At 42.7% G+C, this 72,089-nt stretch overlaps 1 protein-coding gene across 1 annotated transcript; it reads left to right on the top strand.

Moving 5' to 3' along the window:
• The first annotated feature begins 22,342 nt into the window (after window positions 1–22,342).
• On the top strand, window positions 22,343–36,185 carry FAM124B (family with sequence similarity 124 member B). Its single transcript, XM_045164604.1, has 2 exons — window positions 22,343–23,540; window positions 32,826–36,185. Exons 1-2 carry the CDS (start codon window positions 22,809–22,811, stop codon window positions 33,477–33,479), a joined length of 1,386 nt encoding a protein of 461 aa, XP_045020539.1. The 5' UTR covers window positions 22,343–22,808; the 3' UTR covers window positions 33,480–36,185.
• The last annotated feature ends 35,904 nt before the right edge of the window (window positions 36,186–72,089 follow it).

Below are 72,089 nucleotides of genomic sequence, written 5' to 3'. Positions count from 1 at the left end.
ATACTAAGTGAAGTAAGTCAGAAAGAGACAAATATCATATGATATCACTTATATGTGGAATCTAAAATATGACACACATGAACTTATCCACAAAACAGAAACAAACACACAGACATAGAGACCAGACTTGTGGTTGCCAAGGGGGAGCGAGTAGGGGAGGGATGCATTGGGAGTTTGGGATTAACAGATGCAAAAAATTATATTATATATGTATACACACACACACACACACACACACATATAACTGATGATTGTACACCAGAAACTAATACAGCATTGTAAATCAACTATTCTTCAATAACATAAATTAAAATTTTAAAATTCTATCTTCAAAATATAAATGGATAAGTACAATTCCATTTTATGTTTTATCTGTTTTGAAATTTTATCTGCAATCTATTTTAAAGCCAATTGCAGGAACTACTGCAATGTCTAATACTTTAAGTCTCCCCCATAACATCTGAATTTATTTAAACTCATTTTTTCTGATATTTTTGTGTGGGTAAAAGGAGGGAGATGATGCATATAAGTTACTTTATTTAAATATATGTTCCTCCTTATTGAAGTTCAATATGCACATTTCAGATAATTTAGAAAATACAGAAAGATAAAAATAAAAAGAAATGTCAGTTATCCTATTCTCCAGAGATCATCACTGTTCACACTTATATTTTCTTACTGCTCTATGAATATTTCTCTACCCAAATTAGAAACATACTATATATGAAATATCATACTTTCACTTTAAAATTTTAACATTAACGTAAGCAGTTTTACATCAGTAGATACTTTTTGAAAAAAGCTTTTCAAATGATAATGCCATAGTTTATAAAGTGAGGTGCACTTCAGTTTATTATTATCCAATTAGAAATTTAGGTTGTGTTTTTTCCCCTTTCACAGATTTACAATGGGATGAATATATCTGTCCACAAATATTTGTCAAAGTTTCTAATATTGGCTTAGAATAACTTTTTAGAAAGAGGATTATTGAGAAAGTTTTAAAGTTCTTGATAATATTTGTTTTTTGTTTTTGTTTTTTTTTTTTAATATTTGGCCCAATTGTTTTCCAAAGGGAAAAAGAAAACAAAGACACAAATAAAAATCTGCATTCCCCTAGCTATTCCTTTATTACAGAGCCACTATGGCATTTTACTGTGTTCTAAACCCAAACTGATATGACCCAGCCCATGTGAGACCCCTTCCAAGAGATATATTATGTAGGTACAGAAGGCCTCACACTGGGGTGACCCTGCATGAGGAATGATTTCAGTGCACGGATAACCCAGCCAGTATTATCCTGTCTCCTGCACCTTTACTTCCTTATTATTCTAGGGAGAAGCGTTAGTATTCAGGTCTGGTTTCCTGAACCTTCAGTTGGCAAGAAAAGTGAAGGAAGTGGGTTAGTTTAAATTCCCAGGGTATTCCTTTGCATCAGTAAAAGTAACAATGTTTGAATAGATACCTGTATTTTCAGCCGGGCCCCAGGGTGCCTGAAGAATTTAGGGCATGATTAAAAGAGTTGAAAGGAAGCAGTGTCAAAAGACCTAGAAAATCTAGTGTGTCGAGAATGAAAACAGGATTTCAAGCCTTTGAACTTCACATGCCATTCACAGCTGTGCATCCTGGCAGATTTGGGCCACTGGGTAAACATCTTTGGAAGAGAAGCGTTTGACCTTTGAGAACCTTTTTGCACCTGAAGGAAGATGAACAACTGCAGTGACAATAGGCTGACGAGTTTTCTGGAAATCAGTTATTTTTATTTTTAATGAGGTAGGACATTACTGCACGAGTAAAATGAGTATTTTTGGCTCTTCCTTCTGTGTCTCAAGGACTAAGTTTCAAAATTGTGTTGGCCGAACACAGTGAGAGTTTTTTCACAGTTTTGATTGTGGTGATTACCAACAAGTAAACAATGTCTGCGTGTGTGTGTGTACACAGTGGCACGGATGTTAGAATTATATATTCTGTAGACCAGGGAATCCAATATATCCAGGTAGGTTGGACGTTTCTGCTCAGAGCTCTTAAGAGCCTCAGCGGTGATGAAAGAGGAGTCACTCAGTAACCTCAGAACAACAAAGCTTGGCATAAATATCCCTGTCTTCAAAGCAGCAGTTTTAGTGGAGTTCTGTTCCTTTACCTCTGTATTTCCTGTTGTTCCAGAGCTTATGTGGCTAACAGAGATACAAATCACCGTGCATGTGGCATGCTTTCCTTTGAAGGAATGGTAGGGTGTAACTAATTACTAAGCAAATGGACAATTATTTTTTGAGAGTTTTTGTTCAGCATGTTTGTTGGTACAGTGGTTAGGCTATTTATAGTAATCTTTTCAAGCAGTTTCTGCATCTTTCCTTGGGCCAGCAAATAGATAAAATTCGTAGAGATTTGACGATGGGGTGTAAGAGTGCTAGCTCTTTTGGTAAGAATGTGGTGCTAATAATGAGGGCATGATCCCCTGAAGATCAGAACAGCAGTTCCATTGGTACTGATGGAAAATTCTCATCATCACCAGCTATCTCAGCTTGGGGTTATTCATCATCAGAGGAGCTGTATCAGTGGGAGAGGATGGTCCAGGGCAAACTTTTCACCATCTGTGGTTCACCTCCTGGTGATGAGTTGTCTCCGTTACCATCCTAGAACCTGAAGATTCTCTTCTTAGAGAAGAAAGAGAATTAACAGAGAAAATATGCCTCATGGTGCACCTCTGGCTTTTCCTTGAAATGCCAGGTATCAACTGGCAAAGCTAACACTTCATGGAACACATGTCATTCCCTGTGGTCACAGGAGGGAGGAAGTGACCTGAGTGGTACAGGAAGTGGTGTGGGAAGCCCTGGTAGTGCTAGTTTTAAACACACCTCCCATCTGACAGTCAGGGGCTTGCTCTGGGCACAGCTATCACCATACAACAAGCACTTGGTCAGTATGCACTGCTGAGATCAAGAAAGATTGAAGCTGCCCTTGCAAAACCTCATCAGACCACCCATTACCTTCCCTCCCACCCAGGGGATAATCCGTAGCTGGCCTAACCAATTTATGATGGAGTACAGGAAGCTAACAAAAGGATTTTCTGATTATGTCTTTAACTCTTTAAAAAAAAGTGCTTTCTAATTTAAGAGCAGAACTTGGCTTTTTCCTCTAAAGCCCTTTCCCATCATATGTATTATTATTGCTCAGAACTCTATTGTCCTAGACCTTCACACATCCAAAACTGAGGGCTGTTGAAGACATTTTTATTTATATTTTTGGCAATGCCATGAGACATGTGGGATCTTAGTTCCCTGACCAAGGATCGAACCCAGATCCCCTGCATTGGGAATTCGGAGTCTTAACCACTGGACTGGGAATATATTTTTACAGTTAAAGGTAATACCATAAACTATGTTTATAAAATTAGCCATCTTCCCTTTCAGGGGATACTAATACCTAAATGTAAAATGTTTCATTTCTTTTAAGGAATATAAAAGAAATATAGCTTCCACTGTATAAGATAAATAGACATGATAAACCAATTCAAGGGATGTCTGAAGGATGGTTGTTCTTTCCCTTATGGGACTCTCAAGGTCTCTTTGTTTGGGGGGCCAATGAGTACAGCAGAAAGTAGCTAATTTATTTCACTTATTACTTTTACTTAAATATTTTAAAGTTCTTATAACATGACACTTCTCCCTTAAATATGGGTTACACATCTATAAAAAGTCAGGACTTCTCCCTATCTTACCACAAGATCTAACAACAGTAATTCCTCAGTTGTATCTAAGGGGCTTCCCAGGTGGCTCAGTGGTAAAGAATCTGCCTGCCAAAGCAGGAGATGTGGGTTTGATCCCTGGGTCGGGAAGATCCCCTGGAGGAGGAATTGGCAACCCACTCCAGTATTCTTGCCTGGAAAATCCCACGGACAGAGGAGCCTGGTAGGCTACATTCCATAGGGTCGCAAAAAGTCAGACATGACTGAATACGCACACACAGTTGTAGCTAATACTCATCTTCTTCCCCTGCCCAAATGTGCCCACTTGTCCCTAAATGTCACTTCAGCCGGTTCAGTTGCTCAGTTGTGTCCAACTCTTTGCACCACATGGACTGCAGCATGCCAGGCTTCCCTGTCCATCATCAACTCCACTTACTCTTGGTTTATTTGAATCAATCAAGTCTGTACATTGCATTTGTTTATGTCTCTTCATCATTCTCTTTTAATCTAGAACCATTCCCTCCCTCTTTCTTCACTCCATTGACGTAATGAAGAAACATCCAGCGATTTCATAACAATTAGTTTCATTTTATTAATTGCTAAACAGGAAGCAACCACAAAGGGCAAATTAGTTTTGCCAACTTAATGAAACCAGATGTCTTCATTCCATGACTGATATTTTTGGTCTGGGGTTTACTGATATTCAGCCTCAAGAGCAAAGGAAACAAAAACAAACCCTGACTTTGACTTGAATTTGACTAGCAGTTGTATGGCAGAATCCCTGTGATTTGGTTCATGAGTCTCTGAATCCTTGACTGCTTGTCACTAACTGGTACCCAGTTACTATGAATGCCCACTGTAGTTTTCATCTACCCCTCATGATATTCAGTTCACTTTTCAGACAGCCAACATCCTTTACCTGTGGGTTGCTTTTCAGAAGGTATGCAAGCCCCTACCAGCACTATGAAGTATCTCCGTGGAGCCTGTATGACTTGAAAAGATGTTTACTGATTTTCCCTTTTACTTGGTTGCACCTTACATTCTTCGGTACCCTTTTCTCATATGGAAAAGAAAGCCCCCGTGACAGAATGGTAGTTGGTACCAGTATTCCCCCAGTAACTGGTAATCTTAAATCTTAGAGTGCACATGTATTAGGGATATGGGGAAAGGGTCCTTTATTCCAGTAGTCTCCAACCTTTATGGCATCAGGGACTGGTCTCATGAAGGACAATTTTTCCATGGATAGGAGGGTGGGAAGGGCTTCCCGTGTAGCTCAGTAAAGCATCTGTCTGCAGTGCAGGAGTTCAGTTCAGTTGCTCACTCGTGTCCAACTCTTTGTGAGCCCATGGACTGCAGCATGCCAGGCTTCCCTGTCCATCACCAGCTCCCAGAGTATACCCAAACTCATGTCCATTGAGTCGGTGATGCCATTCAACTATCTCATTCTCTGTTGTCCCTTTCTCCTCCTGCCTTCAATCTCTCCCAGCATCAGGGTCTTTTCCAGTGAGTCAGTTCTTCACATCAGGTGGCCAAAGTATTAGAGTTTCAGCTTCAGCATCAGTCCTTCCAATGAATATTCAGGACTGATTTCCTTTAGGATGGACTGGTTGGATCTCCTTGCTGTCCAAGGGACTCTCAACAAAGAGTCTTCTCCAGCATCACAGTTCAAAAGCATTAATTCTTCTGTGCTCAGCTTTCTTTATAGTCCAACTCTCACATCCATACAGGACTATTGAAAAAACCATAACTTTAACTAGATGGACCTTTGTTGGCAAAGTAATGTCTCTGCTTTTTAATATGCTATCTAGGTTGGTCATAGTTTTTCTTCCAAGGAGCAAGTGTATTTCATTTCATGGCTGCAGTCACCATCTGCAGTGATTTTGGAGCCTCCCCGCCCCCCACCCCACCCCTGCCAATAAAGTCTCTCACTGTTTCCATTGTTTTCCCATCTATTTGCCATGAAGTGATGGGACCGGATACCATGACCTTAGTTTTCTGAATGTTGAGTTTAAGCCAGCTTTCTCACTCTCCTCTTTCAGTTTCACCAAGAGGCTCTTTAGTTCTTCACTTTCTGCCATAAGTGTGGTGTCATCTGCATATCTGAGGTTATTGATATTTCTCTCGGCAATCTTGATTCCAACTCGGCATTTCACCTGATGTACTCCGTATATAAGTTAAATAAGCAGGGTGACAATATACAGCCTTGATGCACTCCTTTCCTGATTTGGAAACAATCTGTTGTTCCATGTCCAGTTCTAACTGTTGTTTCCTGACCTGCATACAGATTTCTCAAGAGGCAGGTCAGGTGGTCTGGTATTCCCATCTCTTGAAGAATTTTCCACAGTTTGTTGAGATCCACACAGTCAAAGGCTTTGGCATAGTCAATAAAGCAGAAGTAGATGTTTTTCTGGAACTCTCTTGCTTTTTCCATGATCCAGCAGATGTTGGCAATTTGATCTCTGGTTCCTTTGTCTTTTCTAAATCCAGCTTGAACATCTGGAAGCTCACAGTTCATGTACTGTTGAAGCCTGGCTTGGAGAATTTTGAGCATTACTTTGCTAAAGTAATTAGATGTGTGAGATGAGTGCAATTGTACAGTAGTTTGAACATTCCTTGGCATTGCCTTTCTTTGGGATTGGAATGAAAACTGACCTTTTCCAGTCCTGTGGCCACTGCTGAGTTTTCCAAATTTGCTGGCACATTGAGTGCAGCACTTTAACAGTATCATCTTTTAGGATTTGAAATAGCTCAACTGGAATTCCATCACCTCCACTAGCTTTGTTCATAGTGATGCTTCCTAAGGCCCACTGGACTTTGCATTCCAGGATGTCTGGCTCTAGGTGAGTGATCACACCATCGTGGTTACCTGGGTCATGAAGATCTTTTTTGTATGGTTCTTCTGTGTATTCTTGCCACCTCTTCTTAATATCTTCTGCTTCTGTTAGGTCCATACCATTTCTGTCCTTTATTGTGCCCATCTTTGCATGAAATGTTCTCTTTGTATCTCTAATTTTTTTTTTAAGTGATCTCTAGACTTTCCCATTCTATTGTTTTCCTCTATTTCTTTGCGTTGATCACTGAGGAAGGCTTTCTTATCTCTCCTTGCTGTTCTTTGGAGAGATAAGAGCTTCCATAAGCCTCTTATTCTTATCCATCAGAGGGCAGACAGAATGAAAACCACAATCACAGAAAACTAACCAAACTGATCACATGGACCACGGCCTTGTCTAACTCAATGAAACTATGAGCCATGCCATGCAGGGCCACCCAAGATGGATGGATCATGGTGGAGAGTTCTGACAAAATGTGGTCCACTGGAGAAGGGAATGGCAAACCACTTCAGTATCCTTGCCTTGAGAAGCCCATGAACAGTATGAAAAGGCAGAAAGATAGGATACTGAAAGATGAACTCCCCAGGTCGGTAGGTGCCCAATACACTACTGGAGATCAGTGGAGAAATAACTCCAGAAAGAATGAAGAGACAGAGCCAAAGCAAAAACAACACCCAGTTGTGGATGTGACTGGTGATGGAAGTAAAATCTGATGCTATAAAGAGCAATATTGCATGGGAACCTGGAATGTTAGGTCCATGAAAGCATATTGGAAGTGGTCAAACAGGAGATGGCAAGAGTGAACATCAACATTCTAGGAATCAGCGAACTAAAATGGACTGGAATGGGTAAATTTAACTCAGATGACCCTTATGTCTACTACTGTGGGCAGGAATCCCTTAGAAGAAATGGCATAGCCATCAGAGTCAACAAAAAATCTGAAACGCAGTACTTGGTTACAATCTCAAAAATGACAGAATGATCTCTGTTCGTTTCCAAGGCAAACCATTCAATATCACAGTAATCCAAGTCTATCACAGTAATCCAAGCCCCAACCAGTAATGCTGAAGAAGTGAAGTTGAACCATTCTATGAAGACCTACAAAACCTTCTAGAACTAACACCCAAAAAAGATGTCCTTTTCATTATAGGGGACTGGAATGTAAAAGTAGGAAGTCAAGAGATACCTGGATTAACAGGCAAATTTGGCTGTGGAGTACAAAAGGAAGCAGGTCAAAGACTAACAGAATTTTGCCAAGCGAACACACTGGTCCTAGCACACACCCTCTTCCAATAACACAAGAGAAGACTCTATACATGGACATCACCAGATGGTCAATACCGAAATCAGATTGATTATATTCTTTGTATCCAAAGATGGAGAAGCTCTATACAGTCAGCAAAAATGAGACCAGGAGCTGACTGTGGCTCAGATCATGAACTCCTTATTGCCAAATTCAGACTTAAATTGAATAAATTAAGGAAAACCACCAGACTATTTAGGTATGACCTAAATCAAATCCCTTATGATTATACAGTGAAAGTGAGAAATAGACTCAAGAGATAGATCTGATAGACAGAGTGCATGAAGAACTATGAACAGAGAGAGGTTCATGATATTGTACAGGATGCAGTGATCAAGACCATCCCCAAGAGAAAGAAATGCAAAAAGCCAAAATGGTTTTCTGAGGAGGCCTTACAAATAGCTGAGAAAAGAAGAGAAGTGAAAGGCAAAGGAGAAAAGCAAAGATAAACCCATTTGAATGCAGAAATCCAAAGAATAGTATGGAGAGATAAGAAAGCAGTGCGTGAGACCTGGGTTCAATGTTGGGAAGTTGCCCTGGAGAAGGAAATGGCAACCCACTCTAGTATTCTTGCCTGGAGAATCCCATGGACAGAGGAGCCTGGCAGACTACAGTGCATGAGATCGCAAGAGTCCGGTGCGACTTAGTGCTATCTTTTCTTTCTAGGAGGGTGGGAAGCTGGTTTCAGGCGGTAATGCAAGCAAAGAAGAGCGATGCGGAGAGGCTGATGAAGGTTGGCTCACCTGCCACTCACCCCTTGCTGTGCGGCCTGCTTCCTAACTAGCTGAGAACTGGTACTGGTGCATGGCCTGGGGGTTGAGGATCCCTGCTTTATTTGCAATGAAGGGAAATTGCCACTTAAAAAAAAAAATAGGACTCCTATTTAGGAAGTATTTATTAAATGGTACTCACTGTTTTGCCAGTTAAGGTTAGAGGTTATCCTTTCTTGCACCCGTGGACCAAAGTGCATGCATTGGCTTGTGTTCTAGTTCCAGTTAAACCATATTAAATTGGGAGACCCAAGGCAATCCACCCATTTTCCTTAGCCTTATATTCTCAATCTAAAAACTCAGGAGGGACTTCCGTGGTGGTCTAGTGATTAAGAATCTGCCTTTCCACACAGGGGATTCAGGTTCGATCCCTGGCCAGGGAACTGAGACTCACATGCCTCGAGGCAATTAAGCCCGGATGCCACAACTGCTGAGCATGCGCTCTAGATTCCATGTGGAGCAGCTAAGACCTGATGCGGCCAATTAAGTAAATTAAGAAAAATAAGTCAGGGGATCCAACTAGACTTCTAAGCTCCCATCTAGCTGTTGAGCTTGATGACCTCATGACTTTAATAGTAACTTTAATTTTCCCATAGTGTCTCTCGCCTCCTCCCATAAATAACCTCTTCCAACAGGCGCTTGCCTCTGAGTGTGTTGGAAGCTTCTGTAATGGTTTGGGAGCCATGAGTCAAAATGTCCTAGTTCTTACCCTTCAAGTATGACTTTGCTAAACAGGTAATTTCTTGTCTAGTTTTACCCACAGTAAGTTTCCCACATATGGTAACTACTCATCTTTTTAATTGAAACCAGTGAATCTAAATATATTTATGTTAAAATGTGGGTTATCAGAGGGTTGCCTAGAATTGATTACACTAAAAAATATATGGACCAAGCAAACAAGCTGGGACTGAAGAGTACCAGCTGAAAATGCAGCATACACAGTGTCTGAGCTAAAAAAAAAAAAAAAAAAAAAAATGCATTTTGGAAATCAACCCTGGGCTAGCGCACCGTAGGTTCTTTTCCTCACTAATCCCCACAGCGACCAAGGGTAGAGCCAGCCCATTTGGGGAAGGAGCTGCTGCTGCTGCTGCTGCTGCTAAGTCGTTTCAGTCCTGTCTGACTCTCTGCGACCCCACAGACGGCAGGCCACCAGGCTCCCCCGTCCCTGGGATTCTCCAGGCAAGAACACTGGAGTAGGTTGCCATTTCCTTCTCCAATGCATGAAAGTGAAAAGTGAAAGGGAAGTCGCTCAGTCATGTGTCCGACTCCTAGCGACCCCATGGACTGCAGCCCAGCAGGCTCCTCTGTCCATGGGATTTTCCAGGCAAGAGTACTGGAGTGGGGTGCCATTGCCTTCTCCGGGGGAAGGAGCAAAGAAACTTAATTTTGAGCATAAAAGAGCAACGATTCCAAACCAGGTCTTCCCCATCCTCAGACCAGTTTTCTTCCCTGTGTCGCAACTCAGCCTTTTAAATTGTGTATTTGAGCAGTATTATTGTTTATACTTAGATTGTGTGTGATTCAAGATCTGTTCTCATTTTTCTCCTGCGTTATGCTACAGAATAGATACCACAGACACATTTAGAAACCTTTTCAGAATGATTCATATTGGGAGAAAAATCCAGCCACATGATATTTGTATCAGGTAGCCATAGAAACTGCAACTTCCATCAGTCCCTCATAAAAGTTCTTTTGTGAAGTTGAATAGACCCAAATTCCTGCTTCGTGGTTTAAAAACCCATCGGTTATTAATGTGTACGGTTATTTCCCCATCTCTTCTATTTTTGCTGTGTGGTTGGCACAGCCATGGCCTTTGGCAGCAGCTGGGATATAAATATAAAGTGGGAATTGAGGCCCATTGGGAGTGGAAGAACAGCTGACGGAGCAGAGCAAAGCCCCAACCTCTGCGGGGCCGACCAACCAGCCCAGGCTTGCTAGTTTCGGTCTGATTGACTTGTCGGCTTTGTGCTGAGCGAGGGAGCTTTCATGGTTTAAATGTTGGCATGGGAAGCTGTGTTTCTTGCCCTGAGAATATCCATCTCTATTTGTAATCTACATGGTAATTAAGGTCAGACTTTTTGATGGAGCATCGTCTGTGGCAGAATTTGAGGTGTGGTGTTCTATTATATCCCTCTTTCTAGAATATTTTAAAAGCTGCACGTTATATGTTAGGAAAATGTTTAACAATTGTTTATGGTTCCCAGTCAGCTGGCGTCATCCTTACTAATTCATAGATGTGTCACTTCATGAATGCAAGTACTTAAGTTGGCTATGTACCTGTCTAACACACAGATGAGAGTTCATAACGCTTGTGATCCCTTTTGCAAAGGCTGGCAGGATTTTTTGTCATTGTTTTGTTTTATTTCTTTGGGATTGTTTCTTAAGCTTCTAGTAAGAAAATATTGCTATAGCTTATTAATTATAGTTTACCTGTAACCCAAATTATTGACAAATAGCTAACATTTTTCCACTAGGGGAACAGAAATCAAGTGCATTGTGTGGAAAATTTGCCACATATATTCAGCTAACAGTGAACAACTTTCTGTAGCAAATGTTTTTGAAATGCTCAGGTGTCAGTACATAGTCCCCAGTTTGGAGAACCTCAAATTTTCTGTAAAATTATCACTATTGTAACAGAAAATGAAAACATCAAATAATTAAAAGTTATTTTGCCTTTACACATTCAGGTATCATATGACCAAAACTTCTGTGCTTTTATGTTTTTCCATCTGTTTCTCGATGTTCTAATCTGTAAAATGGACATAAGCATAGTACCTACCTCATAAAGTTGTTGTGATGTTTAAATTAGTTAATAGATCCAATATTTAGAACAGTGCCTGGCACACAGTAAATGTTCAATAAGTATTAGAGTTATGATTATTTGTCTGATACTGTCAGGACTTTCTTCTTTCCTGGGTTGCTAATAACATTCTGTATCATATGACATCTTCTGAAACTCATATATGAAAACTTCCTGGCCACACCCAGCTAAACCTGCTCTTCCTGCAGAATTTCCTGTTTTAGCACATGGCACCAGCAGCTACATGAACAAACCCTTCATTCCACCATGGCCCTGCATACCACAGGGCATTTGCATGTGCTTGTCCTTGTCTTAGAATGTCCTTCCCACTTCTCCCAGGTAAATTCTGCTTCTTTTCAAGATCACAGCTTCCTTATTCTGAGATGGCCTGTTTGACCTTCCTGAACAGGGCAAATATTCTACCCTGCTGTCTGTAATGTAACACGGGTACCACTTTACATTTCACGGAGTGATGATTTGACCAATATTTGTCTCTGCCACTGGAATATAAACTCCATGAAGACTAAGGCAGCATTAATTTTTGTTAGTTATGGTGTCCCCAGCATCTAACCCTGTGCCTGAATTACATGATAGGTACTTAAAAACATTTGTTGAAACAATGGATTAGAAGACTGCTGTTCATATATTACTTGAATTTGTGCACATATTATTATTGAATTCTAAAAATAATACATGGTATTTGTAATAAATATGAGTAACATAGAAATACATGAAGAAACAAAGAAAAGAAATATTCTTTTATCTTGTAATCCCATCTCTCAGAAGTATCCTCTATTGTCACTCTTATTCAGACTTGGTTTATATCCTTTAGACTTCCCTCCTGTATTTATCAATAATACACATATATACATATATATGAAATCAGAATCTTATGCTGTATACAAAGGCTTTCATTTCATTTAATACTATACTGGATATTCTAGGTTGATACATAGGAAGTTTTTTTTATATGGACCATTTTTAAAGTCTTTATTGAATCTGTTACAGTATTCCTTCATTTTATGTTTTGTTTTTTTTGCCTTGAGACATGTGGGATCTTAGTTTCCTGACCAGGGATCAAACTTGCATCCCTGCATTGGAAGATGAAGTCTTAACCACTGGGCCACCAGGGAAGTCCTGAGGTTGGTATGTAATAGGTCTCCCCCATTAAAATGATAATGAAATACTTCAGAAAGGTCTAGAGACAATATAATGAGCACACCTGTACCCACCACCCAGCTTGATAAATAAAGATGATCAATACATTGATCATATCCCCCTGCAACATCTTGAATTTAGTGCTTCTTGTCCCCATGAATTCTTTATTCTTTGCCCAGAAGTTGAAAATTGCTCAGTCATGTATGACTCTTTGTGACCCCATGGACTGTAACCCACCAGGATCCTTTGTCCATAGGATTCTCCAGACAAGAGTACTGGAGTGGGTTGCCATTCCCTTCTCCAGAGGATCTTCCGGACCCAGGGATCGAACCTGGTTCTCTCATGTTGCAGGCAAGTTCTTTACCATCTGAGCCACCAGGGAGGCCCATTCTTTGGCTATCTAGGTTTATACCCATCACCATGTGAGAGTTCTTGCATGTTTCCAAATTTTATAATAATGGTATCATTCTATATGTATTTTCTGAAACTTGCTTTTTTCACTCAAATTTATGTTTATGAAATTCATTCAAACTGAAGTGGGTAGTTCAGGCTCATTCATTTCCCTTGATTCTAATGCAAGAATGTGATAAAAATAGTTATCTATTCTTCTTTTGGTGCATTTCGATGGTTCCCTCTCCCCCCACTCCTTTTTTTAGTGTGTCAATCAATGCAGTTATAAAACATTCTTGAATTTCCCTTCTTCTGTGTGTATGTGAGAGAATTTCTCCGGAGTCTGTACTTGGGAGGGGAAATGCTGAGCGTGGGGTATGGAGCTCTTCAGCCTTACTGGGTGGTCGGTTCGCTTCTCCCAAGTCTCCTCATTGTTTCTTACAGTTGCATAGTATTCCGTGAAAATAGTGTACACTAATTTATCCATCATTCCTTTTGCTAGATACCGATTTGTGATACCCAGTAAGTACCCATTTACTGGATATTATTTGGGGAGTTAAAACCCATATTAAATATAAAAATCTTTCATAAAGAGATGACTATATTAGCAGAACACTTGAGAGCTTGGATGGCCCGCTAGGGTATTTTAGTTTATTTGATTCACTCCATGTAGAGAGGCGGGTCAATTATTATTATTAATAATTTTATTTTTATTCATTTCTTTACCTTATTTTTGGCTGTTCTGAGTCTTTGTTGCTGTGTGCAGGCTTGCTGTACTTGCAGTGAGCAGAGCCTACTCTCTAGCTGTCGTTCGTGGGCTTCTCACCGCGGTGGCTTCTCTTGTTGCGGAGCATGGGGCTGTAGGGTGCTCAGGCTTTTGTAGCTACTGCTCCCAAGCTCTAGAGAACAGGCTCCGTAGCTGTGGCTCAGGGGCTTAGTTGCTCTGCTACATATGGGATCTTCCTGGACCAGGGATCGAGTCTGTGTCTCCTGTATTGGCAGGCGGTTTCTTTACCACTGAGTCATCAGGGAAGCTCAAGGCAGGCCAATTATTATTATTGCTACTTTTTATCTTTAATGAGTGATGAAACCAAACCTGAAGGATTAGAAATTACAGGTCCTCGCTGTGTGGGCAGCAGAGCTCAGTAGAGTGGCTCACATCCCTGGCTCACAGCTTGTTCCCTTCTCCTCTTCTGCCTTCTTACACAGTGCAGAGAAAAAATGTTGCCTACTATTCCAGTTCTACAAGGGTCAAGCCTTTAGGCACTTTGGGCATTGTGCCCTGAGGGGAATTCAAGATGGAGAAAAACAGGAAGCATCCTGTGCTTTGGATATACTAGCCTCTAGGTGGTTAAGATGCATGTCTATGGAAAATTTGCAAAGACCCCAGATTCTTTCATCTTCCAGCACATAGAAAAGCACTAAAATAAAAAACTTGAGATGTCTGTTTTTTGTGACTAGCAGTAATCTTATTAGGCTTGACTACATGTTTTTTCCAGGAAAAAGGTTCATGTATATCTGGCTCCTGCTTCACCTCTTTTTAGTAGCTCCTCAAAGCTATTTGAGAGGCTGTCTTCCGGGCTATCGTCCTCAGAAAGATCTTGGATGAAATCTAACTCACAACTTTTATGTTGTGCGATTTTAGTTCAGTCAACAACAGTTACTGAGGGGTTCAGTCAAGAACAATAACTGGTCAGAGCCTTAGAAATGCTGTCAGAGCAGAAGACCACCAAAAAGATGATGGAGAAAATGCACCTTCTTTGTAGCACCTGTGAAAACGCTGGGTATCTGCTCACAGGCTCTGTGACTGGACTGCATTGTCCTGGGAAAGGGGAAACAGATGGCAATTTAATAGGAAGCCTGATAGCATTGTTTGGGCTCGGGCAGGGGTGATCCTCTGGGGAGCCAGGAGAGAAGTGTCAGCTAAGAGCCACGCCAGCCTGGAGAAGAAGCTTGCCACGGCCACTTTCTCCCTCCCCTTCTCTGCCTGGAGGAACCCAGAGTGGGGTGGGAATCGTAGAGGTTTCCATTGTCTGCCTGCCACTGGTTCTAACTCCTAGAGAAGCTAGAAGTTCTGACCACAGGGTACAGGCTGTGTGTGTGTGTGTGTTTAGGAGAAGGTCTGGGATGGTGAATGCTGAGTATATAAAGAGTATCGGAGCAGGAATACTAAGGATAGAGAAACACGTGAACCAGAGGTGTCCAGGGCATGGGACCCAGTGTGTATAATGCCCAACCCTCATACCTTCCTTTTTCCTTTTTATGTGCTGACATGAGTCTTGAACTTGAATGGCTCTCACCTGACTGTATGTATGCAGCTGCTGTGCATGGCTTTCCTTGGGAGTGGTGGGGAAGCATGTTTCAAAAACCAGAAACCCAGGCTCTGCCACTAGCCAGCTACGTGAGGCTGGGAAAGCCCTTTCACTTCCCCACAGCTCTTATATTTTAGAAGATGCCAAGATTCCTTCTTCCCTGCAGATTCCTTCTATCTTGTGCCTACTCTGCAGATACACGGTTGTAGGCTGCTGTCAAGGGTTTAAAAGTGAGCACACCACAATCCCATCCCAGCACCTTTTCTCCAGCTCCCACCTCAAGTTCTGAATTTCTAGTTCCTGGCTAGCAAATGAGTATCAGACAAAGAGTCAGAGTTCAGGTTGTTTGGGGAGCGAGGAAAAGAGGCTTGAATGACTCAAAGTCTGCTCAGTGCTTTCTTTGAGTTTCCTCCATTGAGGAGGTAGACTGAGTCACAAGTGTTATTCTGTAATACTGAGTGTTGTGGTCTTTCCGGCCAACACTATCTCCTGAAACCCTCACAACCCAAGACACAAACACCCACGCAGGTTTTGTACAGTGAGGCCACTCTTCAATTCTCTCTGGGTGCTACTCACATGCCCCATGTCCCTTATTCTGTTCCAGGGTCCCATCTGCTTGTTGCCTTTCCTGTTCTCGTTGTGGATTCTCCACCTGCATCATCATGTGAATTCCCACAGTTGCCCAGAAATCAATGGTTCCCCACCTACCTTCTCTGATCTGTGGCTCCCCTCTAGATTCCATGTTAAATGGCCACCAGACATCTCGACTTGGGTGACCCACAAGCATCTACACTCATTGTCCAGAACACATCCCTCAACTTAACTCCCAGCTGCTGCCTTTCTCCAACCATCCCCCTTTGATGGCCTTGTGGTATTTACAGCCTCAACTGTAAATACCACACTGGGACGTCCCTTGATCCCTTCGCTGCAGCTTTCTGCCCACATCCAATAAGCCTGTCCATTCACTTTGACTTTCCATATCTCACTCCTATCCAGGTTTTCCTTACTACATGATTTCCTTTTCAAGCCAGTTCTCAGCTTGAAACTTTCTGTGGTTCTGCTCCCAGTAGAAGAAATTCCAAAGCCTTTATGATGACTTTTGAAGCCTGGCTGCCTTTCCAGCTTCTTACCCCTATCTGTGTTCCCACCCGGCAGCCACCTTGAGTTCAGTCCATGGGTCAAAGGCTCCTCGCTCTTCTGCAGGTGTATATAGCTTGTCCCCAGCAGTTTCCTCTTCCTGGAATTCCTCCTTCTTCCCCACACCCAGTCTCCTCACCTGCCTGGCTCCTTTTCTTCCCACCTTCTGGGACTTCAAATAGTACCTCCTCTTTTTTTTTTTTTTTTCAAAGATTTTCTTTTTAACTTTTTGTTTTGAAATCATTTTCAACCTATAGAAAAGCTGAAAAAGTAGTACAGAGAATTCCATCTACGCTTCTCCTAAGTCCTCCTAAGATTAACAACTTTCATGAGTATGTATAGTTACCAAAACCAGGAAAAAAACATTGGTATGATATTCCTAACTAAACTAAGCACTTATTCCAATTTCACTCATTTCCCCCATTATCTCCCTCTTCTATTCCAGGATCCAATCCAGAATCCACATCCCATTCATTTGCTATGTCTCCTTCATATCCTCCAATCTGTAACATTTCCAATTTTATTCTTCATAACCTTCAGACTTTTGAAGAGCACTCATCATTTATTAAGTAGAATGTCTCTCAGTGTCAGCTTATCTGATGTTTTCTCAGGGTTTGACCAAGGTTATGAACTCCTGGCAAGACTTCCATAGAAGTTGTTTGTCTTATTACTGGTATTGTTAACCTCAGTCACTTGATTTCCCTGATGTCTGTCACAATGATGTCTCCCCTGTGGAGTTACTGTTTTGATCTTTTTTCCTAAAAGATCAAAACAAAACAGGGACGGCACTGAAGGATTTTAAGCAAAGGGACATGATGTGTTTAGTGACGTGTGTTTCAAAAATGCCCTCTTTGTTGCAGCATGAAGAACAGGTTAGAAGAGGCTAGAATGTACCTGTAGGGGATTGCTTCAGGATATATAATACAGTCCCATATGTGATGATAAAAATGGGGAGAAGTGGGCAGATTTTAGAGATATTCAGAGGGTAATATCATAACGCAGGTTAATGAGATCAGGCAGAGGTTCTGATAGAATTGGCTTGCAACTGGGCTTGGGCAAAATCTCTTGAAAAGTACCCAGATGATTGTAATGTTCAGCCACACTGAGGTCCATGGCCAGCCCACAGCTTACTCCAGATGGGCTTCAAGTTAATGCCACTCAGAGTGATCAAAGTCAAGATGCTCAGTATCTCTCTGGATACATGTGGAGAAAGGTGGAAGTGGGAGGGGGGGTCCCCTGCCAGCATCTCCTCTTCCTTGGGCTTCCTTGTCCCTCTTGTCTAGGTTGGTGTCTCCTCGTAGGAGTTTCCATGCATCCTGCAGTGACCTTGATCCCTGATGACAATAATTGAAGTTGCTTTTCCAAAGCAAGACTTGGTGATTATCTGTTCTCTGCTGTGGGCAAGTGGCTGACTGTCAACATGTGGGATAAATAGACAAACTTTATAATATATCTTCCCTGGTGGCTCAGATGGTAAAGCGTCTTGTTTACAATGCGGGAGACCTGGGTTCAATCCCTGGGTCAGGAAGATCCTCTGGAGAAGGAAATGGCAACCCACTCCAGTACTCTTGCCTGGAAAATCCCATGAACAGAGGAGCATGGTGGGCTACAGACCACTGGGTCGCAAAGAGTCAGACACGACTGAATGACTTCACTTTCACTTATAAAGAGAGAAAGAAGCTCAAAGTTTTCTTGGGATGTGGGTGGGATCTCAGGGTTTGAATGTCTCCTGGTGTATTTACGAGATTTGCCGTAGGGACAAATCCCAGAGGCCGTCCGTGGGTTCCAACAAACCCTCCTAACTAGCTGATTTCTTAGAGTTCCTGGCAGTGCCTGTCACCAGCTTCTCCACTTTGCTGTGAAGAGTTGACCAGTTGGCTGCCATCCAGAAGCTGGTGATTGACAGATACCTGGGCATCTTTCCCAAGTTTCAGGGGAAAAAATGTAGTGAATAGAGTGTCAGCTGTCCAGGTACTGGGAGGCAAAGCTGATGACTTCCCCTAATATTTCCACCTGTGCTTTCGACAGAGGCAGTGTGCACAAATGAAGAGTGCCGTGGAGCCCAGCTGAATCTGGCCACTGTGATGGGTGGAGGGGGCTATGAGGAATGGAGGCTATTACTGGGCGTGAGGGATGGGAAGGCGTCAATATTTTAGGTTGTTCTTGGAGAAATAATAACCACAGAGGCAGCCAGTCAGAAAGGAGGTTGGTGGCCCCCTCCCCCATCCACCTGCTTCATGGCAGTCAGGTAGCCATTAAATTAAAGAAATCTTTTCAGTCCTGACAGATATGACAACCTCACGAGGAAAAAATAATGTTTTAACGCTAGATGGAAGATTAAAACAACATCAAGGAGGAAAACCTTTTCTATATAAGGGCTTAAACACTTGCCTTCTACAAAATGTTGTGAGTTAATATCTTTGTCTCAGGGGTATAATTTTTCTTCTCGAATCTTTAGAGTTATTTGTAGAATGGGAAACACTTTTCCAAAAACTGTGTCTAAAGTCTTGAATGCCTGCATCAGCTCTGTGAGTGAAGGACAGCAGAAAGGAAAGGGTAATTATACTGAGGAATGAGAAAGTTACTGTCTTCACATGCCAGTGTGGAACCTAAATTAAGAGGGTTTTGTTTTTTTTTTTTTTAAAGCTTCAGAACTATAATGCCTTTAAAAAGTCTAATGATTTTTGGAAAGTTGGAGCAAAATGAATTCAATTACTGAATCACAGATGGTAATTAAAAATCAATGTATCTGTAATAAACTGTATTTATAGATTTTTCCAATGCAAAATGTATGGGATTTACAAAACTCAAATGATTAGAAGTATAGGTTAGATTTAGGAAGGAAAGCTGAGGGGCTTTCCCTGGTGGCTCAGTGGTGGAGAGCCCTGCCAATGCAGGGGACATGGGTTTGTCCCTGGTCTGGGAGAATTCCCTGTGTCACAGAACAGCTAAACCCACGCTCCACAACTGCTGGGCAAACGTGCCACAGCTACTGAGAACCATGCACCCTAGAACCCATGCTCTGAAACAAGAGAAGCCACCGCAGTGAGAAGCCCACACACTGCAACTAGAGAGTAGTTCCTGCTCACCACAACTAGAGGAAGAAGACCCAGTGCAGCCAAAAATAAATAAATACACAAAAATTAAAAAAGGAAAAAAAATCTGAATAGAAATGATTCCCTTCTGCAGATAACAGTGCCGTGCTTAGTTTCTCAGTCGTGTCCAACTCTTTTTGACCCCACGGACTGATAGTCTGCCACCGCCAGTTTCCTCTGTCCCTGGGGATTTTCCAGGCAAGAATACTGGAGTGGGTTGCCATGCTCTCCCCCAGGGTATCTTCCCAACCCAGGGATCGAACCCAGGTCTCCTGCACTGCAGGCAGATTCTTTACCATCTGAGCCACCAGGGAAGCCCACAGATAACAATCAGTTCAGTTCAGTTCAGTTCAGTTGCTGTCATGTCCGACTCTTTGCGACCCCATGGACTGCAGCACACTAGGCCCCCCTGTCCATCACCAACTCTTGGAGTTTACTCAAACTCATGTCCATTGAGTCGGTGATGCCATCCAAACATCTCATCCTCCATTGTTCCCTTCTCCCACTGTCAATCTTTCCCAGAATCAGAGTCTTTTCAAATGAGTTAGTTCTTCACATCAGGTGGACAAAGTATTGGAGTTTCAGCTTCAGCCATCAGTCCTTCCAATGAACACCCAGGACTGATTTCCTTTAGGATGGACTGGTTGGATCTCCTTGCAGTCCAAGGGACTCTCAAGAGTCTTTTCCAACACCACAATTCAAAAGCATCAATTCTTTGGCGCTCAGCTTCCTTTATAGTCCAACTCTCACATCCATACATGACTACTGGAAAAACCATAGCCTTGACTAGACGGACCTTTGTTGGCAAAGTAATGTCTCTGCTTTTTAATACGCTATCTAGGTTGGTCATAACTTTTCTCCAAGGAGTAAGTGTCTTTTAATTTCATGGCTGCAGTCACCATCTGCAGTGATTTTGGAGCCCCTCAAAATAAAGTCTGTCACTGTTTCCACTGTTTCCCCATCTATTTTCCATGAAGTGATGGGACCAGATGCCATGATCTTATATCTGAGGTTATTTGGCCCCAGGTAAGTAGCAGGGAGGGAACGCAGCTCCACCCATCAACAGAAAATTGGATTAAAGATTTACTGAGTGAGGCCCTTTCTATCAGAACAAGACCCAATTTCCCTTTTAGTCAGTTTCTCCCATCAGGAAGCTTCCATAAGCCTCATCCTTCTCCATCAGAGAGCAGACAGACTGAAAACCACAGTCACAGAAATCTAACCAATCTGATCACAGGGATCACAGCCTTGTCTAACTCAATGAAACTATGAGCCATGCCATGTAGGGCCACCCAAGTCAGAACTTTTTGTGACCCCATGGACTGTAGCCTACCAGGCTCCTCCATCCATGGGACTTCCCAGGCAAGAAAACTGGAGTGAGTTGCCACTTCCTTCTCCAGGGGACCTTCTCAACCCAGGGATCGAACCCAGGTCTCCGGAGTTGCAGGCAGACGCTTTGCCACCTGAGCCATCAGGGAAGCCCTACAGATAACAATACGTGATGTTAAATTTGGTTCTTGTACTATTAAAGCAATCAACATATATAAAATGAAGCTAGAGTAAGTTATACCTTAACTTTATTGTGTTTTGTTTTTCACCACAGAAGTGCTTTTTAACTTGTGATTTATCAAGTCACACGATGTTCCATTATGTGAGTATGAAATTTGCTCAGTCATGTCCGACTCTTTGGACCCCATGGACTATACAGTCTATGGAATTCTCCAGGCCAGAATACTGGAGTGGGTACCTTTTTCCTTCTCCAGGGGATCTTCCCAACCCAGGGATCAAACCCAGGTCTCCCACATTGCAGACAGATTCTTTACCAACTGAGCCACAAGGGAAGCCTAAGAATACTGGAGTGGGTAGCCTATCTTTTCTCCAGCGGATCTTCCCAACCCAGGAATTGAACTGGGGTCTCCTGAATTGCACTAAAAGTGTTAATAAATTTCTCATTTAAAAAATTAGTTAGAAAAATGAGCTTGTCCACATTCTTAGTAGCACAGCTATCAGAATTCCAGATGGTTTTTAAATGGATATTTAGAACACATTAGGGTAAGTGTTATGTTTAGAGCTTGGGTGTTATTGAGTATTAGCCATGCCCTCCTCCAAGGGATCTTCCCAACCCAGGAATCGAACCCAGGTCTCCTACATTGCAGATTCTTTACCATCTGAGCCATCAGGGAAGTTTATGTATTTAGAGCTTGGATGTTCTTATTGAGGATTATTCAGTTTGAGATTCAACAGCAATGAGAACTTGCTTGGGCAGCCTTTCCTTATATTCAGGGAGAAAGTCCAGTCTGGGACATCTGGGTCCCAGCGAGGTACCTTCTCCCTGGCTCACAGCGGGGCCACTCATTCAGTTCCTGGATTCAAATGTTCCCTCAGCCACTTTTAGCTCTGACACCTTGAGCAAGTTACTTGACTTTTCTGTGCCTTAGTTTCCTTTTCAGTAATTTGGGGACAATGGTCTCTTCGTAGGTTTGCTGGAGGATTGAACCAATTTACGTAAAGTTCTAAAACAGTTTATGACCGGTATGTAGTAAATCCTCAACAGAGTGAACAAGGATTATTATTGACCTTAGAAAGCTCTCATTCTTTCTAAAGAATGGGCTTGAGTAAATATCTTTTGAATATACTTGGCAGCAGAGAGAATCATTTTCAGTGAACAGTTAAAATTATTTGGATATAATAACTTCTCTTCAAAGCCCAGGCATCCATTGTTCAAGAAGAAAATAAAAAGACAAAGGGGGAAAATTCCTGGCCAAGGGACAAGTTGGGAGGATTGTTTTAAAGCAGTCATTGTGTTCAGGTGGCCTGGCGGGCTACTATAAACAGGGAGGGAGGGAAGGAGGAAACCAGAACCCATTGTGGGCCCAGAAAATGGATGTCTTTTTAACTAAACAGATTGCTATCAGCCTCTCACAGCCGACTCTTATTCCTTTTTGCCTGGTCATTTCCTTTGCCGAGTGTCTGTAAGAACCACCCACTGGAGTGTTTCTCAGGATTATAGGTTTTTAGGTCAAACAGAAACCCAGGGAGCGCCTGACACAGCCCTGCACTCGCAGTTACATTATACACCGGCTGGATGACATGGACCCCGCTGCTGGTGTGTGTCGCATGGAGGCTGTTGTCCCCGAATCTGTGGAGATTCTCTTACAGTGTGGCCAGCAGCAACAAGGCATACAGGGTAAGAGCATGGCTCTGAAGTCCTGAAGCTTTCCTGTTGGGCTGAAGGCTGAGTGTAGGAAGCTCCCACCCCTCCAATTCATTTCAGAAGCTGGACCTGCGGGCCCCATTCGCCAGCATCCTTTGTCATCCTCAGCATCCACGATGGATGAGACACCGGAGCCCCCGGCCATGACTGTCCACCTCCTGGCCAACGCGGGGCAGGGCTTGCTTTTGCAGCAAACCTTGGACCGGCTCCTAGACTGCATTTGCCCAGATATCCGTCTCTTTCTCGTGTCCGAGCGGGCCAGTCCAGTGAAATACTACGACAAGTGCCACTCCAAGCGGTCACGCTTCCCGGGGATGTCTGTTCTGCTTTTCTTGCAGGAGAACCTAGGCGAGGAGAGGCTCTTCCGCGTGCTTGACTCCCTACAGCATTGGCCGTGGCAGTGCTACCCCACTCAGAACGCCCAGGGAAGACCCTGCCCCTACATTCTTGCCAATCAGGAATTCTACAGTCTGGACAGCCAGATGCCCATCTGGGGTGTGAGGCAGGTGCACTGTGGCACCGAGATCCTGAGAGTGACACTCTACTGCAGTTTTGATAACTACGAAGACGCCATCCGGCTCTACGCAATGATCCTGCAGAGAGAAGCCACCTTGCAAAAGAGCAACTTCTGTTTCTTCATGCTCTACTCCACTGAGACCTTTGCCCTGCAACTCTCCCTGAAGCAGCTGCCCCTCGGAACATCGGTGGACCCCAAAGAGGCTTCAGTGTTGCAGTTCAAGGTCCAGGAGATTGGCCAGTTAGTGCCTCTTCTACCCCATCCCTGTGTCCCCATCAGCCGCACCCGGTGGCAAACACAGGACTATGATGGCAACAAGATTCTGCTTCAGGTATGTCTGTTTGGTCTCTGTGATCTCTGGATGCCCATGTAGCCGTGTGATTTGACAGCCAAGAGATGAAGTAATGTCGTGGTTCTCAACCTTGTTTGAATACCAGGATCTCTGGGGAGATTTCAAACCTCCTCAGGTTATGACTTCACCCCAGATCAATTAGACTGGAATCTTTGGGGGCACCCAGGCTTGGGTAGTTTTTGAAAGCTCCTTGGATAATGCTAATATGTAACATAGCACAGTTGAGAGTCACTGATTTAATCAAATCCCCTCATCTGACAGAAGAGGAAGTTCAGATGTTGTGAGCTGGTAGCTTACACAAGTAGTTTGCAGTAGACTCAGACAACTTCCCATTTTTCAGATTTTTCTTTAACCATGTTCCTCAACTAGACACAAATATTTTGCCTACTCTTCTGGTTCAGAAATTTCATTAGTTCTTTCCATGTGAACCTAAGAAAGCTGAAGTTATAATTAAAGTTGGGAATGTTAATTAAGTATGTTGGGCTTCCCTAGTGGCTCAGTTATAAAGAATCTGCCAATCTCCTGCCAATGTAGGAGACGTGGGTTCGAGCCCTGGGTTGGGAAGATCTCATGGAGAAGGAAATGGCAACCCACTCCAGTATTCTTGCCTGGAGAATCCCATGGACAGAGGAGCATGGTGGGCTACAGTCCATGGAATCACAGAGAGTCAGACATGACTTAGTGACTAAAACAAAAACAACAACAAATGTTAAATATGCTGTCCTATTGACTTAACTTTTAAGTATCTTGCATCACTGTCAAAATTTACCCCAAATCAAGTTAGATGGTTAGAACCCTTCAAAATTGAGAAAAGCTTGAATTAAAAGATCTTCTGGTAAGCATCCTACTGAAAGCAAGCATAATTACAGTTACCACGTGTCATTTCTTATACTATATTATGTGGCAGTTGAACCTTGCCACTTCGTAGCACCATGATTTTTGAACCTTGGTTCCTTCGTTAGCACAATGAGGGTAGTATAACATCTTCCTAGAGGACAGGTTGTTATTTACTCTAAGTGACCTGACATTTATAAAGAGCTTAAGATAGTTCCCAGAAAGCAATTTTAGCTCTTATTGTTTATATTATGCCCTAAACTAAGTATTTCACTTTGATTATTTTATTTAGTCCTTCTTACAACCTAGGAAGTTTTACAAAAGGCAAAACCAAGGAGTAGAGGTACCAGTTACTTGCTCAAGACACAAGGTTAAGTGTTTACCTGGCTCTGAAACCAGGCAGTTAACCTCTGCAGTCCAGTACTCTGTGTAAGTGTGTGCAGGCAGGGAGGTGTACGTGATATTCACAGCAAAGTTTCTGTCCTTGAGAAATGGTCAGGAAGTGCTTTAAGACCTACTGGATAAGGTAAAAACAGGCTAGAAGATGAATTATCTTTCCCTTTGATTAATTTTGTTCTCCTCAGCTTTGAGTTATTAATAAAATATGAGTCATACTGATTCTATATGAAACGATCTCTAAATCCTTTACCTTCTCATTCACATAAGGCAGATAGGCACTGTTTCTGTTAGTTGCCTATTCACTAATTTGCAAGGCATCTAAAAATTTTCCTTCAGTCTTAGTTGATCTCCAGAATTCAAATCTCGCTGCCGAGCAAAAATATAATAAGTGTGTGCAGCAGGAGAGACATTTCTGTTTTAAAGGCTAACTGACATTTTTACTTCTGAATCATGGCTTATACAGCTTAGCTCCATTGGAAAGTTAGGTTGAATTTGGGGAGTGCAGAATAGTTTTTTGGATAAATGTCAATGAGGTTAGGCTTTTGCAAATGAAATGGGGAATTATCTTCTGGAAACTTTTATTTCTGGTGTCATATAAAAGTCCCCGAAGAATTCATGTACAAAGGATCGGATATAATACACTATATAAGGTAACACATTATAGCTACTTCACTCCTATAATGGGGTGAATTTTTCAGGATATGAAACCCATTGCAAACTTCCTTGTGGGGAGAGAGAATGAGGGGTAAATGTATTGGCTTTGTGTGTGTGTGTGTGTGTGTGTGCGCATGCATGTGTGTGCAAGCCTTAATTTTATTTCTTTTTTAAAATTAAAATTTTTTATCTTTATTTTTTATAAATTTATTTATCTTTTAATTGAAGGATAATTGCTTTACAGAATTTTGTTGTTTTCTGTCAAACATCAAGATGAATCAGCCATAGGTATACATATGTCCCCATCTCTTGAACCTCCCTCCCCATCCCACCCCTCTGAATTGTTACAGAGCCCCGGTCTGAGTTCCCTGAGTTATACAGCAAATTCCCATTGGCTATCTATTTTACATATGATAGTGCATATGCTTCCATGTTACTCTCTCCATATATTCCACCTTCTCCTTCCTTCCCTGCCCTGTGACCATAAGTCTGTTCTTACATTGTTTTTTGTGCGTAAGTAGCCTGGGTCTTAAGAAGGAGGCCGTGGAGCTGACTCTGAGCTCTGCTACTTCCCCAGATAGGCCACTGTGGTCAGCAGCTGGCTACCAGCAACTCTGAAGATGATCCATTTGAGTTCTTCACCCCACAAGGGTCCCCTAAAATTTCTGGACTTCACATCAGTTGTACCAACTTGGATCAGACTCTCTTCTCTCTCAAATGCACTCAGTCACTCACTCAGGGGAATGGGGTTGTGTGGATAGCTTAGTTCTGAGGCAGAGGCACTCCTCTCCTGCATCCTTAGGTTTTTTTCTGGACTCAGACTCTCTTGGGACTCCTTGGGGAGGGGGAACAAGAATTCCCAGGGAAGATCAGTGAGGGGACAAATTATGGGTAGCACAAATGACTGATGTCCACCACAGGAAAAAAATAATACAATGCAGGAGACCCGAGTTCGATCCCTGGGTCAGGAAGATCCCTTGGAGAAGGGAATAGCAACCCACTCCAGTATTCTTGCCTGGAGAACTCCATGGACAGAGGAGCCTGTTGGGCTACAGTCTATGAGGTCACAAAGAGACAGACATGACTGAGGGACTGAGCATGCATGAATGCATTTACAGGAGAGTCATAATCACAAGTTCACTTCTCCACATGTAACCCTTCCTCAGGGCCAGGATGGACGTGTGTTGAGGGGGTTGCAGGGGGTGGTTTGCTAGATCCAGTGAGGGTGGTGGGCAAAGCTTCCCCGAGGGGTGAGACCTGGCCCTGCCTGAGCTAGATAGCCCAGAAGGAAGTAGCCAGATGGAGACGAGAGGAAAGTGTTCTGAATGGAGGAGGTGATGGGTGAGAATGTGTAGAATAGCATTTTCTTAGCCATTATTTTCAGAAGCACCCTGTAGTCCCATGTGGCTGGAGAGAAGGGAGGGGGTTAGGGGAAGAGGATGGGAAGGTGGGCAGAGGCTACATCCTCAGGCACATGGTCAGCCACTGGGGGGTAAGCACCATGAGGACAGGGACCATTTTTGGTCCACTCCTGTATTCCCAGTACTTACAACAATGTCTGGCACATGGTAGACAAAACCATTCTTGGGTGAATGAGCAAAAGCCTTGCCAAGTAGCTTCTATTTTATCCTGACTATAATCAGCAGTCACTGATAGAGCCTCTGAATAGTAGTGACATGTACAATTTGCATTATAAGATCAAAACGGGGGATATACATGGAGGTGCTTTGTAAAGTGGAAACTGTAGTATAATTACTGTCTGTGTAAAAAGGATGCTGTGTGTCTCTCTGTGTCTTTTCCTACATGACCTCTTGTCAGTGCAGACCGTCTGATGCTTCTCAGAGCCTGGGATATGTGTTTTTGAGAGATTGATATTAGGGTACATAGTAGATGCTCAGTAATGAATGCATGTCTGAATACATGATCAGGAATGTCAGTGTTTATTCATTCACCAAGTACTTATTGAATGCATACCTTGGGCAACCCTATTCTCCACTTGGCAGTTTTCATCCTACAGTCTCACTCCTTAGTGGATGTATCTGTTGTTGGGTGTCTGACATAAATTAGGGAGGCTTCCCTGGTAGCTCAGCTGGTAAAGAATCTGACTGCAATGTAGAAGATCCCGGTTCAATTCCCGGGTTGGGAAGATCCCCTGGAGAAGGGATAGGCTACCCACTCCTTGAGCTTCCCTGGTGGCTCAGCTGGTAAAGAATCTGCCTGCAATGAGGGAGACCTAGGTTTGATCCCTAGGTTGGGGAGATTCCCTGGAGAAGGGAAGGGCTACCAGCTCCAGTATTCTCGCCTGGAGAATTCCACGGACTGTGTAGTTTATGGGGTTGCAAAGAGTCAGACATGACTGAGCGACTTTCACTCTCATAAATGTGGGGAAATTCTCAGTCATTATTGTTTCAAATATTTCTAGTATTTCATTCTCTCTCTCTTCTGGTATTTCCACTGTATGTCTATTACTCTTTTTGTAGTTGTCCCAGTTTTTAGGCTGTCCATTCTGATTTGTAGGTTTTGTTTCAGCCTGTTTTGTCCTCTCTGCTTTTCTTTTTCAAGGATTTTATTGATATGTCCTCTAGCTCAGAGATCATTTTCTCAGCTGTGTTTGGTCTACTAAGAAGCCCATTAAAGGCATTCTTTATTTCTGTTACAGTGTTTTTTTGTTTTTGTTTTTTAATCTTTTTGGTTCTTCTTTTAGGATTTCCATCTCTCTTTTCAGATTGCCATCTGTTCTTGCATGCTATTTATTTTATCCATTAGAGTCTTTAGTATATTAATCAGAATTATTTTAAATTACTGGCCTGATAATTCCAACATCCCTGCCACATCCGGTTCTGATACTTGCCCTGTCTTTTCACTGTGCCTTTTTACCTTTTGTAATGTCTTGTAATTTTTTCCCCTGATAGCCAGGATGATGTAGGAGACATAGGAACAGCTGTAAATAATGCTTTACTAATGTGGTGGCAAGGAGTTGGGGGAAGGGAGTCATTCTAAGATTAGGTCTCAGTCTTAATGAGTCTATGCCTTGAACTTCACAAGTGTTTACACGTTTTTTCTCTCCTCTTAGGTGGAAGAGAATGGCTAGAGTGGGCTAGAGTTGAATACTTCACTTCTCTCACATGAAAGGCTAGAGGAAGCTGGAGTTGGGTATTCCTCTTCCACGGGTCAGTTCAGTTCAGTTGCTCAGTCATGTCCGACTCTTTGTGACCCCATGGACCGCAGCACGCCAGGCTTCCCTGTCCATCACCAACTCCCGGAGTTTACCCAAACTCATGTCCATTGAGTCAGTGATGCCATCCAAACACCTCATCCTTTGTCATTCCCTTCTCCTCCTGCCCTCAATCTTTCCCAGAATTAGGGTCTTTTCAAATGAGTCAGCTCTTCGCATTAGGTGGCCAAAGTATTAGAGTTTCAGCTTCTGTAGGTCAGTTAGGCTATAATACACCAGCACGTTAGACTTGGGTTAACTAGTTTCCCTGGAAAGAAGGCCTTTTTTCTTTTTGGCCACACATGTGGGAACCATGCAGTTTTTTTTTTTCCCCCCTCAATGTAGGAGAAATCCTCTTGCTATTTCTTAGAATCACTTTTAGTAAGAGACAATATTATTTTCCCTGCATGATGTCAGATTTTCCTTAACAGCTTGATCATGTTTCAGTGATGCAGTCTCTTATTTCTCAAGTGTTTGGAGCCAAATGTGTGACAAATAATCTTCCTGTTCATCAAGGTATTTGCTAATGTTCCTTGAAACTCGAAAACACCTAGCTCTCAATCTGTAACATTTTACAAATATTTCTTAGAAAGATGTGCTCTAAATAATCAGAATCTCTACAAATGCATTTCAATTGCTTCTTTGGCAAGAGAAGCTTCATTTTCTCTCGAGATTTATCTCAATCACTCAGCATTATGTTTCTCCTGAAAATTCTTCACTCCAACTGTACAACCTGCATTTCTGTAGTAAAAATTTTGTACTTTCTTCTACCATATGGTCTAAGGACTTCTCTTAAAAAAGGAAAAGTTGATGTTCTCTCTCTTAAAGATTGCAGAAATGACCATCCATAGGATGGATGTCCTTCTGCAGTTTCTTGAAAAGACTTTGTATCCACTTAATGGCCAATAATTAGGGGACATACATTTCTAAACACAATTTGTTAGGCATTAAGCTTTATTTATTTATCCAACAGACATCTAGTGATTACTTACCACATGTTGGGCATTGTGCTAAGTACTGGAGATATAGTGATCAAGATGGTGTATAAAGTCCTAGCTCTTCCAGTTGGCAAAGTCTAGAAGAAGATCCAGAGAATTTGAGCATACAACTGCAGAATAGCATGGTGACTACTAGGATACGGAAAGTACAGGCTGCCAGGACAGCAAGTAGTATGATTAATGATGATGAGAGTAGCCAACTTATGTTTAGGAACACTATGTCCTGGGCACTGTTACAATTTAAACTTCTCAGCAACACTCTGACATTGGTACTTATTATCATCTCCTTCTATGTATGAGGAAACCAAGGTACAGAAAAATTAGGTAACTTGTCTAAAGTCCCACAACTAATAAGTGACAGAACCAATATTTAGGGGCACCTCTGATGGCTTCCCTGGTGGCCCATGGTAGAGAATCGACTTGCAGTGCAGGACACACCGGTTTGATCCCCAGGTCAGGAAGATCCCTTGGAGGAGGAAATGTCAACCCACTCCAGTATTCTTGCTTGGAGAATTCCTTGGACAGGAGCTTGGCAGGCTACATGGGATCGCAAAGAGTCAGACGCCACTGAGCGGCTTTCACTTTCACTTTCTTTTCTGGTCATTCAGTGGTAAAGAATCTGCCTGCCAATGCAGGAGACACAGGTTCAATCCCTGGTCCAGGAAGATCTCTGGAGAAGAAAATGGAACCCACACCAGTATTCTTGTCTGAAAAATCATGAACAAAGGATCTTGGCGGGTTATAGTCCAAAGGGTCACAAGGAGTCAGACGTGACTTACCGATTGAACAACAACCCAGATTCAGTGACACGGAGAAGGCTTCTAGGAGGAAATGATGTGTAAGCTTGGAGTTGACAAAAGGTAGGAGTTTTCAGGAAAAAGAGTCAGAGGTGACATATCCCAGACAGAGGAAATAATATACACAAACACTGGCATTAGGAAAGAACAAATAATGTTGCAAGAATTGAAAAAGGCTCAATTTTGACAAGAGGAAGAAGGGGTGAATTAAGCTGGAGTAAGAAAGGCCAGACTGTGAAGGGTATTTGTTGTTCAGTATATCAGGCATGTCTGACTCATTGTGACCCCATGGACTGAAGCATGCCAGGGTTCCCTGTCCTTCACTATCTCCTGGAGTTTGCTCAAACTCATGTCCATTGAGTTGATGATGCCACCCAACCATCTCATCCTCTGTTGCCCTCTTCTCCTCCTGCCTTCAATCTTTCCCAGCATCACGGTCTTTAATGAGACGGTTCTTCACATCAGGTGGCCAAAATACTGGAGCTTCAGCCTCAGCATAAGTCCTTCCAGTGGACATTCAGGGTTGATTTCCTGTAGGATTATCTGGTTTGATCTCTTTGCTGTCCAAGGGACTCTCAAGAGTCTTCTCCAGCACCACAATTTGAAAGCCTCAATTCTTCAGCGCTCAGTCTTCTTTATGGTCCAACTCGGAAAAACCATAGCTTTGACTATATAGATTTTTGTTGGCAAAGTGATATTTCTGTTTTTTAATACTCTGTCTAGGTTTGTTATAGCTTTTATTCCAAGGAGAAAGCATCTTTTAATTTCATGGCTGCAGTCACTGTCCACAATGATTTTGGAGCCTGAGAAAATAGTCTGTCATTGTTTCCATGGTTTCCCCATCTATTTGCTGTGAAGGGTATGAAAAATAAAGAAAGTGTTAGTTGTTCAGTTATTTCCGACTCTATGAGGCCCCATGGACTATTGCTCACCAAGCTCCTCTGTCCATGGAATTCTCCAGGCAAGAATACTGGAGTGGGTTACCATGTCCTTCTCCAGGGGATCTTCCCGACCCAGGGATTGAACCTGGGTTCCTATATTGCAGGCAGATTTTTTACCATCTGAGCCACCAGGGAAGCCCCGAAGGGTATGGTGGTCTATTTAAGGGATTTGATTTTATCTTAAGAAGAGCAGGGAGCCACTCGAAGCAGGAGGGTGACATGATAAAACTGTTTTCAAAGCTCCTCTGGTTGTAGAGTAGAGAATGGATTAGAGGGAGCCCAGGAGCACCCATGAGGTGTCCTGACAGATGGCAGTATTTCAACGAGTGATGCTGACATCTGCCCTAGGGTTAATGGCAGTGGACATGGAGGGGCAGGAAGACCTGAGAAGTCTTTGGAAGACAGAGTCCATGGGAATGGGTGACATGGAGGATGAGGAAGGGAAAATGAAGCTCTTGCTTGGCTAGTATGGAGCAAATGATGCCAGGTTCTATAAGAGGGAGAAGAGTTGGCAGAATAGATTTAGTGAGAGGAGGGTGATGAGTTCACCTTTGGACATGTTGAGTTTTAGGAGTTTGTGCCTGGATGACGGTTGGATAGATAAATCTGAAGCTTAAGAGATGGATCTGAACTATAATGACTTTCTGATGCCTTCATCAGTTAGATAATAGTTGAAGGCATGGGATTTAATGAGATTTTCCTGACAGAGTGTGCAGACTGAGAAGAGAAGATGGCCCAGGTTAGCACAGAAGAACTATGTCCTGTGATGAAACTGAGAGGGGTGGATGGAAAAAGAAAATCCAGAAGAATGTGTGGACATAGAAATTTAAGGAGAAATCTTCAAATATAAAGGAGAAAGTTCAGCCTTGTAAAATTCCAATAGAGTTGAGGTAAAAATTAGTGACATGGAGGCTCCTCTAGATTGCATAGTCTAATATCAATCCTGAACAATTTCTGAATGTGTAAATAGCCAGATTCCAGTTCCAGAAGAGAAAAACTATTGGATTAAAGAAAAAGGTAGAACATAATGTCCAGGAAGCAAAGGTGGCAGCTCATCCTGTTGAAGGACTGTACCTCTTACTTCTATTCAGTTCAACTGACTTTATTGAAAGTCTGCATGAGCACAGCATGGCAGAAGCCTGAGTATGATGTAATCTGTTCTTTGAAAGTGAAGTGAAGTCACTCAGTCGTGTCCGACTCTTTGCGACCTCATGGACTGTAGTCCACCAGGCTCCTCCATCCATGGGATTCTCCAGGCAAGAATACTGGAGTGAGTTGGCATTTCCTTCTCCAGGGGATCTTCCCGACCCAGGGATCGAACCCAGGTCTCCTTCATTGCAGGCAGACACTTTAACCTCTGAGCCACCAGGGAAGCTGTTCTTGGCACTTACTTAATGGAAAACATTAACTCTTCTCCTGTCCCATAGGTCCAGTTGAATCCAGGACTTGGTGTGAGGAATGGTGAGCCTCCTTTTCTGAATGGCACCTTGGGAGCTGACACTCTTCCCCATGGCTCCAGGCTGACCCCTGTCTCTGCAATCAGGACCCTAGAGTTGAGGAGTCGAAGGATTCGGGGCAGGAGGTTCAAGGTGGGCTCCGTGGAGCGGCCTGAGCCTGGTGGGCGGCCAGTGTCAGACGGTTCCGGTGACACCTGGTTGAAAAGCCCTGGTGGCTCAGCTCAGCCCAGCAGCCCAGCCACGGAATCCCAACCGCAACTGTCTTCTCTTCACCTCGAACCCGGGGCCAGAATGAAGGTCCTCGGCCGGGAAAACAGCTTCGAGAAGCTGGAGGTAGAGACCAATGTTGACACTGGATTCACTGTGGTCAGTTCTGAACCCAGGCCATCTTTTGCAAGTGGATTTCCAAGGAATCTTCAGACCCACTGGCCACCATCATGCTTGTCAACCTCTTTCTCAGGGTCAGCTGCTTCCAAAAACAACAGGATCTTTAAGGAAAGGGTTCACCCCCTGCCACTTGCTGGCCAAAGGGACCTTGGTGCTAAGAAGATACTCTCAAAATGTCCCCTTCCTCTGCCAGTCCAAGGTGAAGCAAAAGAAGGAGAAAAAGAATTCTTTATATAGCATAAGACGACTGTGGTTTTCTAAAACTCGAGATCAAATAGGATGTTCTAGAAATGCAGCAGTGACCCAGAATCAGCCTGTTTCTTGTTCATCTGAGGGGGCCTGAATGTGAGCCATGCATCGATCTGCATCACTTTTATTTCAAATGTTCCAAGTCTAGTGGCGCTGTGTGGTGTTGATGAGTGGTTTTTATTCGCTGTCGTGGTCCTGAGGGAATGCAGCCAACACACAGGGAAAAAGCCCAATGGCTCACATCCTTGGGGACACTCTAACCCAGCTGGGTGTGTTGAGTTCAGCCTCTATCAGGATAATTGCATTGTATGCAAATGAGTCAGATGTGTTATGCAATGCTGATTAGTGACTGTAATTTGGTTTTAATTTTTACTTGGGTTGCATAGCTCATGCCCCCGGGACAGCATTGGACTATTTATTCTTTAGTGTTTTTTTAATTTTTATGTGACCTCATTCGGTAACTAGGCCCTGTTCACCACGAACCCCCCAGTGATTTTTGCCTTGTAAGTTGTTTGCATCTGGAATGAGTTAACATGCAAAATGTTTTGAAAATTGCAAACATTTTTTTTTTCCCTGTTTAATGAGCAGCAACCCTGGAAGCCAAAAAAAATCAGGTTAAAAGTGAAAGCTAGGCTCCAGGGTTTTCTCACTTCTCCATTTCTTGTTTGTTTCTGTACTACTCTAGTGGGGCCAGTGGTTCATATAATTAAGCAGAGCAGAGTGGAATGTGACTGGATGATTCGAAATCTCCACCGAGTGTGGCAGGAAGATTGCATTGGTTTCGTCACTAGAGCAGGACTTGGGTTCTTTTGGCCATGTACAAATGGCTAAATTCCTTTCTAATTCTCATTCATTCATTTATGCATTCACTGATGCAGCAAATTGTATCAAACACCTCCCTTTGAATAAGACATTGACATGGTGCACATAGGTTCTGTGGCCATCAAACCCAAAACTTGTTTATGGTTTTGCCTTATGATAAATCCATTCTATCAGCTTTTAAGAACATGTTGGAGTGCAAACATTTCCCTGGGAAACATTTCCACAATCGATACCACACTTGCTGCATCAGATTGTATAAAGAACCCGTAGCTGAAGATTGGGCATGCTGTGAACTGCAATTCTAATCATAATGGACAAATACTTAATTGCTCACATGGTGTCTTGTTTGATTGGGTTGATACTCACATGTTCAAAAACACCTGAGGTCTGTGTGTTTCAGTTAATTTATAAGGTTATTTTATTCCAAGAACTTCATTTTCCAAAACAGATGATAAGTGACTATAAATGCTGATTTAATCGCTGGATCTTTTGAAGACCCTAACACTTACTACACCCATTTGCAGAGAAGGGTGAGTTCAGACTTGAGGATGAATCTCATGGTAGCGAGACTGGACTGGGTTTATGTGCTCTGTCTGTCTAAAAGAGTAGAAATGGAAGACAGCTGCAAATGGACAAAGACAAGACTTATAAATGGATTTTTGTCCTTACACTATCAATATATTCTCATCCCCATCTTTTTCTTTCCCTCAGATTAGAGTTAGATCTTAGAATGTGGAATGAAGAACTTTCAGTATAGTTTTCTATAATAGGTGTTTAAAAAAAATTAGTCTTATTTAAACTGAACTGTTGAGCTGCCTTGAAAAGCACAGCAGGAAGTTTTGAGGTTTCTTTCTGGCTTTTTTGAGGTTATCTAATTCCTTTAGCATAATACATGTGTAAGAATAGAAGTACATGGAAATCATGAAGAACATTGAGGAATTTGAATGATGACTTGTAAAATAAGAGTGTGCTTGTAAAGTGTCACCTTCTCTATCCTCCTGCTCATGACAGGAATTCAATTTACCACGTGATAGGAGAGAAGTACCAGTGGGTGGATGAGAAAGGCCCAAATTTGGGTCTTAGTTTTAAAATTTGCTGTGTATATGTGACCTTAAACCTTTGCTCTTCTGTTGCCTTATCTTCTGCACCAAGGTTGTTAGAAAAATCAACATTTGCATATGCAAGCATTTGGATATTGTTAAACACTGTAAACATGTAAGATATTATAATTTCAAATGATCCTTCATACCCATATTTTTAAATGTATTAACAATAAAGGATTTTTAAAAAACAACCTTTAGTAAAAGCAATGATAAAAGGAAAAAAGAAAATCCAGTTCTCTCATATTTTTGCAATATGTGTCATTTTTGTTTATATATCTGGAGGAAAATTATAGGATCAAATATATCCTAAAAGTTCAAAAGAAATTACATATAACAAGAGATAAACTATGAACTAGTCTAATCCAATTTATCAAATTATCCAGATTCTTTACTTACTTGTACTGTATTTCTTGAAATGTAAAATGTATCATGAGGGACTTATGATGATCAGATAATTTTATATTTTTTATAGGTATATTAAAACTCAGTTGCATTTCAGTTGTTTGGCTCTTTTTAACCCCCATAGTATTCACATTTTTTTGCAAGCATTATTTGGATATTGCTAAACATTAATAGAAATGGTAACATTTGGAAGCTTGCAAATGTGTTTGTTAGAGGAAGTTGTCGTTTAGTTACTGAGTCCATGGACTGTAGCCCGCCAAGCTCCTCTGTCCATGGACTAATCCAGGCAAGAATACTGGAGTAGGGTGCCATTGTCTTCTTCAGGCAATATTCCCAACCCAGGAATTGAACCTGCATCTTCTGCACTGCAGGTGGATTCTTTACCACTTTACCTAACAGGGAAGCCTGTTAGGGGGAGTAGAGAGGGAAGGAGAGGGACACACCTTGATTGACGAAAGTAAGTGAGCAAGGGTCTCAGCTGCACCCCATCTGTCCTTGGCTCTGACAGTGTCACAGAATCCAAGCCTGTACTGCTGGCCACATGACAGACCAATAAATCCAGAGACAAATTATTGACGCAAGGAATAGTGATATTATTCAGAAGCTGAGATGATGGTGGACAAGTGTCCCAAAGAACCATCTTACCTGGGTTTTGGATGCTAGTTTCTTTTATAGAACAAAGGTGGGGGCAGAGGTGAGGATGTAAAGTAAAAAGGGTGATCAGATCAGATCAGTCGCTCAGTTGTGTCCGACTCTTTGCGACCCCATGAATCACAGCACGCCAGGCCTCCCTGTCCATCACCTACTCCCAGAGTTCAATGAAACTCACGTCCATCGAGTCAGTGATGCCATATGTTGTTGCAAACATTTCCTGGTTCTGGGGACTAGAGGGGATGTATTCATTTCTTTCTTCCTGCAGTCATTCTTAGGTGGGCTTGGTCAGGAGGTTTCCTGTGAACTGAGCAAAGATGTTTTAAGTTTAACATTAAGGCACAGGAGATGGGGTTCCTAGAGATGGGCCATTATGCATACCTTAAGCTATAGGCAACATTCCTTTGTAGCAATTAACTTGTAGAAAAAGCGATACAAAGGTTAGAATAAAAGAAACAGATCCAATGTGGAGTCAGATTTGTTCTTTATTACAGCGGAGCTTTGTGGAACTGACCTTGGTCCTTTCACCACTGACAACAACCCAATTACACATGGGAGGTGCTGGAGGCAGGGGTGGGAGGAGGTGAAAACCCCTTCCTTCCTCCCAGATAGAGATTCAGAAAGGGGAGGGAAAGGGGAGAGAAAAGAATGGGTACAGACCCATTGTCTGTTAATTGGAAACTCCTAACTTTCATTTCCTTGTTATAAAACCTAGTCAGAAATTCCTGGGATAACTTAACCTTAACCCTGGATGCCTTTCTTTCTTTTTTTGACTGCCCAGGGGCTTCTCTAGTTGCAGAACCTGGGCTCAGTTGTGCCACGGAATGTGAGATCTTAGTGCAGCGGCCAGGGATCAAACCTGCATTCCCTCCACTGGACTGAGTACCTCCTGGCTTGGTGGCTCAGATGGTGAAGAATCTACCTGCAATGCATAGGTCATAAGTTCAGTCTCTGGGTCGGGAAGATCCCCTAGAGAAGGGAATGTCTACCCACTCCAATTCTCTTGTCTGGAGAATTCCATGCACAGAGGAGCCTGGCGGGCTACAGTCCATGGGTCACAAAGAGTTGGACATGACTGAGCGACTAACAATGCATTGGAAGGCAGATTTTTTTTTTTTTTTTTAGAGTTTTGGCTTTTTATTTTTAAAATTTTATTATTATTATTATTACTTTTTTTACTTTACAATATTGTATTGGTTTTGCCATACATCAACATGCATTTGCCATGGGTGGAAGGCAGATTCTTAACCACTGGACCACCAGGGAAGTCCCCCCCGCCCCCCCGCCCCTGGCTATCTTTCTTGTCTTATCTAAGCCACAGTGTGTGGATTTTTCCCCTCCCTTTGCTTTTCTTTCTTTCCCCGTACCCCTCCCTTTTCATTCCTTTGTCTTTCTTTTCCTTCTTTTCTCTTCCTTCTGTCTTTTCCTCCCTCTGTGTTTCTGTGGGGGTGTGAATTTGATACTCTCTTCATTCTTCACTCTGTTTAAAATACTTCGTCTTTGCAGCATTTCCCAAGATTCCTCAGGGGTTGACCTATAGCTAGAACTTCTGACAGCTTGCCTTGGCTCAGCTTGGAGAGGATTAGATGGAAGGTTTACTTTTTCTCTGAGGACATTCTCTCCACCTTCCCGTTCATTGCTGGGATCCTGCTCTGGGGCTGTTCCACCTGCATCACTTAGAAATGAGCCTGTCTCTCCTCCCATGGCTCGCTCCTTCCTTTCACATCTCTCCAACCTTTCTCTGAGGTCTGAAGATATTTCCTGAGCATTTCTCACAATTAGCATTTTAAAATATTGTCCATCATTTGTGACAGGAAAACAAAAGGCGCTTATGGCTCCAGAGAGCACATAATGAGGATTTATGAAAAGTTGAGAAGTCTAGTTATTCCAGAGAATTTATCTGACACAATAAGGTCTCTGCTTAGCATGAACAAGGTATCCTATTTGAAGATTGCATTTGCCAGAGGTGATTCTGAGGTTTTTAAGAACAATAATTGTAAAGAAGAGCAATAATACTAAATCTTGAATTGATGATGACTGACTTAAGAACTTCCTTCCTAGGTGGGAGTTTCTTGCCTATGTATTTCCCGCTTTACACCAAGCCTGTAAGGTAGGTGCTACAATGATCCCCATTTCACAGATGAGAAAACCAAAGTACAGAGAGGTCAAGAGCCTAAATCAGGAAGGGAGATCTCTGTTTCCATGTGATGCCTCCCTGCCTCCACACCTTGTGTCCTGACAACTGGCATGCTGCCCTGGTTTCCTCCTTACACGCCCCAGACCTGCCCTGGTGGGCTCCATCTTGTCCTGTAGGTCTTAGGGTCCATGCCCTGTCAAGACAGGCCTGACTAGATGATACCCTATTAAACCATCCTGGGCACCAGACGCTGCTGCGGTCCTAGGATTGTGGTTGATGCATGCTAATGTCTATTATAAATCATAGTCCTTTTTATATCCATTTTCATGGGACAGCATTTGCATCTTGCAATTTTCTCTTGCTTTATGCAATGGTCTAAATTACGAAGCCAAGTGTGACTGAATCTTAGCAGGACTGGACTTTTTAGTGGGGTGTGTGAACGCTTCCCTTGTTTTCCACTAGAGCATTAATCTGCCAGTAGAGGGCACTGTTGTGATACAATCGAATGACTGCAGGGGGCCTCTCCAAGCTTTTCCCCTCTGCTTCAATGCAAGAGAGTACAACATAGATATTTTTAAATTAATTTATATTCAGGAAATTTCCCCATAGGCGTCTCAGCAGGAGGTAGAGCCCACCTGAAACACTTTCCATCCTTGCATCCCTAGAGGTAGTCACGACGCCAATCTGGTGTTCTCCCCTGGAGGTTTGATGTGGAAAAACTCCTTTAGGCTCGGGGGTGATGGGCAGAAGTCCCAGGGAGAAGTGATGTCAGCCTTTGGCTTTTGGGCTCATACCCCACACTGGTCCAGAGGCCCGATTTTGGTTGTGATTCATCCTCCTTTTGTTCTTTTGCATTTTTGGAGTCAGTTCTCCCAGCCTTCTGATAAATCTGTTTTCAGCTTGAATCAGTTACAATCAGTTCTGTTCTTGCACCAAATAACAGAGTGAAATCGAGTGAGACAGAGTGAGATCGGGGTTTGGGTCAAGCACAAAATTGGGGCACATCGTTAGGGAATTGTGTTTTCAAAGGGATAAACAAAGCTGTTTAAAACCGGTCGTTTGGGGGTTCAGTGCCTCTTTGAAGTTCTCTTGGCTTTGATTCTTTTGATTCTTTTCGTTTGGGATTGCTTCTTTCTTCTCCCTCACGGCTGGGACAGTAAGAAGACCCCCCCCCCCCCTCCTTTAGCAGGCTAAGAAGGAAGCAGCAGGGGACTCACTGGGGGAGCAGAGTCACTTCTGAGACTTAGGTCTGCCTCTAGACTTGTCTAGGGACGATGAAATGAAGCCTATGTGCTACATGTGGTCTGGCTTAGGTCACCAGGAGGACAGGGCCTCCAGTTAGTTAGAGCCGTTTGGCTTATAAGCAAGAGAGACTGAGAACTTAGTTAAACAAAAAAGAGAAAGAAGGAAAGCTACTGGATCCTTTAACTCAAAGTTTGCCTCAGAGAACCGTAGCCCCACGGTCACATTCCACCAGCAAAGCCTCCTAGTGGAAAGACCAAGTCTTTTCTCGGAGTTCCAGAGAAGATTCTCTGATTGGTCTGGCCTGAGTCACATGTCCATACTTGGATCAATCACTGCGCCCAGATGATGGGATTCTCTGATTGGTGAGGCTGTGGCTCCGTACCTATTTCTGTGAATGAGATCTGGGGGGACACAAGAGGAGGAGTTAGCCCCACTGGAACAAAATTTTCAAGTTTATTGACTATGCCAAAGCCTTTGACTGTGTGGATCACAACAAACTCTGGAAAATTCTTCAAGAGATGGGAATACCAGACCACCTGACCTGCCTCTTGAAAAATCTGTATGCGGGTCAGGAGGCAACAGTTAGAACTGGACATGAAACAACAGACCGGTTCCAAATAGGAAAAGGAGTATGTCAAGGCTGTATATTGTCACCCTGCTTATTTAACTTAGATGCAGAGTACATCATGAGAAATGCTGGGCTGGGTGAAGCACAAGCTGGAATCAAGATTGCCAGGGGAAATATCAATAACCTCAGATATGCAGATGACACCACCTTTATGGCAGAAAGTGAAGAAGAACTAAAGAGCCTCTTGATGAAAGTGAAAGAGGGGAGTGAAAAAGTTGACTTAAAACTCAACATTCTGAAAACTAAGATTAGAGCATCTGGTCCTATCGCTTCATGGGAAATAGATGGGGAAACAATGGAAACAGTGAAAGACTTTATTTGGGGGGGGGCTCCTAAAATCACTACAGATGGTGATTGCAGCCATGAAATTAAAAGATGCTTACTCCTTGGAAGAAAAGTTATGACCAACCTAGACAGCATATTAAAAAGCAGAGACATTACTTTGCAACAAAGGTCCATCCAGTCAAGGCTATGGTTTTTCCAGTGGTCATGTATGGATGTGAGAGTTGGACTATAAAGAAAGCTGAGGGCGAAAGAATTGATGCTTTTGAACTGTGGTGTTGGAAAAGACTCTTGAGAGTCCCTTGGACTGCAAGGAGATCCAACCAGTCCATTCTAAAGGAAATCAGTCCTGAATATTTATTGGAAGGACTGATGTTGAAGCTGAAACTCCAATACTTTGGTCACCTGATGGGAAGCACTGAGTCATTGGAAAAGACCCTGATGCTGGGAAAGATTGAAGGTGGGAGGAAAAGAAGATGACAGAGGATGAGATGGTTGGATGGCATCACTGACTCAATGGACATGAGTTTGAGTGGGCTCCGGGAGTTGGTGATGGACAGGGAGGCCTGGCATGCTGCAGTCCGTGGGGTCTCAAAGAGTCAGACACGACTGAGTGACTGAACAGAAAATGTGGGTTCCCGTAGGAAAGGGACTTTTTATTTATCAGAAATATTGAGAAGAGATGTTGGCAGACAATAGAAGCAGATGTCCTCTGCTGACTGCAGCTGTAGCTGGTAAGGAAGGAACACCTTCTGTGTGGTCTCTGTGAGCAGAAATCTGGATGTAGCTCCTAGATGCTTTTCCTTGCCACGAACCTAGTTTTTTTATTTTTTTAAATAAAATCAATCTGGGGATAATTTTTTTAAATTAATTTATTTTATTTGATTGTGTTGAATCTTAGGTGCAGCCCACAGGCTCTTTGTTGTAGCATTGGTTGGGGGCTGGTGGTGGTGGGTGGGGGTGGGGGCTTCTCTAGTTGTGGTGTGTGGGCCTTGTTACCCCATACATGTGGGATCTTAGTTCCCTGCATTGGAAGGCAGATTCTTAATCGCTGGACCACCAAGGAAGTCCCAAAACACATAGTTTTGACAGCGTGAGACCTTTTAGCATCTGGCTTCCATCAGCCCATTTTGTTTTCTTTTAAAACCTGTATTACTTTCCTAGAGTTGTTTAACAAATGACCATAAACATCATGGTGTAAAACAACAGAAAGTTATTCTATCACAGCTCCAGAAGCAGTTGTCAGAAATCAAGGTCAGACATGGGGCTGCTCTGCATCCAGGGACACATCGAGAATCCCTCTCTGCCCTGTCCAGCATCTCCAGGTGTTCCTTGGCTGTGGTTGCAAAACTCTCATCTCTGCCTTCATGTCCACGTTACCTTCTTCTCTTCTTTATGTCTCCCTATGTCTCTTATCGGAGAAGGCAATGGCAACCCACTCCAGTACTCTTGCCTGGAAAATCCCATGGATGGAGGAGCCTGGTAGGCTGCAGTCCATGGGGTCACTAGGAGTCAGACACGACTGAGTGACTTCACTTTCACTTTTCACTTTCATGCATTGGAGAAGGAAATGGCAACCCACTCCAGTGTTCTTGCCTGGAGAATCCCAGGGACGGGGGAGCCTAGTGGGCTGCCGTCTATGGGGTTGCACAGAGTCGGACACGACTGAAGCGACTTAGCAGCAACAGCATGTCTCTTATAGTGACACTTGACATTGGATTTCAGCACCCTTTCACCCTATACATAATTCAGGATGATCTCCTCTCAAGTTCTTTAACTTAATTACATCTGTAAAGACCCTTTTTCCAAAGAAGGTCACATTTACAGGTGCTGGGAGTTAGGAGATGGACACGCCTTTTGGGCGGACCACCGTTTGATCCACTGTAGAGCCCCTACAATGACATGGTTTACTTTGTTCTGGTTTAGTTATCTATTTGTATTGTCTGTCACTCTACTTTAGCCCACATTTCCGTCTCTGTCTCTCTCTCTCACACACACAGGCACTCATATACACACACAAATATAACCTCCGTCGGAGTTAGGACCTGTCATCTTTGTGACTGTAGTCATAAGACCTAAAACAGTACCTGAACCAGAGTGGACAGTGAGTGTTAGTTGATTGAATAAAAGGATGAAAGAGTCGCTTTTCTTGGATTGTGTCCTGTTACCATGGGGGCAGAAGGAAAAGGGACAACAGAGGATGAGATGGCTGGATGGCATCACCAACTTGATGGACATGAGTTTCAGTAAACTCCGGGAGTTGGTGATGGACAGGCAGGCCTGGTGTGCTGCGATTCATGGGGTCACAAAGAGTCGGACATGACTGAGCAACTGAACTGAACTGGAACTGGACCATGCCATCCATGTATTTAGTGAGCTCCTAACCCACTGCATTCATGCTGGCATGTATCGATCTCCGTCTTCCATTTTAAAATTATTTATTTATTTTTGGCTGCACTGTGTCTTCTCTTTCGCGTGGCCTTTTTCTAATTGTGCCGAGTGGGGGCTCCTCTTCCTTGCACTGTGTGGGCTTCTCGTTGCATTGGCGTCTCTTGTTGTGGAGCATGGGCTCTAGGCACTCGGGTTTCAGTAGTTGTGGCTCCCCAGAGCTAAAGCACAGGCTCAGTTGTGGTGGCGCGTAGGCTCAGTTGCTCCGTGGCGCACGGGATCTTCCCAGACCAGGGATTGAACCAGTGTCCCCTGCATAGGCAGGTAGATTCTTATCCACTGTGCCACCAGGGAAGTCCCTTCAATTTTCATATGTACTCTCGGAGGGCTGTTTTTTTTTGTTTTTTTTTTTTTAATAATTCTGGGTGAATGCTTCTGCCCTTTAATTCAGAGCAACAGAATTTATGTGCCAAGTGATGAGCTAGATGCCGCCCTAGGAGTTAATAGTAGATAAAGACATGTAGAAATACATATTGCCTAAATTTAGCCTTATTATAATTACCAGTCCCACTGTAAACAATATTGACTTTTCCCCCTCCTCTCAATATTTGTCTCATCTCAAATTATAGATTAAGCTAGCAGTCCTTGGGCCATGTGTGCTCAGAGTCTTTAAGTGTTTTTTTGATTTAACTCTCCTTTTTCAAGTCAGTCACCTCCCTCAATTTTTATTTCCTTAACTCAGCACTTAACAGCTGAGACATGAAAAAGAGGCTTTAGCTGGACTCCAAATTGCTTCTAATAGATTGAAAAGTAGGAGGCTAAATCTTATTTTTGACTGCCTTAGTCTATTTTTTTTTTAAATTATAATTAACATGCTTTGCCACCCAAGCAGTTCCCAGCACCTACTGGGAAGAAGTATGAATGGAGTAATTTCTCTTGAGAAACTTTCCAGACACAGAGATAATTGAGTGGCAGCAGTGATGCCCCCACAGCTTTGCAGGTTGGTGTGTGACCACCGTACGCACATGGAGGGTTTTGAAACGTCTTCTCAATAAATCTCCTTTGAGCCCCTACCTCCAAGCAGCACAGGGCTAGACACTTAGGAAATATTTGCCTGGTTTGGGACTGAAGGGGTTAGAATTGATTCTTGCAGTTTTCTCATGAGAGAAAAGTTCTCACATTTTTGAAGAAAGTAGTCAGTGTACACTAGAGAACCAGGCTTCAATTAAATACGTTGCACATTGCTGTGCTAAATGAGCAAGCTTTAGGAGGGCCCTGCAGACACCACAAAAATGATCCCCAAGTGCAAAAGCATAAAAACATAACTGCCTTGCTTAGATGTTGCCCTACAAAACTTAAGACAGGACTCCTAAGGAAAGAAGAGCAGATTGAGTCGATCCAAGAGATTCATAATTAGTGAACAAATCACTGCCTTAAATGGTTACTCAGTGGTTTTCCCCGCACGGAGGAGGGGCAGAGTTTGCTTTCAGTCACATCCGTGAAAGTCTTGCTGAGGCCGAGTAATTTAGTGTAAAATCTGACTTTGGGACTATTTGCAGTTTGCCTAGGAAATGAGGAATTCCAATGAGGCCACTGAGGCCTGCTTCATAAGGAACTTCTTTTTCCTTTTGTTGTGAGCATAATTTAGCAAAGAAGCAAAACTTTAACTGTGTCCTGGAAGTCTGTATTAAATCTGAAGTGTTCCCTCATCACCTCTTGAATTCAATATGTTGGACACCATTCAGTTATACTGCAGACTGACATTTTTCTGTCCTATATGCTGCTCAAATGAAGATGATTAATTTCTGCGCCTGTGTTAGGTTTTTGTAAGGACACCTCTGCTGAAAACTTATGAGCTAGATGAGGAGGAAATGTACGTAGTGGAAACAAGCCAAGATGCTCTTGGCTGTCACTTGTGGCTGTGACCGGTTCCCTTGCTCCAAGAGGAGTGAGGGAGAGTGTGCCTGGGAAAAAGGCAATGAGGAAAGATATTTTTAAATGTTTTAAGAAAGAGATGCCAGAATCTCAGAAGTTTTTACAGAAAGGCAAAGGCTTTGTTTCTTTGAGTTGATAGCTCTGTAGTTCCTGCTCAATTATCCCTGGGTCAGACTTCCCCCGTGGTGCTAGTGGTAAAGAATCTGCCTACCAATGCGGGAGATGCAAGAGACTCAGGTTCGATCCCTGGACTGGGAAGATGCCCTGGAGGAGGACCTGGCAGCCCACTCCAGGATTCTTGCCTGGAGAACCCATGGAAAGAGGAGCCTGGTGGGCTACAGTCCATAGGGTTGCAAAGGGTTGGACATGACTGAAATGACTTAGCCCGCATCCCTGGGTCATAGTCACACAAAGATTCAGTGAGGTCAACTTCCACAGGGTAAATGAGTGACTTAGGGAGTGGGAATGACTGGGAGGTGCAGTTCTGCCCCATGAGAGACTGAAGGCAGAAAGGAGGGCTATGTCCCTGGTTGGTAATTTTATTTTGCAGACAAGGGGCAGTTGGGGGAGAAGGAAGGAATGAGTCTCCTCAGATAGAAGCCAACCCCAGGAGCAGGAACAGGAACAGAAATCAGGCCAGGATCTGCTCTCGGCTGCCAGTGGCCAAGGCAGCAGGATCTTTTGTTTAAAGTGACAGGAGCTGAACCAAATTTCCTGATGCTCTGTGGATGTGTTGCCAGGGGGACAAGTGAAGGATGCAGAGCATCCTAGACACAGTGGCTTAGTCAACGTGGGCTCAGAGCCAAAGTCCACTGGCTTCAGGCCTGGAACTAAGATGAATCCCTGGAGACAAGAGAAAGTGACTGAGGTGTCTGTGTGTGTATGTGTGTGTTTTGTCCACCTGCCAAGGGGATGCACAGGTCTTTAGTAGGATAATAATCATCATTCAAGCATAATGAACACTCAATATGTCCAAGGTGATGTTCCTTTTTTAAAAAATATTTCTTTATTTGGCTGCACGGGCTCTTAGTTGTGGCATGCAGGGTCTTTGATCTTCATGGCAACATACAGGATCTTTAGTTGTGACATGAGAACTCTTGGTTGTGGCATGTGGGACCTAGTTCCCTGATCAGGGATCAAACCCAGGCCCTCTGCATTGGGAGCACAGAGTTTTAGCTACTGGACCTCCAGGGAAGTCCCTAAGGCCTTGTTCTAAGACTTTTTCAGTGTACAACTCAAAGTCTAAGATTTTTACTTATATGTGGCTCAGTTCAGTTCAGTTCAGTCGCTCCGTCGTGTCCAACTCTTTGCGACCCCATGAATCACAGCACGCCAGGCCTCCCTGTCCATCACCAACTCCCGGAGTTCACTCAAACTCATGTCTATCCAGTCGGTGATGCCATCCAGCCATCTCATCCTCTGTCGTCCCCTTCTCCTCCTGTCTCCAATCCCTCCCAGCATCAGGGTCTTTTCCAATGAGTCAACTCTTCGCATCAGGTGGCCAAAGTATTGGAGATTCAGCTTTAGCAACAGTCCTTCCAATGAACACCCAGGACTGATCTCCTTTAGGATGGACTGGTTGGATCTCCTTGCAGTCCAAGGGACTCTCAAGAGTCTTCTCCAACACCACAGTTCAAAAGCATCAATTCTTCTGCTGCTGCTGCTAAGTCACTTCAGTCGTGTCTGACTCTGTGTGACCCCGTAGACGGCAGCCCACCAGGCTCCCCCGTCCCTGGGATTCTCCAGGCAAGAACACTGGCGTGGGTTGCCATTTCCTTCTCCAATGCATGAAAGTGAAAAGTGAAAGTGAAGTCGCTCAGTCGTGTCCAACTCCTAGCGACCCCATGGACTGCAGCCTACCAGGCTCCTCCGTCCATAAGATTTTCCAGGCAAGAGTACTGGAGTGGGGTGCCATCGCCTTCTCCGCTTCTTCAGCACTCAGCTTTCTTCACAGTCCAATTCTCACATCCATATGTGACCACTGGAAAAACCATAGCCTTGACTAGACGAACCTTTGTTGGCAAAATAATATCTCTGCTTTTCAATATGCTATCTAGGTTGGTCATAACTTTCCTTCCAAGGAGTAAGTGTCTTTTAATTTCATGGCTGCAATCACCATCTGCAGTGATTTTGGAGCCCCAAAAAATGAAGTCTGACACTGTTTCCACTGTTTCTCCATCTATTTCCCATGAAGTGATGGGACCAGACGCCATGATCTTCGTTTTCTGAATGTTGAGCTTTAAGCCAACTTTTTCACTCTCCACTTTCACCTTCATCAAGAGGCTTTTTAGTTCCTCTTCACTTTCTGCCATAAGGGTGGTGTCATCTGCATATCTGAGGTTATTGATGTTTCTCCCGGCAATCTTGATTCCAGCTTGTGTGTCTTCCAGCCCAGTGTTTCTCATGATGTACTCTGCATAGAAGTTAAATAAGCAGGGTGACAATATACAGCCTTGACATACTCCTTTTCCTATTTGGAGCCAGTCTGTTGTTCCATGTCCAGTTCTAACTGTTGCTTCCTGACCTGCATATAGGTTTCTCAAGAGGCAGATCAGGTGGTCTGGTATTCCCAGCTCTTTCAGAATTTTCCACAGTTTATTGTGATCCACACAGTCAAAGCCTTTGGCATAGTTAATAAAGCAGAAATAGATGTTTTTCTGGAACTTTCTTGCTTTTTTGATGATCCAGCGCATGTTGGCAATTTGATCTCTGGTTTCTCTGCCTTTTCTAAAACCAGCTTGAACATCTGGAAGTTCGCGGTTAACGAATTTGCTGAAGCCTGGCTTGGAGAATTTTGAGCATTACTTTACTAGTGTGTGAGATGAGTGCAATTGTGCGGTAGTTTGAGCATTCTTTGACATTGCCTTTCTTTGGGATTGGAATGAAAGCTGATCTTTTCCAGTCCTGTGGCACTGCTAAGTTTTCCAAATTTGCTGGCATATTGAGTACAGCACTTTCACAACATCATCTTTCAGGATTTGAAAGATATGTGGCTCAGTGGTTAAAAAAAAAAAGAAAAAAAAAAAAATCCGCCTGCCAATGCAGGAGATACAGGAGACATGGGTTCGGTCCCTGGGTGGAGAAGATTCCCTGCAGGAGAAAATGGCAATCCACTCTAGTATTCTTGCCTGGAAAATTCCATGAACAGAGGAGCCTGATGGGCTACAGTCCATGGGGTCTCAAAGAGTCGGACACTACTCAGCCAGTGAGCGATTACATATGTTAACTCATTTAATCCTCACAATGACTCTGCCAGGGAGGTACTATTATTATCCTTATTTAACAAATGAGGAAACTGAGACAGAATATAAGCACAAGTGTCTACTTGTGCAACAATATAGAGCCCAGGCTGAAAAATCTGTAATTCCCAAACCTATATTGTCTCACTATATGTGAATATATGACTGAATAACGGTCCCCAAAGACATCCACTTCCTAGTCTCTGGAATCTGTGGATGTTACTTGATGTGAAGAAAGAGACTTTGCAAATGTGGTTAAGAATGTTGAAATGGGGAGATTATTCTGGATTACTAGCCCGTGGTGTCTAAATATAATCACAAGTTTTCTTACAAGAGGGAGATTTGACTACAGAAGAGGCAGAAGGTGCAGTGATGATGAAAACAGGGGGAAGAAGGTGATGTGATAGGAGGAAGGAGTCATGAGCAGGTGGCTTCTAGAAGGTGGAAAAAGCAAGAAAACAAAGTCTTCTCTAGAGCCTCCAGAAGAGCCAGCTTTGCCAACATCTTGGTTTTCGTCCTGCCAAACCCATTTCAAACATAATAAATTTGTGTTGGTTTAAGTCACCAGGCTCATGATAATGTGTTACAGCAGCTGTAGGAAATGAATGGACCATGATTCTCAACTCAGATACATAAGGGGCTTAGGCATGAGTGAAACCAGGGCTGCTGCTGCTGCTAAGTCGCTTCAGTCGTGTCCTACTCTGTTCGACCCCATAGACGGCAGCCCACCAGGCTCCCTCATCCCTGGGATTCTCCAGGCAAGAATACTGGAGTGGGTTGCCATTTCCTTCTCCAGTGCAGGAAAGTGAAAAGTGAAAGTGAAGTCGCTCAGTCGTGTCCGACTCTCAGCGACCCCATGAACTGCAGCCTACCAGGCTCCTCCATCCATGGGATTTTCCAGGCAAGAGTACTGGAGTGGGGTGCCATTGCCTTCTCCAACTCTTTTCATAGAAAAGCATAAAGGTGATGCCTGTCCTCAAGGCATATACTCACATTTTGATACCCTTGACTCCCACCAAATTAAATAGTGTATGTATCAATATATGTTGATAGGTTTGTCTGTGTATGTACATGTACGTGTTTGTTTGTTCAGTCATCTGTGTTATTTATATTACACATGTATCTGATTCCTCTAAGAGGTGGTAAGACCTGGAAAAGTACAGCTTGTCTTAAATTATCATATTTCCCAAGTCATACAATAGGGTATTGAGCTCATAATAGATGTTAGATAGTAATTGCCTACATTATATTGAGAATCATGTCTATGGGTAAAATTTTATTCTATAACATTAACAACATCACTATTTAAAGAGTATCTTCAGGGGCTTCCCTGATGTCCAGTGATTAACAATCCACCTTGCAATGCAGGGGTTATGGGTTAGATCCCTGGTTGGAGAACTAAGATCTTGGACGCCGTGGTGCAACCCCTGAGTCTGCAGATACCAATTAAAGAGTCCGAGTAATGCAATGAAGACCCCTTGTGCCACAACTAGGACCAGATGCAGCAAAAAAATAAATAAATAAATAAATAAAAACTGGTCTGCCTTCTTTAAAATAAAAACTATCTTCAATCTAAAATACAGGTTTTATTAGCATTCATGGTTTGGGGGACCAACACAAGATTAGTTTCACGCACAGATGGTTTATTACTCTCCCTTCCCAAGAAGAGGGGGCAGCATGCCATGCTATGCAGGGCCACATAGCTCCAGGGTCGGTCAGAAGAGGAGGGAGAAAACATGCCCAAGAGCCTTTATTGTGGTGTCCAGAGAAGGAACAGGTGAGACAAGTCTTCAGGTTTAGGACTGGCTAGTTAGATTTCAGGCTTCCCTGGTGGCTCAGGTGGTAAAGAATCCACCTGCAATGCGGGAGACCTGGGTTCAGTCCCTGGGTTGGAAAGATCCCCTGGAGGAGGGCATGACAACCCACTCCAGTATTCTTGCCTGGAGAATCCCCATGGACAGAGGAATCTGGTGGGCTACCATTCATGGGGTCACAGAGTCAGACACGACTGAGTGAGTAAGCACGCCGGGTGTAGGGGCCGGATCTAGTCAGGTGGTACCTGGCCCTGGAGTGAGTAGGATCAGGCAGATTGGTCCAGTGTGAATTCGGGGAGAGCCAGATTAAGGTGATTGAGATGTGGACTCTGGATTGACTGTTTTGTCAGTGAAAGGCTTGCTCTCAGGTAAGTCTTTTAATTATCTCAGGAAGTGGCTAGTCCTGAGAGGGGCAGTCTCTCCAGGCTCAGCAAGGCTCCAGATGTCAAAGCATCAGAATAAAAAGACACACTTAATCCAAATGAAGAGACCACTTTTGGATGTACGGAACAGGGAGAGTATGATGGTGACGGTTTCCCCGAGCACTTGTTTTGTGCGTGGCCTCATGCCGTGTGTTTTGCGTGTGTGAACTCAGAACCTTCTGAGCCGGTGATATTCTAGCTAGGTTAAGTAACTTGCCCAAAGGCAGTCTGCTGGTAAATGCCTAAATTAGGATTACCATCCTAGACAGTCTGGCTCCCGAGAACCTCAAAGGGGCCCAGTACTTTTGATGAAGGTGGCATGTGGTGTAATTGCTCAGTCATGTCTGACTCTGTGACTGCGTGCACTGTAGCCCGCCAGGCCCCTCTGTACATGAGATTCTCTAGGCAAGAAGACCGGAGTGGGTTGCCATTTCTTTCTCCAGCGGATCTTCCTGACCCAGGACTCAAACCTGGATCTCCTACTTTGCAGATAGATTCTTTACTGACTGAGCCATCAGGGAAGCCCTGAATGTGGCATGGGGCAGTTCAAAAAACACAGCAGAGGTAGAAAATGAACTTGGTGAGAAGGTGGGTGCAGAGTTGACTATACATTCTTCTCAGTGGGGAGAAGAATGAAATATTATGTCTATTTTAAAATTCTTCTTTTTTTATTTTAGTTTAATTGCTTTACAATGTTGTATTATTTTCTGCTGTACAGCAAAGTGAATCAGCTGTATGTAAACATATATACTCCCTTGTGGAACTTCCTCCCACCTCCCACCCCATCCCACCCCTCCAGGTCATCACAGAGCACAGAGCTGAGCTCCCCGTGCTGTATAGCAGGTTCCCACTAGATACCTGTTTTACATATGGTACTGTACATATGTCAGTCCTCATCTCCCAACCCTCCCTTCTTCACTGTGTCCACATGTCCCTTCTTTATGTCTGCGTCTCCATTTCTGCCCTGCAAATAGGTTCATCTGTACCATCTTTCCAGATTCCACATATATGTTTTATTTATTTTTTATTATTCTTTCTTTGTTATTTTTTAAATTATGAAATCGTGATAACACATTTACAGAAGACTTGGAAAATGCAGAACAAAGTTACATATAGTTCCACTACGTGGAAGTCACTCAGTCGTGTCCGACTCTTTGCAAACCCATGGGCTATACGGTCCAGGGAATTCTCCAGGCCAGAATACTGGAGTGGGTAGCCTTTCCCTTCTCCAGGGCCTCTTCCCAACCCAGGGATCATACCCAGGTCTTCTGCAGTGCAGGCAGATTCTTTTACCAGCTGAGCCACATCAGCTATTTTTTAAAGTAGATAAATCAAGATTTTTAGTTGGAATTTAAATATCAACTAAAAATGAATAGAATTCATAGAATGAACATACAGAATAGTAGAAGGATATAGTAGTCCTGAAAAGCACCGTGAACCCATTCAACATAGTTAAGATTTATACAGTTTCACACAATAGTAGAATGCAAATTCTATTCATGTTCTCATAGACTATAAACTAGAAGACACTGGAATATAACCAGGGACATAAAACAAGGTGCAAGTTTTCAAGGTCTAAAGGTATTGAAATCATAGAGAGTCTGTTCTCTTATCACTGTGGAATTATGTTAGAAATCAATATCAAAAGATATTTGAAAATAACTCACATATTTTCAAGGGCAGTGTGACATTTACCAAGAGAGATCTTTGACTTAGCCATTGAAAGCCTAAATAAAGTTAGAAGTCTGAAAAAACACAGAGGGTGATTGCAGAGGAGAAAATATTTAAGTGAGAAATTAGTAACAAAATGAGAAATCATGTGTTTTAAATGAATGAAAAATACCTACACACAAAATCTCATCAGGCTTGAAGAAATAAATCCTCTGTATGATACTGTAGTCTGGTATGTGTTCAAATGGACCTGAGTTAGTTGTCTTACGTTAGAAGGCACTTCTTAAAGAAAAATGGTATTAAGGCTTGGCTGTAGTAAGTGGGTGGGCTTCCAGTGGGTGGGCCGTGCCAGCATCTCCATCCCAATAAGCAGGCTGGGAGCAGAAAGAGCCTGTCCAGGGAAGAGGTAAGTGAGATGGACAGGGGTAAGGGAGATGGATCCAGAGGGTGTAGGGCTGGCAGACTCACACCATATCTCAAAGTGTTGTAGTCACTTGCCAGTAGGGAGAACAGCATTTCTGAAGGGTCAGAGTAGGGTGTTCGTGGAGGGAGGTCAGGTTCTAGCCAGGCGGTCTACAAGAAGAGGAGAGAATAAAGCTGGCTTTGAAGAACACCTGCTGCTGATGGTAATGTATTACAAGGAGCCAATTTTAGACCCTTCTTATCTGGAAGCTTCTGAGACCATGCCTTACCGGAGCTCTCCAAGTCAATACAATGCTAGACAGTGCCCAGGATCCACTCAAGTTTCTGTCTTGTTCTGGAAGCCTAGACTTTGTGTTAAAGTGAGCCTGGTAGGACTGTATCACAACCAAGGAACTGTGGGCCTCCCTCAGAAGAGCATTCAGAAATAGTTATACAGTTGAGTTCCATTGAAAAAATCGACCCAAACGGGGAAAACTGTCCCACATCTGCAATACACACTGTCACCGTCTTTTGTTTCTTAAGCTTTTTATTGGAGTAGAGTTGATTTACCATATTGTTAGTTTCAGGTGTGCAGCACAGCGAATCAGCTATACATATACAAATATCCACTCGTTTTTAGATTCTTATCCCATACAGTTCATTACAGAGTATTGAGTAGTTTCCTGTGCTATACACTAGGTTCTTTTTAGTTATCAAGTGTGTATGTGTCAATCTCAATCTCCCAATTTATCCTTATCCCCCTTCCCACCCCCACCCCCCCACTGGTAACCATAAGCTTGTTTTCTACATCTGTGACTCATTTATAAAACAGAAATAGAGTCACAGATGTGCATTCTCTCTCTTTTAATAAGTATCCGCAATTCTCAGGGCATCAGTCATCTATATTATATGAGTAGGGCACTATTGCCACCTTGTGATCAGAGATAGAAGTGCTTTTATTCTGGGAGTTGATTATGTCATATTAATATTTCATTTCAATATGCATTAGCTACTTCATCTGCTTTTGAACAATTCTTTTTCTTGTTTTGTTGCTTCACATATATTTACAAGAACTTGTACTAAAGTAAAAACTAAAACAAAACTCTGCATTAACCCAAAGTGGGCAAAAAACCGCCCCAAACCATTAGGAGCAAGGAAGGGGCCACCATCACTGAGTGTTTCTGTGCCATGCTGCGCACGTGTTCTCAGTCGTGTCCAACTCTTTGTGACCCCATGGACTGTAACCCACCAGGCTCCTCTGTCCATGGGATTCTCCAGGCAAGAATCCTGGAGTGGGGTGCCATTCCCTTCTCCAAGGGATCCTCCTGACCCAGGGATCAAACTGGCACAATCTGCATCTCCTGCACTGGCAGACCGATTCTATCACTGAGCCACCTGGGAAACCCAAGTGCTTCTAATCCACACCTGTTTTTCTCAGATGAGGTGAATCTAGTGAATTTGGAGCCAAATACTGAAAACAGCCAGACACTTGTTGGATTAAATTCTAGCCCCTCTACACACCCTTTCAGGTAAATATTAAAAAGCTCTCTGAATTTAATTTTGAAAGACGCTTGGAGCTGCCTCCGAAGTTTGATTTAGTACATTTAGCAAAGGGGATGAAAGTGTTATTACAAAATCGGTTTAAATATTTTATAAACTTTATTATTATTATTATTAGGGCTTCCCATGGCTCTAGTGGTAAAGAACTCGCCTGCCAATGCAAGAGACCTAAGAGACATGGGTTCGATCCCTGGATCAGGAAGATCATTTTTTGGCCATGCTGCACAGCTTGTAGGATCTTAGTTCCCTGACCAGAGATTGAACCTGGGCCATGGCAACGAAAGAACCGAGTCCTAACTGACAGGCCACCAGGGAATTCCTCTATAACCCTTACTTAGAAAGAATATTCCCAACCACTAAAAATTAAAAAAAATATATATTACTGACAGGAAAACTTCACATTGATTCTAAGGTAACATAAACCTTTTTTATGCTTCAGAAAAGAGAACCCCTATCCCTGTCCTGGGAAGATGATGGATTTTAAATGTCATCTGCCTCCTATGCAATTTTCACCCATTTCTTTCTCATCAGGAGCCACTGCAATTTATCCCTTCCTGAAGGCCACCCGTGGGTGGCTATGAACTATTTTCATGAGAAGTTGTCCTTATCATATTTCTTTCTGACCTTCTATTATTTCTCATTGGACTCTTTCATCATTCTCTTCCTCCTTCATCTCAGCACACATCACTTTTTTCCTGGTCTCTATTGTTTTTAACCTTTTAAAAAGTTGAAGTATAGTTAATTTACATTGTTTTGTTAGTTTCAAGTGTACAGCAAAGTACAGTCTTTTCAGATTCTTTCCCATTATAGGTTATCTGTATGCAAGATATTGAGTAGAGTATAGTTTCCTGTGCTATATAATAGGTCCTTGACATTGACATTGACATTGAAGTCGCTCAGTCGTGTCCAACTCTTTGTGACCCCATGGACTGTAGCCTACCAGGCTCCTCCGTCCATGCAATTTTCCAGGCAAGAGTACTGAAGTGGGTTGCCATTTCCTTTTCCAGGAGATCTTCCCGACCCAGGGATCGAACCCCGGTCTCCTGCATTGTAGGCAGACGCTTTACAGTCTGAGCCACCAGGGAAGTCTCAGTCCCACTAATAGGTCCTTAGTGGCTATCAAATGGCACCCCACTCCAGTACTCTTGCCTGGAAAATCCCATGGACAGAGGAGCCTGGTAGGCTGCAGTCCATGGGGTCGCTAGGAGTCGGACACAACTGAGCGACTTCACTTTCACTTTTCACTTTCATGCACTGGAGAAGGAAATGGCAACCCACTCCAGTGTTCTGCCTGGAGAATCCCAGGGATGAGGGAGCCTGGTGGGCTGCTGTCTATGGGGTCTCACTGAGTCGGACACGACTGAAGTGACTTAGCTTAGTGTGTATCTGTTAATCCCAAACTCCTAATTTATCTCTTCCTCCATCCCCTTCAGGGCTTCCCTGGTGGCTCAGTGGTAAAGAATCTGCCTGTAAGTCAGGAGACATGGGTTTGATCCCTGAGTTGGGAAGATCCCCTGGGGGAAAAAATGGCTACTCACTCCAGTATTCTTGCCTGGGATCTTGCTATGGGAAATCCCATAGACAGAGGAGCCTGGTGGGGTCACAAAAGAGTGAGGGACTTCTTAGCAACTAAACAACAATCATTCCCTTTGATAACCATGTTTGTTTTCTATGTCTGTGGTCTCTTTCTGTTTTATAAATAAGTTTATTTGCATTTTTTAAGATTCTACATATAAGTGACATAATATTATATTTGACTTTGTCTGACTTACTTCATTTAGTATAAGAGTCTCTAGGTCAATCCGTGTTGCTGAAGATGGCATTATTTCATTCTTTTTTTTAATGTCTAAGTAATACTCCATTGTGCATACACACACACACACACACACACACACACACACACACACATATATATCCCACATCTTCTTTATTCGTCATTGGACACTTAGGTTGCTTCCATGTCTTGGCTATTGTGAATAGTGCTACAATGAATATGGGGGCAACGCTCATAACTTTGAATATTGTTATATACCCTGGAGAAGGGAAAGGCTACCCACTCCAGTATTCTGGCCTGGGGAATTCCATGGACTGTATAGTCCATGGGGTCACAAAGAATTGGACATGATTGAGTGACTTTCACTGAACAGGAAAGTTCTTTGCTGAGCATGGAAGGAGTATGTGTTTGTAGAGGGAAAATACAGGTCTTATTGTTTCTGTTGGTTAAAAATAAGAATCTAGGCCTTATTCAGATAGTTTTAGCAATAACTCAGACAAATAAAGAACAGATCAGGATGCTAAAAGATAAGGTACCTAGTATTTAAAAGAAGTAGCCTGATCGGATAACTGAAGTGTTAGTTTGAAACACATCCTGAACAGTGATATCATTCTAACTTTCCAGGAAAAACCCCAGGGAACTCAGACAAGAAATGACTAATGTTAAAACTACTCCCTGTTTTAATATGGCTCATGGGAGCCTGTGTGGATCCAAGACTAAGAAGAGAAGAATCCTTTAGCTGCTCTGGTGTAATACTCAGATAGCAAATTTACTAGGGTTTCCTGAGGACATGATATCCCAGCTCCTTGTTATCCTGCATAGCTTTCCATCAGAGTCAGGCTGATTTCTTGGGTGGAGTTATGGATTTCTGGGTCAGTGCCAAGACAGCATGTCTGAGGCCCTTCCTAAACCCATGTCCTCTTAATCCTTATAATTACAGCATTCTTTTTAGTTTCCAGCTCTGAAAAATGTTAGCAATTTTGTGCTCAAGGGTGCAGGATTCTTGTATCACTAATGGCTTCCATTACCAGCTGAACCTCTTATCTTTCTCACTGACTGTTCAATCTTCCTGAAGCCCTGGACTGGGTTCCTGTCTAGTTAGGAGGTGCTGAGTGGACAAGGGTCTCCAGGTCTGTCCAAGTAGGCACTGGATGCCCCAAGATTCAGGTACCACCACTCCCACATGATACTTGTTACACACGTTGCTCTTAGAACTTTTCATGTAGTTCTTATTCTCCCAACTAAATTGGAAACTCTTTCAGGGGTGAGGAACCCATCAATTGCCTTCAGCTCTCAAGGAAGCCCTGGAAACTTATAGGAACTCAGTAGTGTTTGCAGCTGATAATCAGGTAATGAAGAATGAGGAGGAGGAGCAAGAGAAGTCGGTAAGGGACAGATGTACACAGAACCAGGGGAATCCGAAGGGCGACACGAAGACTCAAGGTTCAAAAGCCCTGGATTCAAGCAGGATGGTCACATCTAGTGCAATCCTGGGCTGATGATGCTTTGGCATCTTGCCATTTCTGTTTAGAGTTTGAGGGTATCTAGCAGGAGACAACTGGAGAAAGCAATGGCAACCCCACTCCAGTACTCTTGCCTGGAAAATCCCATGGACAGAGGAGCCTGGTGAGCTGCAGTCCATGGGGTCGCTGGGAGTCGGACACGACTGAGCGACTTCAGTTTCACTTTTCACTTTCATGCATTGGAGAAGGAAATGGCAACCCACTCCAGTGTTCTTGCCTGGAGAATCCCGGGGATGGGGGAGCCTGGTGGGCTGCCGTCTATGGGGTCGCACAGAGTCGGACATGACTGAAGCAACTTAGCAGCAGCAGCAGGAGACAACAGAGAGGAAGGTTGTTCACAGGGCAGGAAAGAAGCCAAGGAAACTGGTCAGCAGAAGGCAATGAAGATGCTTCCCTCCGCTTGCTGTTCTCACCTGGGTGCTGCTCTCATGGGCTCCGGTAACCCGAGGATCCACAGACCAGAGGTCTCCTCCTGGCAGAACCAGTGGGAGGCCACTACTAGGCAACTTTGGCTCTTGCTGGTGGTAAAGTTCTAGAGGTCACCCTCCCCTGCATTTAGACTCTTTTTTTTACTATAATGTCCCTTGTGTCACAGGGTGGTGGTTAGAGGCATCTTAAGTCGCTGATGTCAAGTAGATCCCGGGGCCAAGGACAAAGTGCCAATGTCTGGGGGGCCTGTATCAGGGCAGTAGATGGAGCAGCCAGACCAGCCCTGTGCCCAGAGTGGGACAACCAGGACTGAGCTTTGGGGTGGTTGCTGTCCCAGCTGCTGCTTCTTTTCTGTTCTTTTGCCCAGAGTTTCCTCCCCAGACGGATGGGTCTGCTCCATCATCCACTGAGAAGGACGAAAAGGACCAGCGGCTCCAGCAAAAGTTTGAGCATTTAAGCTATGGTAGTGGATAAGTCTGGAGAAGGCAATGGCAATCCACTCCAGTACTCTTGCCTGGAAAGTCCCATGAACAGAGGAGCATGGTAGGCTGCAGTCCATGGGGTCGCTAAGAATCAGACACAACTGAGTGACTTCCCTTTCACTTTTCACTTTCATGCATTGGAGAAGGAAATGGCAACCCACTCCAGTGTTCTTTCCTGGAGAATCCCAGGGACGGGGGAGCCTGGTGGGCTGCCATCTATGGGGTTGCACAGAGTCAGACATGACTGAAGCGACTTAGCAGCAGCAGCAGCAGTGGGTAAGTCTGGCAACAGGTGCAAAGCCATAAGCAGGGCAGATTGGTGACAGGGGGGTACGTCACGGCAGGTGCCACAAAGGTTAGGGAGCCACAGAAGCAGATGGGGAAGGGAACCAAAGTTTTCTGCAAACCTCCTCAGGCAAAGTCCTGAGCTAGCATTTTGCATCTTATCTCACTGATCTGCTCTTACTTTTAATTATGAAACATATCAAACATGCGAAAGAATACAGAAAATAATGTCATGGATACTCCCATAGCTGCACCTAACAGATGTCAACACGTGGAATTTCTCTCTATCTCTTCTGAGGTCTTTTTCAGTGTCTAGGCCTTTGGTCCTTGAAGGCTTTGCCTAGGGTATGTGGTAGAAGACCACCATTTTACTATAATTTTAAAAACAAATGAAGAAGCCAGAATAAATATTTGACTTCCAAGGAGGCCAGTTGTAATGTGGTTCTTATCCTTGATATCTATTTGTATATTCTGTTATTATCTTCTCTTCTTTTTTGAATTTGGGATATTAATTTTTAAAAATTTAATCAGAATATGATTGATTTACAATATTGTGTTACCTTCTGCTGTTCAGCCAAGTGAATCAATTACACATGTTCATATATCCACTCTCTTTCAGATTCTTTTCCCATTTCGGTCATTAAAAGAGCACTGAGTAGAGTTCCCTGCACTATAGAGTAGACTCTTATTTCCAAAAATATTTTAATGTTTTTTTATTACAGGAATTTTAATCCTAATTCTCCTTCCTTATATAACTGTTTCTGTTTCCCTGTGCTCTCATGATTTTTTTCCTTTTGTGTAGTTGCAATCACATAATTCTGAATTCTATTTCTCCTCTGCCACAGCCACAAAATATTCTTTCATAAACTTATTCTATGGCTAACATCCATGGAAAATTGCTGTGCTTACTTGCCATTCTGTTGAGCTTGTGTGCCCACATTTCCTTTGGGGGAAAATATTAAATGATTTCTTTTGGCTTTTGGTTTGTTCCTCTTTCAATTCCAAGTTATGATCATGGAGATTTTTTGGATGAATAGAATTGAGCAGATCAGACTCCTAATTTCATAGCATATAATCACCATTATTTTATGTTGCAATCTCTCTCTTAGTAATTTATTTTCCTCTTTCTTCAGTCCTAGTTCCTAAGCTTATTTCCCTCCTTATGTCTGGTGTATTTACTATATACCTTTCCAAATGACTTTATAAGTTTCTTTATACGTGTGTTCATAAGAAACATGTACTACTTTCTGTTTTAGAAAACGTACTTAAATGGTGCGTGCATGCATACTCAGTTGCTAAGTTGTGTCTGACACCTTTTGCAACCCCTTGAACTGTAGCCTGCCAGGCTCCTCTGTCCATGGGATTCTCCAGGCAAGAAAACTGGAGTGAGTTACCATTTCCTTCTCCAGGGGATCTTCCTGACCCAGGGATTGAACCTGGTCTCCTGCATTGGTAGGCAGATTCTTTACCACTGAACCACCTGGAAAGCCCAAATTAAATGGTATCATGCCCTAAATCAGTTCTGTTCCTTACTTTCTTTTTTCATTGAACATGTGGCTTTTGAGATCTGTCCATGTTGCTGTATGTACATCTAGTTCCTTCCTACCTCCTTTCTTCTGTATGTGTGGTACGCAGTTTACTCATCTGTTCCTGTTTTTTAAAATGTTTGTTTGGCTGTGCTGGGTCTTCGTTTCAGTGCACAGACTTTCTCTAGTTGCCACACATGTTTAGTTGCCCTGCGACACATGAAATCTTAGTTCCCTGACCAGGGACGTTCCATCTGTTTCTATTTTGATAGACACCTTCATGATCTCTCACTCCCAGAAGATCCAACACTGTACTCCGCCCATGAGTACATGGTCTCTTGGGAATCTTTAGGAGAATTTTTCTGGGAAATAGATTCAGGAGTAGAAAAGCTGTGTCTGAAGGTGTACAATTCTGTGTTTCACAAAATCTTGCCAGACTGTTATCCAAAAGGTCATACAAGCTATGGTCCTACCAGCAGCTCATAAGGTTCTTATTTTTCCGCATTCCAGCCAATGAAAGATTTAATCAAAATTCGGGATTTTTACAATCTGGTGGGTAAATATAGTATCTCATGGTTTTCTTTAATTTTTATTATTTTCATTTAAAACATTATTGAAATAAAATTTATGTCCAATATTGTATAAGTGTCCAGTATAGTGATACGGAATTTTAAAGGTTATACTACATTCGTGTGTGTGTGTGTGTGTGTGTGTGTGTATGAATGTACATGTGTGCTTGGTTGTGTCCAACTCTTTGCGACCCCATGGACTGTAGCCCACCAGGCTCCTCTGTCCATGGGATTTCCCAGGCAAGAATACTGGAGCAGATTTTCATTTTCTACTCCAGAGGCTCTTCCTGACCCAGGGATTGAACCTGCATCTCTAGCTTCTCCTGCATTGGCAGGTGGATTCTTTACCACTGCACCACCTGGGAAGCTCCGCACTATATTCATAGTTATTACAAAATATTGGCTATATTCCCTGGGCTGTACAATGTACCACTGTAGCACATTTTATAGCTAATAGTTTGTATCTCTTAATGCCCTGATGCTGCTGAGTCACTTCAGTCGTGTCCAACTCTGTGCAACCCCATAGACGGCAGCCCACCAGGCTCCCCCGTCCCTGGGATTCTCCAGACAAGCACACTGGAGTGGGTTGCCATTTCCTTCTCCAATGCATGAAAGTGAAAAGTCAAAGTGAAATCGCTCAGTCGTGTCCGACTCTTAGCGACCCCATGGACTGCAGCCTACCAGGCTCCTCCATCCATAGGATTTTCCAGGCAAGAGTACTGGAGTGGGGTGCCATGCCCTACCCCTATATTTTTCTTCCCCTTTCCTTCTCCCCACTGGTAATCGCTAGTTTGTTCTCTATATCTGTGAGTTGTCAGGGTTGTTTTAATCTACATTTCTCTGTTGCTAGTGAACAGTTAGTTTCTTTTTCATAAATTGCATATTACTATCCATCCTTGAACTTGACTCACTGAAGTGACAACCAAAATGTCTGTTGGGGTGTGGATAGTGCCTGGTCATGTCCGACTCCTTCCAACCCCGAGGGACCACCAGGCTCTTCTGTCCGTGGAATTTTCTAGGTATGAATCCTGGAGTAGGGTGCCATTTCCTGCTTCAGGGAATCTTCTCGACCCGGCAATTGAAACTGCTTCTCTTGTGTCTCCTGCATTGTGGCAGGCAGGTTCTTTACCACTGGCCACCTGGGCTTCCTGTTGGGGTCAGGGTGGGGCAAAATTGCCCATGATGAGAACTACTAGATTAGATAAAGGCTTATCTGGATTTTCTTAATTTTCATTTTGCTTCTAAAGAACAAGCTATTGGTTTATTCTTCTAGTTCGATCATGCTTCAATCTCAGTGATTTCTGCTTTTTCTTTCCTATTTCTTTTGGACTTTTCTTAGATTCACTTTATTTTCAGTTCAGTTCAGTTCAGTTGCTCAGTCATGTCCGACTCTTTGCGATCCCATGAATTGCAGCACACCAGGCCTCCCTGTCCATCACCAACTCCCGGAGTTCACTCAAACTCACGTCTGTCGAGTTGGTGATGCCATCCAGCCATCTCATCCTCCGTCGTCCCCTTTTCCTCTTGCCCCCAATCCCTCCCAGCATCAGAGTCTTTTCCAATGAGTCAACTCTTTGCATGAGGTGGCCAAAGTACTAGAGTTTCAGCTTTAGCATCATTCCTTCCAAAGAAATCCAGGGCTGATCTCCTTCAGAATGGACTGGTTGGATCTCCTTGCAGCCCAACGGACTCTCAAGAGTCTTCTCCAACACCATAGTTCAAAAGCATCAATTCAGCTTTCTTTACAGTCCAACTTTCACATCTATACATGACCACTGGAAAAACCATAGCCTTGACTAGACGAATCGTTGTTGGCAAAGTAATGTCTTTGCTTTTCAATAAGCTATCTAGGTTGGTCATAACTTTCCTTCCAAGGAGTAAGCATCTTTTAATTTCATGGCTGCAGTCACCATCTGCAGTGATTTTGGAGCCCCCAAAAAATAAAGTCTGACACTGTTTCCACTGTTGCCCCATCTATTTCCCGTGAAGTGGTGGTACCGGATGCCATGATCTTTGTTTTCTGAATGTTGAGCTTTAAGCCAACTTTTTACTCTCCTCTTTCACTTTCATCAAGAGGCTTTTTAGTTCCTCTTCACTTTCTGCCATAAGGGTGGTGTCATCTGCATATCTGAGGTTATTGATATTTCTCCTGGCAATCTTGATTCCAGCTTGTGCTTCTTCCGGCCCAGTGTTTCTCATGATATACTCTGCATAGAAGTTAAATAAGCAGGGTGACAACATACAGCCTTGACATACTCCTTTTCCTATTTGGAACCAGTCTGTTGTTCCATGTCCAGTTCTAACTGTTGCTTCCTGACCTGCATACATGTTTCTCAAGAGGCAGGTCAGGTGATCTGGTGTTCCCAAATCTTTAAGAATTTTCCACAGTTTATTGTGATCCACACAGTCAAAGGCTTTGGCATAGTTAATAAAGCAGAAATTGATGTTTTTCTGGAACTCTCTTGCTTTTTCCATGATCCAGTGGATGTTGGCAATTTGATCTCTGATCCCTCTGCCTTTTCTAAAACCATCTTGAACATTTGGAAGTTCACAGTTTATGTATTGCTGAAGCCTGGCTTGGAGAATTTTAAGCATTACTTTACTAGCGTGTGAGATGAGTGCAATTGTGAGGTAGTTTGAGCATTCTTTGGCATTGCCTTTCTTTGGGATTGGAATGAAAACTGACCTTTTCCAGTCCTGTGGCCACTGCTGAGTTTTCCACATTTGCTGGCATATTGAGTGCAGCACTTTCATAGCATTATCTTTCAGGATTTGAAATAGCTCAACTGGAATGCCATCACCTCCACTAGCTTTGTTCGTAGTGATGCTGTCTAAGGCCCACTTGACTTCACATTCCAGGATGTCTGGCTCAAGGTGAGTGATCACACCCTCATGATTATCTGGGTCATGAAGATCTTTTTTGTACAGTTCTGTGTATTCTTGCCACCTCTTCTTAATATCTTCTGCTTCTGTTAGGTCCATACCATTTCTGTCCTTTATTGAGCCCATCTTTGCATGAAATATTCCCTCAGTATCTCTAATTTTCTTGAAGAGATCTCTAGTCTTTCCCATTCTGTTGTTTTCCTCTATTTCTTTGCATTGATCGCTAAGGAAGGCTTTCTTATCTCTTCTTGTTATTCTTTGGAACTCTGCATTCAGATGCTTATATCTTTCCTTTTCTCCTTTGCTTTTCCCTTCTCTTCTTTTCACAGCTATTTGTAAGGCCTCCTCAGACAGCCATTTTGCTGTTTCGCATTTCTTTCCATGGGGATGGTCCTGATCCCTGTCTCCTGTACAATGTCATGAACCTCATTCCATAGTTCATCAGGCACTCTATCTATCAGATCTAGTCCCTTAAATCTATTTCTCACTTCCACTGTATAATCATAAGGGATTTGATTTAGTTCATACCTGAATGGTCTAGTGGTTTTCCCTACTTTCTTCAATTTAAGTCTGAATTTGGCAATAAGGAGCTCATGATCTGAGCCACAGTCAGCTCTCAGTCTTGTTTTTGCTGACTGTATAGAGCTTCTCCATCTTTGGCTGCAAAGAATATAATCAATCTGATTTTGGTGTTGACCATCTGGTGATGTCCATGTGTAGAGTCTTCTCTTGTGTTGTTGGAAGAGGGTGTTTTCTATGACCAGTGCATTCTCTTGGCAAAATTCTATTAGCCTTTGCTCTGCTTCATTCCATATTCCAAGGCCAAATTTGCCTGTTACTCCAGGTGTTTCTTGACTTCCTACTTTTGCATTCCAATCCCCTATAATGAAAAAGACATCTTTTTTGGGTGTTAGTTCTAAAAGGTCCTGTAGGTCTTCATAGAACCGTTCAACTTCAGCTTCTTCAGCATTACTGGTTGGGGCATAGACTTGGATTACTGTGATATTGAATGGTTTGCCTTTATTTATTTATGCTTATTTATGTTTGTCACTTTATTTATGTTTGTCTAAATTACTGGGTTGGAGTCTCATTTATTTATTACTGCTCTTACCTGTTTCACTCTATGTTGTCAACTGGGTTTCAAGTAGGCTTCTGTATCTCCCAGCCCAGCCCATGCTCAGAAATCTTTTTGTATCACACTCGAGGCTTTCCCATGGATATTTCATCACTTTGGAGAAATTGTGCTTTGCCAGTTCTTCCCAAAGTTCCCAACTCTCTCCATTATTTGGGTTTTTAGTGTTTTCTATTTTCCTCAAAAAATGAGTTGCCATTTATATCTTTTTTGTGTGTGCATTTGATTCTTTTCATAGTGGAAACAGTGGTATAAACACCTTTCAACATCATATAGTCTCAAATCTGATATGCTAATTGCTTTGGGTCTGATTTGAGCAAACTGTATTGTTGACAGTGAGTCGTCAAAAAGTATGTACAGTTTGTAGGAACAGCTCAATGTCACTTGCTTATATCAACCTTCAGAACCATCATCCAAATTTTTATTTTTCACAAACTAAATTGTGCTACCACTGTATTGTTATAAACAGCAAAAAGACAAATCCTGATTATGACGCATTGATGATTTAAAAATAATGTTTTTCTTGTCACACACAGAGGCATTTAATAGACGATGACTTCTATAAATGTGGTGGCCCAGTACATCTAATGACTGGAAGTGACAATGTTGCCAGCAAAATACAGATGTCGAGGTGAGTTACCTGGATAAAAAAATGCTGAGACATGGGAGCTCTCTGCTTCCTTGTGGAACATAGATTTTATGGACAAAGCCTGCCAACTGCATACATTTATGAGCTTTTTGTACTCTCTTGCTCTAAATGAAATACACTCTTCATGTCATTAAGCCATAATCTCATGTTCGAAATTTAAACTTAAAAAGATATATACCCTTCTGGTCTCAAAATTCTCTCTTAGTAGTCTAAAAGGACTTGAAATTAACGAAATTTAAACTCTTAAAATAACCACCACTCAGAGGCAGTAGTGACCATTTTATTAAAAACAGTTTGTCATTGTTAAGTGTAATGTCAAGTTTCAGTTTACAGTGGTACCACCAGGGCAGAATGAAAGACCTGGTTGTTCTTCAACGTCTTATTCTTCCCACCTCGTGTTATTGCATATTGTGCAATGGAAAAGTGTGGTTTTAAAAAAAACTTATTTGTAATTATTATCATTATTTGAAACCAACCAAACAAAATGAAGTATAAAGTGTTCCTAAAAGTTTTTTTTTTAAAGTGTTGAAAATTGGATGAACAAGCTTTCCTCTCATTTTAAAAGGAACATGCATTGCTTTTAACTACCCGAAGAATTCGATTCATGTCAGCAAAATGATATCTTTATTATAAGAGTCATAGTTCTTGGTACCCTTTAACAGTAAAAAGAGTATTAATAAGTTTATGCTAATAGCAGAGATCTGTTTCTAAATTCTAAATAGTGTGATTTTAGAATTCTAAGTCATCGACTTTTTATGATGTGGTGACAGTCTGTTAATTTCATGAGTTCTACCTTTCTTTATGAGAAACGGTGATTTGTGTGTGGGTGTTGTTGGAATATTGATATTCATCAAGTTTCACGATTAGATCTTCTGTATGATTCTGAAACACTTGAAAAAGAGAGGTGCTAATTCTATTGATCAAATTCACAGCTTGTATTGAGGAAGTCAGGAACAATCATTGACTCAATTCAATTAACCTGTAATACATCAAGGAGATTCAATCAATTGTTTTGGGGTGGAGTTGCTCTTTGCTGGGATAAAACTTATATCCCTTCAGTGTTTACAGCACTCCTTCCTTCCCTGTTTGCTACAGAAAATCCTTTATTTGTCAGGTGCCTTCCTCACTCATGCCCACACTACCCACTAATCACTGAAGAGGAGACCATCCTATTCGCTGGGAAAGAGATTAGATTGGGCCACATAAATAAAAATTGGAGGGGGGCTGTGGAGAAAACAAGGTCCTTGAATTAGGGCTAAGAAGGGAGTATGAAGGTTTGTCTTGAGAGAGTTTCCTCAATAGGATGAGAAAGAACAGAAAGGAAAAAAGGTGAGTCATGATTTTATACTCATTAATATGCTTTGAGGTTTACCTACTAAGAAGAGATTTCTATTTTAATTGCTATGAGTTGTTGAATTGTGCTTCTCATGGGGTCGCTAAGAGTCAGACATGACTGAGCGACTTCACTTTCACTTTTCACTTTCATGCATTGGAGAAGGAAACGGCAACCCACTCCAGTGTGCTTGCCTGGAGAATCCCAGGGACGGGGGAGCCTGGTGGGCTGCCATCTATGGGGTCACGCAGAGTCGGACACGACTGAAGTGACTTAGCAGCAGCAGCAAGTGTGACTTTGCAGAAGGAGCCGTCTCCTTTGCAGAGGAGCACTGAGATAGGCTGGGAGCTGGAACCCTTGTTGCAGTGCTGCAGTGCTAGCAGTAAAATACAAAGAAACTATAAGAAACTGAAAATAACGGTGCATGTGCAGTTGGGGCAAATTCTGGACAACAAGATACAAAAATACCAAAAAGCCCAACTGCCACTTCTGAAGATCTGGGTGCAAAAACAGGGTGTCATGAGCAAAAGCAGGGTCCTGCCCATGTCCCCTGCACTCAACACCACCAAAGGGGTGGGCAAACCTGCCCAAGCCACCCCTCTGGCCCGACCACTGGGCACACTCCACACTCATCCCACTTAGCATAGGAACCTCTTACTTGTGTTCACTCCATCTTGTGACCATAGGAGTCCCAATGAAGGCTTGCCTGAATTTCTTGTCTGGCCTGTAGTCAATTTCTATTGATTAGGGAAAGCCAAGAACCCTAGTTGCTATCAGTGTGACACCCCCTCCTCATCATGTATTCAGGATTTTGCTCTATCATGAATGAAAACTGATGAAGGCTGATAGTGATGAAGGGTGATAGTGATAATGGAGAAGGCAATGGCACCCCACTCCAGTACTCTTGCCTGGAAAATCCCATGGATGGAGGAGCCTGGTAGGCTGCAGTCCATGGGGTCGCTAAGAGTCGGACACGACTGAGCGACTTCACTTTCACATTTCACTTTAATGCACTGGAGAAGGAAATGGCAACCCACTCCAGTGTGCTTGCCTGGAGAATCCCAGGGACAGGGGAGCCTGGTGGGCTGCCGTCTATGGGGTCACACAGAGTTGGACACAACCGAAGTGACTTAGCATAGCATAGCATAGCATAAATAGTGATAAGAAAATCACTATTTTTGCCATAATAATTTTTAAAACAATTTTTAAAGAAGATTTAGCATGCATTACTATACCATAAACTATTATTTGTCCTACGGTAATGGTAAATGATTAATATATAATATAGGGATTCTGACTGTATTAACTCATAACATTTATGAATCACATAATAGGGTCCCTTGATTTTAGTGGTGTTTTTAATGCTTCCCTGGTGGCTCAGCGGTTAAAGTGTCTGCCTGGAATGTGGGAGACCTGGGTTTGATCCCTGGGTCAGGAAGATCCCCTGGAGGAGGAAATGGCAGCCCATTCCAGTACTCTTGCCTGGAGAATCCCATGGAGGGAGGAGCCTGGTAGGCTACAGTCCATGGGGTCACAAAGAGTCGGACACGACTGAGCGACTTCCCTTTCACTTTCTAATGTTTCTTTTCCTGATTTTTAAAATTGGTATCTTGGGGGGAAAAGATTAAAGAAGATTATAAAGAAAGAAGAAAATGTTATTCCTGATCTGACTGAGATGTTGTAATTTATAATAAGAAATATATATTTGATTTTCATCCCCATTTCTGGCACAGAACTCCTAAAACCCTTGGAATCTGCTAAATGACCAAAAGATATCTTTTGTTATGCTGATAAAGGGACTTATGGATATAACTAAGGATTGGGGCTTGTTACCTGAAGAACAAACCATGTGATTAAAGGTTGGAATTTTCAGTCCCACATTTCAGTCCTGACCTCCCGGAAAGGGTGAGGGGCTGGAGGCTGGATCTGTCATCAATGGCCAATGATTTAATCAAGCATGACTGTGTAATGAAGCCTCCATAAACCCCCAAAAGGACAGGGTTTGGAGAGCTTCTGAGTTGGTGAGCACATGAGATTTGGTGTGAATGGTGCACCCGGAAATGTCATGGAAGCTCCATGCTCTTACCCCATATGCATCTCTTCCATCTGTCTGTTCCTGAGTCATATTTTTTTATAGTAAACTGATAATCTAGCAAATAAAATGTCAGTTCTGTGAGCCACTCTAGCAAACTAGTTGAATCAGGAGTATGGACATGGGAAGCTCTGATTTACAGCCAATCAGACAGAAGTACAGGTGACAACCTGGGCTTACAATTAGCATCTGAAATGAAGGGCAGTCTTGTGGGCCTGAGCCATATATATTAATATATATAAAAACCTCACTTTGAAGGGTGTTGAGAAACTAGAAGGGGGAGTTCTTATCCTTGGCAAGAACTCAACGAATGTATTTCCTGTTTGGAAGGAAAAAAAAAAAAAGAGAAATACAACAGCAAAACCAAAACCAAAACCAAAGGTTGAGATCATATTAAAAAGTCACAGATGCCAACTGAAAGAGCTCTCAATGAACAAACTAAGATATTTTCAGCAACAAAATAAATAATAACTGTCTTGAATTTTAACCCAAAGAAGAAAATACATATTCATGATTCCATCCTGATATAAATAAATGATTAAATAAATATATGAATGAAGGGAAAGGCTGACACTTCCTTACAGAATAATTCCAATTAATAAATGGAGGAGAGAGGGAAATAGAAAAATCACCATTAGAGCATTGTGATAATCATTGCTGAAGGCAAAATCCACTGATAAATGCTAAAATTCATGGGGAAAGTTTAAGAAGAAATAGGATATTTCCCTTGAAATATCTCCCTTCAAATACTGACTAATTACCATGGTGGCTTTAACACATACCTATTAATACAAGTTCTTTGACAGGCCTTCTTCCAGGAGGGTGAGCTTATCTCCTGTCCCCTTGAGTGTGAGGTGGGCTCTGTGCTGCTGCTGCTAAGTCACTTCAGTCGTGTCCAACTCTGTGCGACCCCATAGATGGTAGCCCACCAGGCTCCGTCATCGAGTCCCATCTAATTCAAGGGTATGGAAAGGGAAAAGTAGTGACTCTGTAGGGCCAAGCGATGAAAGTTAGCATCACCAGCAATAAGACATGTTGATCTCACCAATGCCCTGACACGATAGGATGAGAAGGGCTCCTTGTCGTTCTGATAAACTTCCCCAAATCTACCACCTCATCTAATCACAAGAAATCATCAGCCACATTCAAATAGCCTAAGAAATGCCCAACCAGTATTCCTCAAAAGTGTCAAGGTCATGCAGGACAAGAGGAGACTGAAGAACTGTCACAGATTAGAGAAGACTAAGGAGATGAGGACTAAATGCCAGGTGATGGCCTAGACTGGATTCTGGAACAGAAAAAAGGCATCCATACAGAGCCTGTAGCTTAGCTAACAGTATTGCATCAATATTAGTTTCTTAGTTTTGTCAACTGTACTATGGTTATATAAGACACTAAAATTGGGGGAGATGGGATGAAAGCTATATATATGGAAACACTGTACTATCTTCGTGATTCTTCTATTAAGTCTAAAATTATTTCAAAATAAAAGTTAAGAGAAAAATAACTCAGTGAATGAGAGAGAGTTATAAATCAGCCAATAAAAAGCCATGGACTTGTTTTTAAAGAAGTTTTTATTGGAGAGTAATTGCTTTACAATGTTGTGTTAGTTTTATTGTACAATGAAGTGAAGTAGCTATATGTGCACGTATATCCCCTTCTTCTTGAGCCCCATCTAAGTCACCAGACAGCACTGAGCAGAGTTCCCTCTAGTATGCAGCAGCTTCCTACTAGCCAGCTATTTTACACACAGTAGTGTATTATATGTCAATCCTAATCTCCCAATTCATCCATGGGATCTTTGTTTACTATTGCCTTCCCAACTTTTCCCACTGTAAAATAATTCTCTTGTTTTTTGCTAAGGACTTTCATATGGCTCACCATGGTTGCAGACTCCGAACTGTAACACTTTGCTGATCCCCCAAAAGCCCATTATTTTACTGGCAGTCTATTTGCTGTAGGTCAACATTATATAGTTTTTTTTCTCCACACAGAGTCAAATTGTGTTTTAAGTTTTATATACTATTTTTCCTTTAATGATGTTGTTGTTGTTGGAAAAGTAGCCTCAATTCTATGAGCTATAGTTGAATTTTCTTTTCTAAGAGAAGGGGAGAATGGATATTTGGGCCCACCTAGTGCTCCCTGTTGGACTTCCCAGGTGGCACCAGTGGTAAAGAACCTGCCTGCCAATGCAGGAGACGCAAGAGATGTTGGTTTGATCCCTGGGCTAGAAAGATGCCCTGGAGTAGGAAAATAACAACTCACTCCAGTATTCTTGCTTGGAAAATTCCATGGGTAGAGGAGCCTGATGGGCTACAGTCCATGGCGTATTGGGCTGTATTCTTTGCCATGGGGTGGCAAAGAATCTGACACAACTGAGCGACTAAGCACAAGCACAAGCCAGCACTCCCTGGTACAGACCCTAGGAGAGAAACAACTGAGTCAAAAACTCTTTTACCTTCTGAAGAGCCCTTGATATAAGTGGCCAATATGTTCCCCAGAAATGTTTTTCTACTTTATTTTCTCCAATAAAGTGCAAATGTGTTTGCTTCATCTAGCTCTTGCCAACATTAAATATTATTATTGAAATAAAATATTTGACAGTTTGATAGGAAAGGTGGTCCAGTGGTTAAGACTCCATGCTTTCACTGCAGGGGGGCACGTGTTCAATTCCTGGTCAGGGAACTAGGATCCCACATATGTTACAATAAGTGTGGCCAAAAAAAAAAAAAAATCAATGTATTTGTGTTTTTATGACTATTGGTAGGGCTAAATTTTTTTCATACATTCATTGATCATCTGTATTTCTTCTTTGTGAATTGTTTATGTCTTTAGCACACTTTTTTGGTATGTGTGTTCAGATACTTGGGGTATTATAAAATAGCAAATGGAAGGTGAACTTATTTCTTCTGATATTGAGGATTAAAAGCAACCTGAATGCAAACAACAGACTTCCTTTAGGCTCATAGAAAACTCTACTGAAAAACAGCTCGATGGTAATTGTTATTTGACTCCTTTATAACTTAGGAAATTCAAGCTCATATTGGCTTTATCTGGATGATGCAGGCAAACGAGAAAGACTAGAAAATACCCTCCACACAATTAACCATGGATTTTGTGAATTCTTAGAAAACAGTGAAGAAATGCCAGCTTATCTCTTTCAGTTAAGAGCTACCCTTGGAGTCAGGCTGATAAGTCAACTGCCCTGGTACTGCGTGCA

Source organism: Bubalus bubalis, chromosome 2 (genome assembly GCF_019923935.1).
Source record: "Bubalus bubalis isolate 160015118507 breed Murrah chromosome 2, NDDB_SH_1, whole genome shotgun sequence".
In the NCBI taxonomy this organism is placed as follows: domain Eukaryota; kingdom Metazoa; phylum Chordata; class Mammalia; order Artiodactyla; family Bovidae; genus Bubalus; species Bubalus bubalis.
This window is presented reverse-complemented; position numbering and strand designations above follow the sequence as displayed.

Bases quoted from the DNA above. Each gene is read 5' to 3' on its own strand.
- FAM124B (XM_045164604.1), top strand. From the start codon at position 22,809: ATGGATGAGACACCGGAGCCCCCGGCCATGACTGTCCACCTCCTGGCC. The intron at 23,541-32,825 runs GTATGTCTGTTT...CCTGTCCCATAG, and splicing joins GCAACAAGATTCTGCTTCAG to GTCCAGTTGAATCCAGGACT.